Source organism: Gossypium raimondii, chromosome 5 (genome assembly GCF_025698545.1).
Source record: "Gossypium raimondii isolate GPD5lz chromosome 5, ASM2569854v1, whole genome shotgun sequence".
Taxonomy (NCBI): Eukaryota; Viridiplantae; Streptophyta; class Magnoliopsida; order Malvales; family Malvaceae; genus Gossypium; species Gossypium raimondii.
The window spans coordinates 41,193,628-41,265,716 of NC_068569.1; the positions used below are offsets into that span (position 1 = coordinate 41,193,628).

Below are 72,089 nucleotides of genomic sequence, written 5' to 3' on the forward strand. Positions count from 1 at the left end.
GGGGCACCCCTTACTATCAAATCCCAACAATATCAGACCAATACCTTAACACTAATGAATCGCCCGACAGGCTTAAGATCCAATCTAAGGAACAATTTAGTCAATCCTATTGCTCTTGATAATCCAGCAGAAATTTAACAGGCGAGGATAGAATACTCAGATACTATAATGGCCCCAAAAAGAAAGGGGAATAAGGGGGATAATGCAGACCGATATAACAAGGGCCACTCAAAACCAATCACTGTAGACCGGCCAAAGACAGAAACCATCAGCCATCAGAGTTCTTTAAAGCGAGAATCTTACACGAAGGCAAATACAGAAAAGCCTCAGTTCACACCTATACCGATGTCATATAGCGAGCTATATCAAAGTCTATTTAATGCACATGTGGTGTCCCCTTTCTACCAGAAACCAATGTTGCCTCCATTTCCTAAATGGTATATCGCAAATGCTCAGTGTGAATACCATGTAGGAATTACGGGGCACCCAATAGAGAATTGCACCGCCTTCAAGAAACTGGTTGAAAGACTCATTAACATGGGTGTTGTCAGATTTGATGACTCGTCTAGCGCAGAAAATCCACTACCCAATCATATTGATAAGGGGGTAGACGTGAGGGCAGGAATTGAATTAGTTATTTCTAATTCAGAAGGAAACAATGGAAAGACAAGGAACCATTGTGAGTTCCATCACGAGAAGGGACACGAGACCCAAGAGAGTGTGAAATTCAAGATCTTGATTCAGGGCATGATGGACGACAAGGAGATGAAGCTTTGTGAGGAAATTAAAGAGGAGAAAAATATGCACATAATGATGGGAAGTGTTCACATCAATGACAAATATGAGGACACAAATGAAAAGGGACCTTATTAGATATCCGCCCTTATAAATCTGGAGTGTTCTAAGCAATTAGACTGCGAAAGAAATTCCTATAGTTTTTAGAGCTTATTTAGAGTAATGTTCAGAACATTTTTGTTGTTTTTAGCCTAAAATGATAGAAATTCCTTTGTGAAAAAGGCTCATGTCTGAACGTCATTATTCTAATAAAATATATCTTTGTATTCATTTTTGAGCCAATATTCTTTCATTCTTTGCGAATAATTACTCTTTCATTCTTTTGGATTTTCTTCCACATCATTCATTCATTCATAATTATATTGTACAAATAATTATTCGTAAATTCACACATTCTTTTATATATCCTTTTGCACTTACTATGGGTCCCCAGATCTCAATGACATGAGTGACGCTGCTACAGACTTAGAATTTCCTTTTGAGTGAGATATGTGTTTAGAGGGATCTCATGACTTTGAAGATGACATAGATTGTAGCCTATTTCCGGACTTGTTAAGGATGATAGAACAAGTCGAGAAACGAATCTTACCCTACAAAGAATCATTGGGATACATGACTTCTCCTTATGTGGGGCATGAAGGTCATTTGGTCGATCTCGCCAAAAGAGTCTGACGGTCATCAACTCATCTTTGTGATCGTTAATTACTTTACTAAATGAGTGGAAGCTGCTTCATATGTCAATGTCACAAAGTTGACAGTTAGCAAATTCTTGAAGAATCATACGGCACGCCAAAAGGATCATATCTGACAATGTACTAAATTGGAACAACAGCTCAATATAAAAAGTTTGTAGTTTGTTCACGATTAATGTCATATTTCCCAAAAAAAAACTTTGTCGGGGCAATACCTTTCTCTTGGGCCCATCGCAGTTTCACCTATTGAAGACAAGATTCTTTCTCCAAGTTTTTGGATTCAATTCCGATTGAAGAGGAATGTTCGAAGTTATCCATCATGGTCAAATGCGCCAAAAGTAAATGATGCGAGCTCACAAAAAAAAAGGGATCCGCCCTAGAGAACTCCTTGAAAGGAACCTGGTATTGAAGAAGATCCTTCCCATACAAAAAGAACTTTATTACAAGTTAGGAAGGACCTTATGTTGAAGGCATTATCTAGAAAAGCGTCGATCAGAAGGGATAACAAGGACATGCCTAATCCTATGAGTTCAGATTCAAAAAAAAGGGTCACAATCAAAATAAAAAAATGAAAGTGATAAAAAGAAAAAGGAAAAGGAAAAGGAAAATGGAGAGGCTAAAGTGAAAACCCGCAAAGGGCACCTTGAGACCAAAGGGGATTTGAATTGAAAACCCAAAAAGGGTAGCTCAAATATTGATCAGAATGGGGCACGAGGTGATTAGAGCAACTCAAATTCTAACCAGATTGGGGCATGTGGTGATCTTGTTATACCTGAATTATCAGGAAAGGGTAGGCAACATCTTGGGGCATTGGCAGAGTACTGTGGATCTCCTAAACACATGTCAAACTCAGAATGGTCGCCAGAAAGTTTGTATAGAGAAGCTCAAGCTGCGATATCTGGGGCATCCAATTTTTATATTGAATTTGTTATTCTTGGAATACTTCATTCTTTTCCAAGATACACATTCCCAATCAATTTCTTTGCTATCCTTATTTACTATTTTTGATGATCTATTCCTTTCGAGCTATGCTCAGAACCAATTGTATTCTCATCCATTGTTATACCCTTTTTTGCAAGCATGTTGCATTGGAATAATGATTAATGGACTAATAAAACTTTCACAAGGGAAGTTTGGCATATTACTCTAGAAGTTTTTAAATAATACAGGAACCTGAAACAGGACTATTGTTTAGAACGCACCATGTTTAAAGGTTGGAAATCTGAAAAGGAAGAGGCTAAATTAGGATTTTCTCTTTGGATTTTGTTGTTAAAAACACTGACTGAACAAATGACATGATGATGACAAAGCTTAAATAAACAAGCAAGCAATGATCACCAGACAATAGGAAGAGGTTTCCTCAGAGAAGAAAGCCTTCATCTATGCATGAGCCTTTGGTATGATACCCTGGGAATGGTGTAAGGGACCAGAGAGATTTAGATCCTGTATCCTTGAATTGTGATAGGAAAGGATTGAGAAAAAGCCATATATTTCTACCTTTGGGTTACAGTGGGAGAATGATGGTATAAATTTTGCGCTCCAATGGATTGAACTTCGAGGTTTGCAGTAGGGGCAACCTGACTAAATATTTATTCAGAAAAGCCAGCCAAGTAAGAAGGCATTGTAGCACATCAGTGTTGAAGCCTTAATAACTTCGAACAATGACAACCTAAGTGGAATCATTCTAAAAATAATAATAAATTAATTAATTAATTAAAAAATTACGCATTCGTGCAAACACCATTCACACATGTCTAGTTAGGAGCATTTGATTCATGCTACCCTAATCATTAGGCATAATTAGGTTCATTATACAGGTCATGTTCCCCAGAGAGCAGATCAGTGAAGATAACAGATCTTGCCTTCCTGTACTGGCAATGAAGCAGATCAAAGACACCAGCCTTGCCTCCCTGGGTTGCAGCGGAGCAGGCTAAAAATAGCAGATCTTGCCTTCCTGCACCGACAGCGAAGTAGATTAAAGACACCAGCCTTGCCTTCCTAGGTTGCAGTGGAGCAGGCTAAAAATAGCAGATCTTGCCTTCCTGCACCGACAGCGAAGCAGATCGAAGACACCAGCCTTGCCTCCCTGGGTTGTAGTGGAGCAAGTTAAAAATAGCAGATCTTGCCTTCCTGCACCGACAGCGAAGCAGATTGATGACCCCAGCCCTATCTCCCTGGTCAGCAGTGGAATAGGTTAAAGATTGTGAATCCTATCTCCCTGGACAGCAGTGGAATAGGTTAAAGATTGTGAATCCTATCTCCCTGGTCAGCAGTGGAACAGATTAAAGAATCCTATCTCCCTGAACAGCAGTGGAATAGGTTAAAGATTGTGAATCATATCTCCCTGGTCAGCAGTGGAATAGGTTGAAGATTGAGAATTCTATCTCCCTGGGCAGCAGTGGAATAGATTAAAGAATCCTATCTCCCTGAACAGCAGTGGAATAGGTTAAAGATTGTGAATCCTATCTCCCTGGTCAACAGTGGAATAGGTTGAAGATTGAGAATTCTATCTCCCTGGGCAGCAGTGGAATAGATTGAAGATTGTAGGTCCTATCTCCCTGGTCAGCAGTGGAGTAGGTTGAAGATCGTTAACCCTATCTCCCTGAGCAGCAGTAAAGTAGGTGGAAAATAGCAGATCTTGCCTTCCTACACTTACAGTGAAGCATATCAAAGACATCAGTCCTATCGCCTTGATGTTGCAATGGAAAAGATTGAAGCCATGATGGCGAATCTTATCTCCCTGGCGTTCAGGCTTGGATTAGCTGAAGTGGAACGGATTGAAGCTGTGGGTAGCGAATCTTATCTCTTTGGCATTACAGTGAAGCAGATTGAAGCCGCAACGGTGAATCTTACTTCCCTGGCAGTGTAATGGAACAGATTGACACTACGGCGGCGAATCTTGTTTCCCTAACATTGAAGATGGAAAATTTTATCTCCCTAAAGTTGCAGTGGAGCAGATTAAAGCCGATAATCCTATCTCCCTGAAGTTGCAGTGAAGCAGATTAAAACTTTGGATCTTATCTCTCTGAAGTTGCAAAGAGCAGAACGCATCTAGTCTTATCTCCCTGAAGTTGCAGTGAAGTAGACTAAATAAACAAATCCTATCTCCCTAAAGTTGTAGCGGAGTGGATTAGAATGATGGATCTTATCTCTCTGAAATTACAGTAGAGCAGATCGCATCAAATTCATCTTTAAGTTGCAGCAGATCAAGTCGGGTTACCAATCCTATCTCTCCGACGCTATGGAGTAGATCGAGACACCAATTGCTATACCTCTGAAGATGCAGTAGGATGGATGTGGCTGCTTGAAGAAGAAGAGCACCAAGATCCAGCGTGACCGGGCAAAAATTGGTCATTTCTAAAGTCTTTACTCCGTTCCTGTTACACGACAACGAGCAAAGAGGGGCAGCTGTAATACCCAATTTTAGCCCGGACTCACATATGGAAACATAATCTTCGAGGATATGCAATCTTAGATATGATATATGCAATCTTAGATATGATATGTAATCTTAGAAGATATGATTTTGTAATCTTAGAGATTTAATTTGTAGATACCATTTAATCTTCGCCGTTGATGTAATTGATCTGTACCGTTGGATTTAGGGAGGCTCAGCTATAAATAGGGGCATCTCCCTTCATTGTAAAAAAAAAGATCAATAAAAAATGGAGAACGATTGGCAGTTTTTTAAAGGTGGCTTATTGTTTTCTTTTTTTTCTTTTTCGATTATATTTTACTTATTTACGATTTTAAAAAAGGGAGAAGGTGATACCACTGCGAATTTTATTTATTTATTTTATTTAGCCCTAATAAAGTGACGCGTTTCAAAGGATGGAGATATTTTCCCATTCGAGCCCTATGAGTTATTCGCGCTTTTAATTGGGCCCTTCATTTTTTAATTACATTGATTTTCAATTTAATCCTTAATCTTTCATTTTAGGTTTTAGTCTATTTTATTAATTTTGTTATTATTATTTTTATTATTATATTATATATTATTATTATCATTATACCTACATATATATGCATATGCATGTTAATATATATACATATATATTTTAAACGTTTTAATATATATACATATTATATACATACTATATACATACTTTATTATTATTTTATTTTCATAGTTTTTATACATATATATACACATTTATATTTCATAATATTTATACGTTTGCCCATATTCTATGATTTTTATATGTTTATACATTTTTGTAATATATACACATATATTTATACTCCATTCAAAGCTTATTATAAATATTTTCCATGTTTTTATATTATACTTATATATTTCATTTTTTGTAAATGCATGAATATATTTTATATGTATATATTTATATTTTCCTTGTTTTCATAAATGCATTATGTATTTTATATATATATAAGTTTTATAACCCAAAATTTTATGAGTAAATTATCTTTATGTCTTTTATTCTTCATAATTTCAAATGTATATATATTTGGTACCTTTTTCTCTTTATATTTTTTTGTTTATTTCCTTCATTTGCTTATTGATTTATGTTTTCATTTATATTCATTTGATATTTTACATGTCGTTGTTTATGTACATTAATTTCGTTTATTTCTATGCCATTGTTGTATTTATTATTACATTTTATATTTAATGTAGCATCACATCATTTTTTTCGATTTTAAAATTTTCAAAATTGAGATAACACTCGTATTTAAGATTTTCAAGGAAATTGAGCCCTAACGTACTGGGTTCCGATTTTCTTCGTTAAATCCAACGATCGAGGGTTGCTCATTAATAAAAATATATAAAATAAAAAACTTGTTGTTTGGGAGTTAAATATGTTGTATCCTAACATATTGGATGTGACGTATTGATTTCTCGAGACAAAGATTTTTTGAAAAAATAATAATAAAGGAAATATTTCAAGTTTGGGATTTTGAGAAATTGTACCCTAACGTATTGGGTCGCGATTTCTTAAATCTTAAACAAATGAATATTCTTTTAAATTTTTATTACACGAGTTTTAGACTAATTCATTTTTGAGGAATTAGAATGTTGTGCCCTAACGCATTGGGTGTGACATTTTCTTTCTCCGAAATGATAAGAGTCTTAATAAGTAACGTTTTTAAGTTTTTTCTAAGGATTATATTTTTAAAATTTTCGACATTAAGACACTAATTAATTAACTAGGTACCAATTTTGGGCTTTACGAGGGTGCTAATCCTTCTTCGTACGTAACTGACTCCCTGATCCGTTTTTCTAAAACTCGTAGACCAAAGCCCTTTTTTTAGGTGATCCAATCACACCTTAATAAAAGATTGGTGGCGACTCCCAATTTTCATTTTTTAAAGTCAACAACCTAAATTTTTTTTTTTCAAAAAAGTGGTTTCGACACTGATCACTTAGCGTTGAGATATCTTTTTTCGAGGAATGATGCAACACCAAGACTAATACGCTGGATCTTACTGTTGCAAGAATTTGACATCGAGATAAAAGACTGCAAAGGTTCAGAGAATCAAGTTGCAAACTATCTGTCTCGATTGGAAGTTGGCAGTGAAGATGGAAAATACTTCAAATTATCGACACATTCCCAGATGAAAAATTATTTGCTGTAGATGCAACCCCTTAGTATGCAGATTTGGTTAATTATCTAGTATGTGGAAAACTCCCATTGGGTGTCACAGGCCATAAAAAAGAAAGATTTCTTCGTGAAGTAGTGAAGTATCATTGGAATGAGTCGTATTTATTCAAGGTATGTAATGACAACATCATTTGGTGCTGTGTTCCGGAAGAGGAGATGATTTCAATCTTAAAGCACTATCATGATGCTCCTTATGGAGGTCATTTCGGTGGCAGGTGAACTGCTACTAAGGTTCTCCAATCAGGATTCTACTAGCCTTCATTATTCAAATACGTCCACAATTTTGTGAATCAATGCGATAGGTGTCAGCGTACTAGTTCTATATCCCAACGCAATGAAATGTTGCAATAGCCAATTATGGAGGTTGAATTGTTCGATGTTTAGGGTATGGATTTTTTGGGACCATTTTCAAGTTCATTTAGAAATCTTTATATATTAGTAGTTGTTGACTATGTCTCAAAGTGAGTTGAAGCTGTTGCAGTCCCAAAGGATAATGCAAAGACAATACTTAAGTTTTTTCACAAGCATATACTCACCCGCTTTGGCACACCAAAGGCATTGATTAGTGATCAAGGTACACACTTTCATTGCAACCAAGTGGCAGTCGCACTGAAGAGATATGGAGTTAATCATAGAATGGCTACTACTTATCATCTGTAAACTAATAGACAAGCCAAAGTATCGAATTGACAAATTAAAAACATTCTTAGAAGGTTATGAACCCTTCGAGGAAAGATTGGTCTTCTAGACTAGATGATGCTTTATGGGCATTGCAACAGCATACAAAACTCTATTAGGGATGTCGCCATACCAATTGGTTTTTGGGAAAGCATGTCACTTGCCAGTTGAATTGAAGCACAAAGCAATGTGGGCAATTAAGCAAGTGAACATAGACTATGAAATTGCTGGAAAGAAAAGGTTGTTGGATATCACTGAACTAGAGGAGATTAGGCAAAATGCCTATGAAAACGCTACAATTTACAACCAAAAGACCAAACGATGGCATGACAAAATTATTTTAAAACGACAATTTATCGTAGGTCAACAAGTTTTATTATTCAATTCTAGACTGAAATTGTACCCGGGTAAATTACGCTTACGTTGGTCTGGACCTTTTGAAGTTGTCGAAGTATTTCCCCATGGTGCAGTCACAATCAGAGATTTACATGGTGGATACCAGTTCAAAGTGAATGGACAGCGGTTGAAACACTATTTTGGGAATATTAATCAAAAGCAGGCAGAGGCCATTAAATTGGTCGAAAAATTTTAATTTTTATTAAATTTATTATTATTTGATTTTATTTTATTTTATTTTTTGTTTTTGTTCATGTTTGTTTTACTTCTTTTTTTTTCAGAATAATTAGGTACCATTGTCAACGCACTTGGGCTTTATTTCAACGCAGTTCGTACTATTGTACTGTCACTTATGACTCATTAAGAATGAGGGCATATCAGAAATTCCAGATCCCACCGTTTGATCAAAAGTGACCTAGCCGTCTAATCTGTCTGAGCGGGCACAATTCTCATTGGACATATTTATTCTCGACAGCTTTATATCCCTTCACAAAAGTCGCGCATTTCTATCTTCTTCTTTCACTCACTATAAACACCCTTTCCACTGTGCCGATTGTAACTTATACAAAGCAACCATTTTTATTCGCTTTCGCTAAACCTTTACAACTTTAAACTATCTTCACTCAAAAAAATATATGGCAAGAATGAAAGGATCAGTCAAGAAAGCCACCAAGTCTGTTGAAGAACACTCGTCCTTTGTAACTGCAGTTCGTGAATCAAAATCCTCCATGCCAACAGAGAAAAAAGGAGCCGGTGATCTTTTTAATGAAAGTATCCAAGGATAGGTTTCAAGACAACATTTTGAAGCAAAACTTCCACCCAGAACAGGGCGTTCTCCTTTCGCAATAGCAAGAATTGGGCAAGCAAGTCTACAAAACCATCTCTAAACTGAAGTGGGAGAGTTTCTACACTCATCCTGGAAGTTATTCTCCTTCATTTGTATATGAGTTTTACGCTAACCTTTATGACCATGAGTTAGAGTTCATCTTTGTTCGAGAAGGCTTAATCCCATAGGATGCTAAAAAATTTAATAAGTTGTGTAACACTAAAGTAGATGTAGATGAACACTTCAAGTTTATTGAAGATATCACAGACGACAAAAGAGACCTGTTGGTGAAGGATTTATGTGTCAAATGAGCATTGTGGATGAGTTTACATCAAGGGAATTATACGATGCACCGACGCTTCCTAACATTGCAAAGTAAAATTTGGTTTCATTTTGTCAACTGCCGACTACAACCCTCTACTCACAGCACCATAGTCACCCTCGATAGAATATGACTGATACATTCAATTATCAATGGCAGAAATATTGATGTCAGTGCAATACTCCACCAGGAAATTGTTGACTGCGTCGCAAGGTAAACTGGAATTTTGGTTTTCCCATCGTTGGTGATGCTATTATGCTAGCAGAAAGGGATCGTACCCCATAATGATGAAGAAGTCCTGGATAATAAGGGTCCGATCAATGAAGCCTCTATTGAAAGAATGACTTGTGGCAAAGATATGCCGATAATAAAGGAGGCAAAAACAAACAAGACGAGAAAAGGCAAAACCAAGACAGAAAGCAAGGGAACAAACCTGACTGTAGAGACATCATTGTTGCACAAAATGAAAAATATCGAGAAGTTGGCAAATTCCATCAATAATAAGCAGATCAAGCTTGTCGCTACAATAGTGGATATAGACAGATCACAAAATTTGTTCTCTGCTTATATTAAGGCCTGGAACAATTCTATTGTAGTTGCATTAAGTTAGTTAAGCCCAGTCCCATTCCCAGAATTTCCAGTGTTCCCACCGATCATCCAAGATTATGAACTCTCATCTGAGAATGATGACTTAGGGGATAGAGACAGATCAGTGGCATCCCCACCCATTATGTATGTCTCTGTTGATGAGAAAGAAGAGGAATCAATGGATATTGATGAGTGCATGCAAAGGATTGATAGCCTGGTCGAGGGCGACTTCATTGCTGGTTAAGAGGAACCTGCTGTTGAGGAGGAAGTTATTGTTGGAGAGGAGGAAGTCCTTGTTGCAGATGTGAACAAGAAGGATGAGGAAGAAGATATTGAGAAAGAATCTGCTCAGAACATTGCCACTGTACCCAAGTTTGTGGGTGCAACTACTGATGATTTAGAGTAAGATGGAGCTAAACCAGTGAAAGTTACAGAGGAAGCAATCGATGATGCCGAGGCAGAGCCAGAACCTGAGGAGTGATCTAAGGACCGTGCGAATCCTAAAGAAAAGAAGAGAAAGTGCTCCAAAGACAAAATTCACAAGAAGGAGGAGAAAAAGATGAGGAAGAAGAAACATCGTACAGCCACATTTGTGGCTGAGGAAAACTGAGTTAGTTTATTTTAAATTTTTTTAGATGTAATGTTCATGCAATGCACGTAGCTGTAATTTTTATTTTGTTAGTGCACATTGTCATTGCATTTCTATTGTCATTGCATTTTAATTTTAGTGCATTAAGGATAATGCAAATTTTAAATTTTGGGGAATGTATATGGGGTTTGGAAATACACCCTCATTTCAAAAATAAATTGAGTTTAATGAAGCATGCAAGGTTTATTTGTGGTTAATGCAAATGTGTTTGAAAATTTTTGTTACATTCGATGATTAATTCTTGAATCATATGAATTATCAATGAATGAGTTGGATAAATTTGATTGAATGTTGTATATTCAATTCTTTGATGAATGACTTAGGTTGCATTAGTAATGGATGACTAGTAGCATTCCTTAAATCTTGAATGAATCTACCTTTTACAGCTACTTATATATATTTATGAATAAGAGACACTCCAAAATAGGTGTATTGTGAAATGTTAAAGAGGGAACACTCCAATGCAAGCATTAAAAAAATTTATCTAGCCAAAGGCTGTCATTGCATGAGTGTGTGTCAGCACAATTACGTACTCTTTGGAGGTTTATTGCACTCCATCATTACTTCTCAGGAACAAGGGTACAGTAATGCAATAATATACCTTATTCACAAAAAAAAAACATATATTTATGATATTCATAGATACTTAGTATTGTACGATAAATGTTATATTGGTAGATAGAATTTAGGATTTAAAGCATGATACTGATTTTGATGAAGTTGTAATCCTATTCATTCATACGTATGTATTGTAAATGCAATATTCGGTTATCTGAATGTGACTCATTCAGTGGGATTTTAGGTGATTCAAGTTGCTAGATTGATCATTTGTCTTAGTGAATTATTGTGTAGTCTTGCTAGTTTCTATTTTACTTGAGGCAAGTAAAAACTCAAGTTTGGGGGTGTGTGATAGTACTAGAAAGAACATATGTTTTCTCCCTACTTATTGGTTAATTTGTCCCCATTTAGTTATCTTTAGCACATATTTTAATATTTTCAGTTCAGTAAATTGCATTTTATAACTTAGTGGATCTTAGCCTATTTATCCTTAATTTTGTCATGTTTTGATACCGATGTCGCTACATGAGTATTTCCAAATTGCACCCAAAATTTTCGTCGCACCTGACAACTGTCCAGATAAGAACAAAAATGTGTAAGTTGTCCAGTCTGGTATAACCAACTTGTACGTACAAAGGCAACATGATTCTGATGAAATGACACTTGTGCTATTTGGAAGAATATAAATATTCATGTAAAAAGAAAAAAAAGGTAGGCTTTTTGGGGGGTATTATCTTCTTCAATCTATCTTTTGAAGCTTTTTGGCTATGGCGGCTTAAGTCTCCTACAGGTGAACCGACGTGAAAGGGACGCAGATCAACTCTTGAAGAGGAGCCCTGAGTGCGATACAAGAGGGAATGGAGAGATTCAAGTCGAGATTGTCTAGGAATAGTATTCTCCACTTGTTTCTTTTATATTTCTTTTCTAAACAATGGTGATTACTTTCTAATTCATGTTTGTACAGAAGTACACATGATTTCTGGGTTAAATGTTATTTTATTCAATCTTGCTTCTACTATTTAATCTTTGGGTTTGAATGTTTTTAGCATGAAAGTGTTATTACGGTCACTGACACTGGAATGTGTAGCGACAATTCAAGCTAACAAACATGACAACGGAAGTTGCTTGAGAATTAGAGGAATTTAATCCACTTATTCTTAATTGTGTTCCATTGCCATCATTAAATGGTGTGGTTAATGTGCATGTTTAAGTCTTAGATTAAATATAAAAGTTAAGCTTGGTAAGATATTCATTGCAATTTAATGCATCGACAATCACCTATCCTTTTGTACCTAGTGAGCACTTAGTATTCTATCGAATATTCACGTTGGGGATCCCAGTTTATTATTATCTTATTGTTTTCAAGTTATTGCTTTGACAACTACTCTCACAATTTATCTTGTTTCTATTTATTTATTGCACTGACATTGATAGACAAAAGACAACTATCCTCATGGGATCAATATCTGACAGACTTATATATGTCTACTATACTTGCATCGATAGTTTCCGCTTGCACATTATTAATGTGATATTAAACAGCTGATCATGTTATTTATAACACATGGATTGATTCTAGTTCTACAATCTATATCTCAAATTCCTTACAATGGTTAACAAACCTGAGGGAATCAGTAGGAGTTGAGCGACACATCTATTTAAGAAATAAGATGGACTCACATGTGGAAGCAATTGGAACATGCAAATTAGTGTTTAAGAGTGGTTTTGTTTTAATTTTAGAAAAGACTTTTTATATTCCTGGTTTTTCTAGAAATTTAGTTTCTATTTCAACTTGCATCTTTTGGGTATTATTTTAGGTTTTCGAACACTGGTTTTAGTTTATTTTATAAATCTGGGTGTTTTATATGATGGTCTTAATTCTCTTAATTTGTAAAATAATGTCACTCATAATGTTATGTACATTCAAACGGGTACCAAGTCTTGTGTTATAAATGAAAATTCCTCTATTTTATGGCATCGAAGATTAGGACACATCTCTATTGAAAGGATTAAGAGATTACTAAATGATGGGGTGCTCAGTACTTTAGATTTGCTGATTTCAATATTTGTATAGACTGTATTAAGGGCAAGTAGACTAACAAGTCAAAGAAAGGTGCCAAGAGAAGTTCGGCCATATCAAAAGTCATCCATTCTAATCTATGTTGCTTAGATATGGATGTACAAGGTTAAAAATATTTCATCACTTTCATAGAAGATTACTCACAATACATGTATCTCTACATGCTTCATCACAAGAGCGAAGCATTAGAAGCCTTTAAAGTTTTCAAGGCTGAAGTAGAGAAATAATGTGGTAAGCAAATCAAGATTGTGAGAACCGATAGCGGTGGTGAGCATTATGGTAGATACACTGAGGATGGACAACCACTTGGTCCATTTGTGAAATTTCTTCAAGATAACGATATAGTTTCCAATACACTATGCTAGGCTCACTTGATCAGAATGGTGTTGTGGAAAGAAGAAACTGGACTTTAGTAGACATGGTGCAAAGTATGCTTAGTAACTCTAAGCTAGCTAAGTCCTTACAGATTAAAGCTCTTAAGACGACTATGTATATATTAAACCGAGTTCCAACCAAGGTTGTCCCAAAGACACCTTTTGAGTTATTCAAAAGTTGGAAACCGAGTTTACGACATATACGTGTATGGGGATGCCCATCTAAAGTAAGAGTTTATAACCTGTAAGAAAAGAAACTAGACCCAGAGACCATTAATTGGTATTTCATTGGATATGCCGAAAGGTCCAAATGATACAGATTCTATTGTCCATCTCATAACACTAAAATTGTGGAATTGAGAAATGCAAAATTTCTTGAGACTGATTCAATCAGTGGAAGAGATCTATCTCGGGACACGATTCTCATAGGTCAACCTTCCACTTCAGGTGAGAGATTGGTTATCATACAAAACATCCTTCAAGCTCAACCAGGTGTTGAACAACCAATCAATGAAAATTCGCAAGCTATTGAAAACACTCTAGTAGATCAAGTTGTTAAAGAATAGACAAATTCCATGAAAAGTAATGATGTTGGGGATTTTGTGTCGTTGCCTGAAGGGGTAAAAACCATTGGATGTAAAAGAGTCTTCAAAATAAAAAGAGACTCAATGGGCAACATAGAAAGACATAAATTTGGACTCGTTGTGAAAAGATTCACTCAGTGAAAAGGAATCGATTATACTTAGACTTTTAGTCCTATATCTAAGAAAGATTCAGTGCGCATTGTGTTAGTAGTAATAGCTCATTTTGACCTTGAGCTGGAACAAATGGATGTGAAAATCGTCTTTCTCAATGGTGACCCAGAGGAAGAGGCATACATAAAACAACCTGAAGAATTCTCCTCCAGTGATGGTGAATAGTTGATATGCAAGGTAAAGAAGTCCATATATAGATTGAAACAAGCCTCCCGACAGTGGTATTTAAAATTTCATGTAGTTATCTCTTCGTTTGGTTTTGTTGAAAATATCGTGGATAATGCATATACCAGAAGGTTAGCGGGAGTAAAATATGTTTCCTTATTCTATATGTGGGCGATATTTTACTTGCAACAAATGATAGAGGTATGCTACATGAGGTGAAACAATATCTTTTTAAAAATTTTGGTATGAAAGATATGCCTAATGCGTCTTATGTCATTGGCATTAAGATTCATCGTGATAGACATCGTGGTATCTTAGGTTTATCTTAAGAAACCTATATCAACAAAAGTTTTTGAAATATTTCGGATGAAAGATTATTTACCGAGTGTTGCTCCTATCGTAAAGGGTGATAAGTTCAATTTGAACAAGTGCCTGAAAAACGAATTTGAGATGAAGCAAATGAAAAACATTCCACATGCTTCTATTGTTGGAAGCCTGATGTATGCTCAAATCTGTACAAGACTTGATATTGCATTTGTAGTTGGAATGATATCAAAGTAATCTAGGTATTGACCACTGAAGAGCTGCAAAGAAAGTTTTGAGATATCTTAAAGGGACAAAGGACTACATGCTTACGTACAAACGCTCAGACAATTTGGAGGTGATTGGCTACTCCGATGCAGACTTTGTCAGTTGTGTTGATTCACGTAAATCAACATCAGGTTACATATTTATATTTGCTGGCAGAGCTATATCTTGGAGGAGTATCAAGCAGACCTTAGTTGCTACTTCCACTATGGAGGTTGGGTTCGTTTCATGTTTTGAGGCTACCTCACATAGAGTATGGTTAAAGAGTTTCGGTTCTAGGTTTAGACTTGTGGATTCGATTCCTAGGTCGTTGATGATATATTGTGACAATTCAGTTGTTGTCTTTATGGCTGTAAACAAAAAAAGTGGAAGTCGAAGTAAACATATCGACATTAAGTATTTAGCCATAGGGGAACATGTTAAAGAAAAGAAAGTGGTCATTGAGCACACTAACACTGAGCAAATGTTAGGTGATCTTTTAACTAAAGGCATGCCACCATACAAATTTAAGGATCATGTTGTCACTATAGGACTTGTTCCCACATTGTAAATTTTTGTTATAAGAACGATTATAAAGAAACTCTATTAAGTTTGATATTTCTCATATTTTGTGTGCACATTAATTTTATTATTTCGAAAAATGTCACTAAAGTTTAGACCTGAAATAAAAATTGAGTTTATTCATTAAGAAATTGGGCTAAAACGTTGAGACATTATATATTGTGATACATGGAAGATACTACTCAAATTCTAAGAGAAAATATCGTCATGATTCATGCATTATGATACATGGGAGAATGTTGGAATTGCCTTTTGGTTTGTGGGAATGACCCCACGTTTTGCAACCCACTACTTTCATACCTTTGCTTGTGTGATAGTGGGACATGTAACTGGTGATTTTTTTACAAGAAATCACCACTATAAATACCAACTAAACTTAAGGTCCTTACGCACCGAAAAAATAAAAACAAAAAATATTTCAGCTAATGAAATTTTTGAGTGCTTAAAAGATAACTGTTTTCAACTTTTTATACAATTAAAATCGACGGCCTCAACGATGATTTGACGTACTCAACATGCTACATCTTTTGTGTTGTAGTATAATATTTAAATCATTATTTATGCTCACACAAGAATCTAGGTATTGGGTAAGGAGGCAATGACGAAAGGAGCTATGTCAGCAGCGACTTGGACTCGTTGCTTGTCGTCTATAACACCTTGTTGGTAGCTATGGCTGCGTATGTATTTTAAATATAAAAGGACTTTAAAATTGATATTAATAACTAAAATTGAAATGAAAGTGTCCACCTATTTGCTTCACAGTCCAACTACTTAAAATTCAGTCCTAGGAAGGACGTGGCACAGAAGTTGATCGCAAGAACTGAAATTGGGTCTGAAGAATGAGGAAGGAGATGATTGGTTTGCCTATTGTAGGGATGGTAATGGCAGAGGTTGCTCAAGTTGGACTCATGATAATGGGCAAAGCAGCAATGTCCCATGGGATGCCCAACTTCGTCTTTGTTTTCTATTCCAATGCTCTTGCCTCTCTCATTCTCCTCCCTGCTTCTTTTCTCTTCCACAGGTACCGTTCGTTCTCTCTCTCTCTCTCTCTCTCTCTCTCCATAATTCCCATTTCACTATCTCCTTTGATTTTCCGTTTTCCCTGCAGATCACACCGTCCTCCACTCACTTTCTCTATTCTTTGTTGGTTTTTCTTGCTTGGCCTCCTTGGGTATGTAAGATTAATGGAAATTATGATGTGGGTTTTCAGTTACATAACTACGGATTTGAGGGCTTTAATTCATATTTTACATGGTATTTGGTATGCAGTTGCTTTGCCCAGATTTCTGGGTATGCTGGGATATATTATAGCTCGCCTACTCTGGCAACTGCCATGCTTAATCTCATCCCAGGTCTCACCTTCATCCTTGCTGTTGCTTTCAGGTTATTATCTCTTCTCCTATCGTTGTGTGTAATACTCTGATCAATCTGATAACTAAAGGATAAAGTATATGTGGACGATGGGATGCAAGGCCATTTAATCTATTTACTCTTTACTTCCCCTGAAGTACCACTTGTATCCAACACATATTTATACATAGGTTTGACAGAAAAAATGAGCATACCCTTTCGGGCAATCCTGGTATTCCAGTTTGTAAAAGGGTCAATGGTTGGAACTGAGTTTGAAGTAATATGTCTGCAGCCATTTTGTTTGTTTCTATACCTCATAAATTCTCTTGGGATTGTTTTTGTATTTAAGAAATATGGTTGCTTAGAGGAAACAGATTGCAGTCCCTAGGAGGTTGCCTGCTCTTACTCTTACTGAAGTGGGAAATTGGGAACTTATTTAAGTGACAAATTTGTTTGATCTCCTTGCACAAATAGTTATAAATTCATCTCCTTTATAAGCTTCTTACAACTCAGGTTCCTCTTGATGATGGTTTTCGCTGCTTTTCGTTCTCATTTTGAGATCCTGTTGGCAAGGACTAATATGAATTCCTTTTAGCCAGCAACTGATATGATCAATGTAGACCTTGCTTTAAGTATTGTTTGATATTGCATTCTTATTTGTATAAGTTGAATCCGGGTGATAATGTGATAACGCGGTGTAGATATCTGGAAGTTCCAGGTTGATTGTTGTGGAGGGTTTTTTTTTTTTTTCTGAAAAAGATTGGAAGATGTTTGAGAAGAATACTATACTTCTACAATTGATGTCATTGGGCTTCCTGTTTCCATCCAATCATTTTTCTGTTCTTTTGTCTCTAATTATATGTCATTGCTTGAGCTGTGAATGAACTTAATTGACTACTTGCATTTTTCATACTTGTGGTGCACAAAGTATTGAAGTGCAGTTCTGTACTAATGTAACAGTAGATGTGTAAAATATATGTTGTAGATAGATTTAAGTTGATGAATTTGGTGATTTCAGGATGGAAACACTGAATTTGAGAAGTAGCACTAGCCAAGCCAAATCACTGGGAACCATAGTGTCAATTGCTGGGGCATTCATTGTTACTTTCTATAAAGGCCCCTCACTTTTGATGGCACCCTCACATTCAAGCTCACCTCATCTACTTCTGGGGCAGCAGTCTAATTGGGTCATTGGAGGATTTCTCCTTGCAGCTGATTGCGTGTTTGCTTCTGCCTGGCTTATTGTACAGGTCCAATCCTCTTCTTTGTATCTGTGCAGAAAGTTGAATCAGGTTTCATTGTGATTTCTTACTTTTAAGAGAAAGGAAATGATTTGTGCTCCTTAACTTTCAGGCATCAGTTCTTAAGAAATTCCCAGCTGAGCTTTTTGTTGTCTTCTATTATTGCTTCTTTGTCACCCTTCAATCGGGAATAATCTGTTTGATCATGGGAGGAGATCTTAGTGCTTGGAGCTTTAAACCTGATGTGAGATTGGTTGCTATTATATACTCAGTAAGTGGTCAGGGTCCGAAATATTCGTTACTACACAATTTTGCAGTTCAACTGCATGCTTATCCTAATTTGCACCTAGTTAATCAAGAGCTTTAATGTGGGAATTGTAGGCTGTGTTTGGCTCTGCATTCCAACTTGGGGTTTCTACCTGGTGTATGCATCGGACAGGTCCTGTTTTTGTTTCCACGTTCAAGCCTTTGGGAATTGTTGTTTCAGTAGTCATTGGTGTTATCTTCTTAGGGGATACACTCTTTCTTGGAAGGTGACGCATTCATCACTCACTATCATTGTTATTTTAGTAGTTTTGCTGTTTGTATTGTTTATAATTATTGCCACTGCAGCTGCTTTACATCTTGGTCTTGTTTAGAGCACTCTTTTCAGTCATGGGACCAATATCGGATTCTAATATTTCTTTTTCACATTTGTCATGTTCTTTGTCTTGTGAAAAACTCCCTCATCACTTACAAAAGGAAGTTAAGATATATAAGTTGTTAATTTTTGTTTCACACGTGTTACAGTTTAGTTGGTGCAATTGTCATTGTTACTGGGTTTTACTCAGTTATGTGGGGAAAAGCAAAAGAAGGGAAGTTAGACGTGCAAACTCAGGGGATGATGTCAGAATCAAGCAGTCAAAAAGTCGCTTTATTGTCAAATAATACCGGAGAACCGTAGGAGTTTTCTTTACAGTCAATCAAAAACAGGTATCTTATATTGAATGTTTCCATAAGGGGAATTGTAAAGTTACAAGCTGCCATAGTGTCGTCTTCTGGTAATCCTGAGTATTTAGCTCACTTTAAATAATAGGATTTGATTTTTTTGCCGATAGAGCCCATCCAGGCAAGCTTCATTTTAAAATAACATGGCCAACCATTTTCCTAAGAAGGTAGCCTGGCCACTGGATATTGGTTGGCCTATATCTCAAGCTGCCTTTGTTCATGCCATAGGAGCTGAATAGAAATATTCTTTTGAAATATAGTTTCTCCATCAACATGTCAATAATTTGTATGTTTTCCCTTTTACTTTTTCAGTTTTTCTAGCATATGATTATGTTGAGTAGTGCAAAGTCTTGGCAATTGCCCGGTATGTTATTTTTGAAGTTTTAGTTGGTATTGTAATTGTTTTCCCTGCATCTGAAGGGAGGAAGAAGTGTAATAGAAACAATATGACTAGATAACTTATTGTTTTGTTTAATATTTGGACATGGATATTGAGATACGATTAATGGCCACCTTTCTCTCTCTCAAGAGGCAGACTAAGTGTAAGAAATTATTGATATATTTTCCTTTTTGTTTTTTTTTTTTTTGTTGTTGTAATCAGGGTATCCATTGCTGACAGTAGTGACTAATCTTTTCATCGCAAGTTCTCTTCGAGGAGGGAAACAGCTGGCCATGAAATGTGCTTTATTCTCATGAGTGGGGATGACTACATGATTAAGGGATGAGTTGAGTAACCACCACATTACATCTCATTAAATTATTGATATTAAGATTCTCTAATTGAACATAAAAGATCATAAGAGAAGCAATATGTAAATCTAGAAATCCATTAGCATTTTAATTTTTATTTTAATTTACAATATGACATGGGAAACCCTAAAACGAAAAACAATTATTTTCCACCTCTCCGGTTCACTAGTTCAATCTCAAAAATATGCAAACATATAAATATCATGTGAACTGAGCAGGTGAAAAAATGTGTGAATTAAAAGTTTGGCTAAGGTAATAAAACTAATCATTACAATTTTGATTTGGTTTAATTATATATTATATGTTTAAAATTTTAATTTTAAACATTTAACAAAATAAACACTTCACTTTATTTTTATATTAGATAGATAAAAATATTTTGTATATAATATGTAAATGTTAAATAATGCTATACCAAGGTTTATATATTTTTTGAGATTTATCTCTAATATATTTCGCCAAAAGTGATACATTTATGGCTTTGCTAATATATTAGAAATTGAAGAGATAGAAAATAGAAAGATGTAATGTATAATATATATATATATATATATATATATATATATAGGTGTGCTTGGTAAGAAATATATAATTAAAATTAAAATTAAAACATTTAAAAATATATAATTTTAAATTAACTTTCACATCACTTTTTTTCTTTCTCCTCTCCTCATTCTAAAATGATAATCTTTTCTTCTTTTTCCATTTTTCTTCCCTATCAAACATACTAAAGAAATAATTTCACTTTTTTAACCCCCTTGCTTTTCTCCCTTTTCTCCCTAACCAAACACCTTTTTCCTTGTCCCATTACCATATTTGAACAACAATTTTTTAATACCCTCCTAAAACATTGAAAACTTCAAAAAGAAAAATGTTGGTGTTGGACACATCCATATTTTTCATTCGAGTCTGGGTAGCATAATTGAAGAACCCCATTTTACTAAGAGATAACTCCGCAAACATGATATAAGAATGAAGTCATCTTCACGTACAATCCAAGAAGCAAAAAATTACCGCCGTACAACAATGATAACAACAAGAGAAGAGGGAGCATGTTGACCATATGGTTTGTAGATGTGCCTTGAACAGCATTGAGCTCAAAATATTACAAAATTACATTAATTTCTCAACTAAATCTCTTTATGAGAGAAGTTCCTCACCAGACTCCGACATATCTGATTCGTATAAACTGTTATAAACGGGAAGTTTCTTGCACATCAAGTGCTTACGTCTCTGAAATGTCAACAAGATTAAGACACTATCCGTCTGAACAACATTGTATCCTGCTTTTATGTACATGTTGAATGGAGCCTCATCAATCATTCTGCAATGCAAATATACCTCTTTTGTTGAAGCCATTTGAGATAATAGTTCCTCACTTGCCTTGAGAAGATGCCAACCAATGCCCCTCCTGTATGATCCAAAAGCAGAACCCAAGAATTTAGTTGTAAAGAATGCATCTGTTTAATTACATGTAAAAAATAATGCTTCGGGACTTGTCTCCCGACTTTACTAAAAGTCCTATGGTTACACAAAGTGGGAGTGCTTGAATAAGAAACCATGGCAAAGACTTATACACTACAGGTCAAGAGGTTGCAAACTCTTTGGTTTATATGGTTTCGCCCGTTTAGGCATTTTGAGACGCTTCCAATTTGTGAACTCGCTAAAACTCTTGGCAACATCGGGATAACACTGGACGTGTTGAGTGCCCAACCCACAACAAGACTCAAATCAGAAAACTCTGAATGCTCACATTAATATGGATTCTTAGTTAAAAGAAAAAAAATCAAGCATTGAACAATGCTTTTAGACTTAACAAGAAAATCAGCAAGAGTTAAATTTGAAGGATCCAGTTGCATGTAATTTCAGTCTATAACCACGAAATTTCATCACAAATTTCAATGGATAACATCTGAACTACCTTTCTGACATTCTTAAAACATTATTCAATCAGATGTTATTTCCAGATTTAGCAAAGTTTGAATATGTACTACGGGTAAAATGTCCCTATTCAAACTTCTTCATTTTCTCTAAGAAACTATGTCCAAGAAATAATTATAGAATATGTTGATACAATGTACAAGGAGGAGGAGGATAAAGAAGGGAATGTGATTGTGTTGAAGAGGCTGGTTCACCTTAAGAGGCGGAGAGCTGGAAAAGACAAGAGGACAAGGAGAAAGCTGGGGAGAAAGTTGAGGAAGATAAATGCTCAAGGATTGCTTAGGACACAAAAGCTCCCTTTCTCATCGTTTGAGAGGGTATTTATAGGATACGTCCTCTTGTTTGCTAGTGTAATGTGGCAAGCCATTATGGAGGAGGTCGGCATCATGGAATATGTGAAAGACGTGCATAGCGGGATCCATTACTTTATTCATTCAGGCAAACCAAAGTTGTTACACTAAGGTGGGCTCCATAAGTTGTTGAAGAGAGTGTTTACACTGGGAGAATGTTCATACTGAGAAGTGGATTACTGGTCTATAGCGAACAGGTAGCTAATTAGGTAGGGAGGTACTTTCCGTATTTAGCGGGTGGTCTTCATTAAGTCGGGTTGGTGGATCATCTGAAGACAACTCGGGTGATCGGAAGGGTGCAGGACCCTCTATGTTGCCCACGTAGAGTCTTTTGAATCTATCACATGTTAGGCCCGAGTGGTAGGTATAACAGAATATAATCCTCTAACCATATAAATCTTAAAAAGACTAGAATATAACCATTTCAAACACATATCATATATGATACTCACCCGAATTAACCAAACATAGGTCCTAATTTTAAAGCCAAGGAAAAGCTTTTCCAAATATATTTCCATCAATGAAATATCAGAGGAAGAAGAAGCTGACAAAGGAAGAACTCAACCTAGAATGAGAGCATATTGACTACAGGAACCGCTTCTTATTCCTAAAATGGCTTAAACATTACATATTCTAAGTTTTCCACTTAGTAATTAACCTGCTAGTGATCTTGACTCTGCTAAGTTTGTAGCACTACTATTAATGTAATGAAAACTCAACTTGGAATGAGAACAAATATCTTAGTTATTACTTATTACCCATCAGATGACTTTTAACATTACAATTCTTACATTGTCTCTTATTTAGTTGTCAACCTATAGAAAATCTTGATCACACAAAAGCCAATCACAATACAATTTAACAAGCCATTATTAGATTCCACTAATATCCAACAAATAAGGAAATAACTATTACCTTCTAAGCTGCTTTGTAACAGTCATGTTACAGATATATGGTGAATTCTTGGGAGGTATAGGTGTAGGAGGAGAAGCATTAGCACCCCTTTTATCAAAGCAAACTTCAACGGTCCCAGCAAGGTCAATTCCTTTTTCTCCACCTTTGTCTCTATAAAACCCAACAAGAGTCACCGCATGTGGCATCACAGCTCTTCTCTCAATCAAATACTGTTTCACCAAAAACCTCAACAAAGCCCCATATCCCAAAGGCATCAACATTGACTCTGCGAATGACTCAGCTAACAACCCAGCAGTCAAATCCATCTCCTCGTTCCTCATTACCCGAACCCACAACGACCCAGATTCCAATTCTTGGAGATAAACAAAAGACTCCAAAGCTTTGAGCTTTTCAAGCTCCTCATTGGACAAAAAACGGCTTCCCCTAAATGGGTCATCTAGAAAGGAGTAGTACTGAGATGGAGTGACAGAGTTGGGGGAGGAAGAAGGGAAGGAACATCTGCAATTGCATTGGTGGAGTCTTTGGAGAGAAAGAAGAGGGTTCCTAGATGAAAGAAAGGGAGGAGTTTTGGTGGGATTAAGGTGAATATGGAAGTGTTGACGTTGGCTAGGATCTAAGTAAAGAAACGGTGAAAGTGCTGCTGCCGCTGCTGCCATAGAAATAGGATAGCTTTGGTTTAAAAGCAGGTTTGATTGATGTATTTACGATTTTATTGGTTTTCTTAATTAAAAAAAAAAAAACCTTGTAGATTTTGAATTTATTTATTTAATCCTTTGGTTTAAATTAACAGTCACACGCTTCGAAAACAAATTTATGCTTAGTAAAACAAATATGGAAGGGTTAAATTCTGCTATTAGTCCCTGTGCTTTACGAAAGTTGTGCATTTAGTCTTTGTATTTTAATTTGGTCATTTTCAATTCGTATTTTTTAAAATTATAAAATTTCAGCCCTCGCTAAATGATAATTTTATTTTCATTAAGTTATGCTATTTTTAAAAACTTATGCTGAAAACACATCATTTATGTATAATGCTATATCATCTTTATTATTCTCACATATTACTCGTTGGAAATCTAATTAATAGATTAACGACTATCATTTTCATCTTTCCGTCATGACTGGAATTTCAAGGTTTGAAAAATATATGATTTTAGAATGATCAAATTAGAGAATATGGACTAAATTTACAAGCATACGCATAGTAAAGGACTAATAATTGAATTTAATCAAATGTATTTAATCGCTATTATTTGAGTCGGGGTTAAAATTTTAAATTTTGAAAAAATACAAGAACTAAAATTAATCAAATTAAAATATAATGACTAAATCTATAATTTTTATAAAGTACAAGAACTAATAGTAAAATTACCCATATGAAATATATCTTGATTTGAAAGGAATAGTAGCTTGATATTTTTATTCTCTCCTAAGTTTTGATACTTGCTCAACTTTTGCTACTCTCACGTAATTTTTGGTAATTTCTCATAGTTTTTAGTACTTCAAATTTTTTATATGTTCTAGTAATTTGTTATTGCTTTCAGGTTGTGGCATGAGAAATTAATTTTGATGGTAAAAGACATTATTTTTGCATCTTAATAAAATTTATTATATATACTAATAAATACAAAATATTGAAAATTAATAAATAAAGCAAGAGGAATCAATATTTAGTATTCCTCATAATATTTGGTACTTATATTTCCTCATAATTTTAATTAAACTCTTAATTTTTTTATGCTTTTAAAATTAAGTTTTGATCTAGAAAATCAATTTTCGATCTAAGAAATTTTATTTTGCATATTGATAAAAATTATTAATTTTACATACTAATAAATTTATTTATATATAAGGATAAATTAACAAATATTGAATATTAAATAAATAACGCAAATTTTTAATATAAACCAAAATTAAAAAATTCTAAAATAATAAATACACCTCATATAATAAATATCAAGAAAAGCTGAAGTGATTAAATGCACTCGATTAAATACAAAAGAACAACTAATTTTCAATATATGTAAACAGAGCTAGGGGTTCGCAGGGCCCAACCTACCTCTTTTATAAATTATAACATTTTATTTAAGTAATAGTAAAATTATATTTTAGTCCTCAAGTTTAATTTAATTTTTAAAATTATAAATATATAAGCTATTAAAATGGTAAAATTATATTTTACTATCATAAAATATACAACTTTATTTCGCTTCCCTAAAAAAATTTCTGAATTAAGCCGTATGTAAATTTATCCTCACACATAAATAAATTTCGTAGTATGTGACAATAATAATTTTAGATATCAATTATCGGTTCATCCTACTAACAAAATTTCATAATATGCAAAAATAATGTTTTTATTCCAAATATTGATTTATCATGCCAAAAACATAATTTCGAAAGCATACTAAAATTATGAGTGAGTATGAAATATTAGTTCGTTTTAGAAGCATTTGTTTTATTTTTTAATTTATTAGTATATATAAAAATTTCATTTGTACTAAAAATATTAATGATATAAAAATCATGAGAGTAGAAAAATAGTACCAAAAATTACAAAAGATTACAAAAATCCTAAAGAAGTATAAAGAAAATATGAGGGACATTAAAATTTTGAGAGTAGCAAAATTATAAAAGACTGTCAGATTTTTCTTGTCTTATATCAATTTTTGTTAAATTTATTAGTATACATAACAATTTTTTGGATGGATATAACAAATTTTATAAATATACAAAAATAAATTAATTTCTCATGTCAGAACTTATTTTTGAAAGCATAAGAAGCACCAAAAAAAAAAATATGAAAATTTTTCTTTATTTTTCTTTTACCCGATACTCTATTTAGTATTAAAAGAGAGTTTATGGCTTTGATATTTCTAAGAAATAAATATATAATCATAATATATATTTGAATTACTATGCTTACAAAAACATCTATTACCTTTAAAAAACACATCTATCATGGATCCATAAATTATATTTGAATAATAAATAATTTTTTCCTTAAAAAATGGTGATTTTTCTTCTTCTAAAAATAGTTATGTTAAAGTGACTAATGAGGGTCTTTTACAAAAATAATACAAAAAAAAATAAAATAATATCAAAATAATATAAATATTTTTTATTTACCAAAATAATACCAAAAAAAAACAGTTAAAAAAAACAAACCTGAAAGAAGGGCTGCCACAGGCGGCACCTTTGGTGCCTGTGGCAGAGGCGGCACCAATTGTTAATATTTTGGCCATTTGTTCGTATTTTTTTCTCGGATTTTATTACTTTTAAAAAATATACTATTTCTATTTTTTATTTTACATTATTTCGGTAGATTATGTTTGAAATGTATTCATTTAGTTTGTTTTTTAAATAAATTAAAAAAACTCTTATTTCGGCTCTTTGTTCGTATTTTTCCCGGATTTTATTACTTTCAATAAAAATACATTATTTTCGCATTTTATTATTTTACATTATTTTAGTACATTATGTTTGAAATGTATTAATTTATTGTGTTTTTAAATAAAATTTTAAAAAATCCTTATTTCGCCATTTATTCGTATTTTTCCCGAGTTTATTACTTTAAAAAATGTTATTTTCGCATTTTATTATTTTACATTATTTTAGTACATTATGTTTGAAATGTATTCATTTAGTGTGTTTTTAAATAAATTTAAAAAAACCCTTATTTCGCCCTTTGTTCGTATTTTTTCCGGATTTTATTAATTTCAATAAAATATATTATTTTCGTATTTTATTATTTTACATTATTTTAGTACATTATGTTTGAAATGTATTAATTTACTGTGTTTTTAAATAAATTTTAAAAAATCCTTTTTCGCCCTTTGTTTGTATTTTTTCCAGATTTTATTACTTTTAAAAATATATTATTTTCTAATTTTATTATTTTACATTATTTTAGTACATTATGTTTGAAATGTATTCATTAGTGTGTTTTTAAATAAATTTAAAAAAATCTTATTTCAACCATTTGTTCTTATTTTTCTCAATTTTATTACTTTTAATAAAAACACACTAAATTAATACATTTCAAACATAATGTACTAAAATAATGTAAAATAAAAAAAATTAGAAAATAGTATATTTTTTAAAAATAATAAAATCCAAAAAAAATACGAATAAAGTGCCAAAATACGAATAATTGGTGCCGTCTCTGCCTCAGGCACCAAAGGTGCCTCCTGTGGCAGGCCCTTCTTTCAGGTTTGTTTTTTTTTAACTATTTTTTTGTATTATTTTGGTAAATAAAAATTTTTTATATTATTTTGATATTATATTTATAAAAGACCCGACTAAATATGAATAATAATAATAGAATATTGTACATGAAGTGGTGTTTTTCCAATATCAAAAAGTGTTTTTTTCTTTTTAAGAAATTAGCAAAAATTCATTTTTATTTAGTTAAATAGCACAACTTTACTGACTGCGATCTGAATAACTCTAAAATGCGCCATGTGGACTGCATAGTCCACTTTACTTCTGTTCTTTTTTTCCTTTTAAATTATAATCGTTAGATCCAAATTAAAAAAAAAAATTAAGGTCATTAAGTTTTTATATCGTTTGACCCAAACAATAAAAAACAATTACAGTTGGAATCCAACAATTAAAACTAAAAATTATGTTAATCAATAGTAATAAATTTTAGTGTTACCCTCTGTCTCTCTCCCTTTATACACCGATTCTTCACCTTTTCAATCTCACGTTTCACCATATAAGATCATTTTCAAACTTTTTACAATCTCTTTTCTCACATTTACAAAATCATCAATTTACATTATCATATTCTCTAGCCTTCAATTCCTTTTGGTAACTAAAAGGAGACACTAGGTGACATTACAAACATAAAGGGGCTTGTCTATAACGAACACGTCCCATGATATCATCAATTAAGATCATCCAGATTGTAGATCGGAATTATCAAAACACTAACTTGTAGAAGACCAATGAGGTGGACGTAGGTTTCTTTCTAAAAACCCTAAGCACCACTCAAAGCTCTCTCTTTCTTTGTTTGCTTTTGACTGCTAACCACCTGCTGTTGCTGGTTGGTCGCCCCTCTCCCTTTTCCTACTTGTTTTTTATGCCCTTTTGGGGGCCTCATTTAAGATTTCGTAGCTCGTATTATGGGATAATTTCTAGAAAAGCAAAAGAAAGGAAGAATAGAGAAGAAACATAATAGAGAAGAGAAAGAAGAGATGAATTTCACCGATTAGATCGATGATTGAAAACATGCCTTCCTCCTACCCTCTGATTCTGTTATATTGGGGAAGAAGAACTGCCACGTGGAACAAAAGAAAAGAAACGATTACAAGGCTAAGTAAAGCACAGTGTTTTGCACTGACGGATCAAAACGATTCATTTCATTAAATCCCCCCTCTAAACGTTACGTTTCGTACTAAACTCAAAACATGAAAAAATAAACAGAAATTTAAAATCCATTTAAGCTTATTAAATCATCCCTTAACAATACTCCCTTAATCAAAGGATCCTTGACCTCAAGGATCAAAGGTTGGATAGTGTTGCTTGACGAGAGACAGAACCTCCCAAATAGCATCTCCTGGAAACGAGTTCGCCCACTCGACCAAGACCTCAGTAACTGCCTGGTGACCCATCATGACCACTCGACGGTTTAAAATTTGAGATGGCTCCTTTAACAACATACCTTCAGGTCCAGTGGGTAGCAATGTGGTAGTGACAGGTTGATGACCAACATGACGTTTGAGCTGGGAAACGTGGAAAGTTGGGTGATCTTCGAGCCAAGGGGCAATTGGAAGGTATAGGCTACATCACGCACCTTAGCATTAATCGGAAATAGCCCATAAAAGTTAGGAGAGAGCTTTTGATTCCTGACCCTTTCCTCAAGGAATGCTGCCTATAAGGTTGAAGTTTCAAATACACCGAATCACCTACTTGGAAAATTCTCTTATTTCTCCTCTTATCTGCATACTGTTTCATACAATTTTGGGCATGTTTAAGGTGGTACCTGAGCAACTGTCGAGCAACTTCTCTTTGTTGCAGGCTACGGTCCACGTTATCAACCTTGTTTTTGAAACACCTTGTTGCAATTGTAACATCTTTGAAAGTCTTCACTTGAAAAGATTTCAATTGTTTATCATATGTCCCATAAATCACTAAAGGACTATTTTTCTTGACATTTTCCTCTGACCATCTTCCGTTAATTCTTTTCCCAAACAATCGCCCTGTTAGTTTTGATCGATAGTAATGTCTCAACTTCTTTGAATTGCTTCAAGTTCTCAAATAATATATTTATCTCAATGTAAGGGCTAGTTGTAGTAGGATCATACGATGGATACCAACTCTTTCTCCTGGTACAACCATCAAATATTTTCTCTCTAATCACTACCTATATTCCCATAGTTATCAAACTACTTGATTTCATCAGATAGCTCATCCTCCCCAACAGTCTCAAGAGCAACTGCCTCAGCATGGGCCTTAGCTTGGGCCCTCGTAGAATCTACCTCATCGTTCGCATGCTCTTCCCTTTCTACCTCATCCCTTAATGACTCAGCCCCTATAGCCTCATCTTGGGCCCTCACAGACTCTACCTTGCTACCTCTCCCCTCACAGACTTAATCCTAACATCCTAGACATCTATCCCAAGAGAATCAACCCCAACGCAGTTACTTAAATGTGCATAAAAAATTCAGGCACATTTATCCCATGTTCTATATAAGCATTAGAACACCACGATCTACCATATACCTCATCATGTTTAAGGTTTTCCGGTCACCATAGAATGACAATAACCCTTCCCCTTGATGTCTACCAAGTATTAAATAAAATTTATTAGATATGTTGTGATACCCAACATCCTTGCATATGCTTAACAACTCAAAACTACCCAATAAATTAGGGCCCCACCTAAATTTCTTTGACAACCTCACTATCATATACTAAATTTCGACCCTTACTAAAAATGCCTCACCATAATGAGATTATAGGGGTGTTCATTCGGTTAACCGACCGATTAACTAACCCGAAATTGCTATAACCGAATTAACCGACTTTCTAAAATTTTTAACCGTTAACCGAACCGATTTTTTTAAAAAAAAATTAACCGAACCGAATTTTTTTCGGTTAATAAGGTCGGTTAACCGAATTAACCGAAAATTATGTGTTTTTTATTTTTGGTTAAAAATTACCCGAATTACCCGATTACCCGAATTACCCGAAAATTACCCAAAAAGTTTGGTGTTGAGCTTGAGAAAAAATTGGGCCGGGCTTAATTTGACCTATTTTAGGCCCTACCCTGCAAAATTCGGTTTACCCGATTTTTTTCGGTTAACCGACCGATTTCGAACCGATTTAACCGTTAACCGAAAAAATCAAAAAAAATTAACCGACCCCGACCAAATTTTTTCGGTTAACCGACCGATTAACCGAACTCGGTCGGTTAACCGAAAAAAAATCGGGTTAACCGAATTATGCACAGCCCTACATGATTATACACAACTCCATTAGCTTGTAATTAACCATAAACTAATATTTGTTAACATCACAAGTATTATACATTAATAAGCCTTAATTACAAGTGTCAACATCACAATTATTCTATATAAACAACCTAACTTTAAAAAAAATATCCAAAACATACTAATAATCATATATACATGTTGCAATAGGTACACTTGGTAGTAAAGAATAAATTATATTAGTAGCCACATGAGTTTTGAAACTTCAATAAGTAATGCAACTTATAGAATATTTAATTGTAAGTAGGCACATCGCAAAGTGCAAACAATAAGGAAAGGATCTTTGTTTGAAGTTGCTAGTTCTTATGCTTATTTTGGTATGTTTGTATTGCCTGGGTGTGTTTATGTCTTGTATTGTCTTACAGGCTTCAATTTTAGGTTTTGGAGTTATTTGTATTGAGATTGTGGTTTTTTCTTAATAAAATGCTACTTTTCAATATATATGAAATAAAATAAGCATCCCATCATTAGTAAATAAAATTTTACAATATTCCAACATCATTTGATTTTGCTAAAAGTATTGTTGATTTTTGTATATGCCATAAGGTCCATGGGAGTACGTTTCAACTTTTGGACTTATATGATGATGATAGTCTTTTATAGTAGTAATTCACTTTACCAAATGAAATAAATGTTTTCTTACTTAACTTTAAGATACAAGCTTGGTGATATTTTTTTATGTCATTAGTACAAAAATTTATAAAGATAGGTTTAAAAGATATCGTGTCTCATAAAGCTTATATAAAACGATTTTGAAAAGATTTGAGATGAAAAGTTGTTCACCAATAGTGACAATAATTGTGATAAGGGACAAATTCAATCTATTTGGTTTTCTAGGAATAATTTGGAAATTCGACATATGTAAGGTATTCTATATCTATTTACAATTATTAACCTTAAATGTGATCATATTTATACAATGTTAAGAGAGTTGTGTCGTGATCAAAGACTATGAAGGCTAAAGAAAAGAAGAGTCCTACATTTTTTTGCAATCTTAGTCGTTATCTCCGAATAAATATAAAGTAAATAGAATGACATTTTTCAATGAAGGATGAGTTGTGCATTTGATTTAATGATAAGGGATAATGATGACTTGGAAAACATCTATGTTAAACAAAGAGCTCATCAACTTGTAAAGACAGATTAAAGAAGATATTGATAGTGAAAAATCTGTTCTTTGGGGAATTGTTTTGAGAAGAGAATTAATCATTTTGAATGATATGTTATAAGACACTTACTAGGTGATTGAAAGAATTAAGCCTGAGAATCAAACTAATATGTACAGAGGTGGGGTTGCAACTTAAGTAAAGGAATTAGGCTTAAATCATCAAGCTCTTTGTATTATGAGAATTTTAATGTATCGCTTGTCTAATTAAGGATCTGCAGGTGTAAAGATAAGCCCGAACTACATAAACAATTCTTGTGTGATTAGTTTTCTTATAGTTGTTCTACTTGTTGCGACCATAACTCTTACCACAACTTTGCCAAATATATGTTGAGGCATGTTTAAAGATTATTTTGCATTTGTTGAATTCTTTTTGTACAGCCCAATTATTGCCCGGGCCCAATTAACAGAGCCCAAACGGCCCAATAAGCCCAATAGGCCCAGAACCCAGTCAAGGGTTTCAGAAAACAGAAACCCTAGCCAAGCCTAGCACCGCACCCATCCCTCTATCATCATCATTCGTTTTGTCCCATCGCCACCCACCGTTACTAGCTTCATCAACACCTGCAAAACAGAGCAAACACGCAAAGAGCAGTAGCAAATAATAGAAAAATAGAAATAGATGGGTTATAAAAGCAAAAAAAAACACTATCTTTGTATTTTTTTTAACAACAACAACTGAAATAAAAATGAGATCTAAAAGAAAAGGTTGATTCTAGTTCTTTTTCCTTTTCTGTTCTTGTGTTGTGATTTATTTTATTTTACTTTTTTTTTGTTTTCTATCTTTCTTTAACAAAAAACGGAAAGGAAAAGGGAAGAAAGTACTTACCGGTTTCGAAAGCCCGTCGCTGGAGATCTTCTCTGGTGTTGGAATCAGACCAAAAGGGGTACGAAATACCCTTCCTTCTTTGGCCTATTGAGTCCGGAGGACTCGTTTTTTAAAGGGGTTGAAAACGGGGTTTAAAAGCTTGACTTTTAGGTGTCCCGGCCACCGTCCCCGGCGGGGCCGGCGGTGATTTCTCGCCGGATTCTGGGTAACTCCCGGAGAGGGCAAGGAGGGGGAGAGAGCTGAGCTCTCATTTTCTTTTCTTTTAAAATTGAATGAAATTTTTTTTCTTTATTTTCTGCTATTTATACAGGCCACCATACGGCGCCGTTTTGGGCTTGAGTATTATGACCAAAACGACGTCGTTTCTCCTAATAACCAAAAACCCGACCCGATGACCTTCAGGATCCGCGTGTTTCTGCAGTGAAGGGATATTTGCGTTGCGGATCCTTCCGCATTTCGCCCATTTTGTGATTTAGTCCCTTTTTGTTAGGTTTATTTTATTTTTATTTTTAATTTTGCCTTGGAATTTCTTTCAGATTTCAATCTGACCCATCTTGAAGCTGTGCGTTTTGGAGGGACGGGATTATTCCCCTTTTGGTCCTTCCTCGTTATTCGCGCATTCAATGTGGTCATTTTCCCTTAATTTATTTATAGATTTGGCCCCGGATTTTGGTTTTAAAATTTAATTTAGCCCCTTTTTTGTTATTTTGTTTGTTTTATTATTAAAATCAATATATGTGTCTTGTTGTTATATTATTATTATTACATAATTGCTTATATATTTGTACCCGTATGTATATTTTATAACTTACTTAATATATACATATATACTTATATTTTATAATTTATCTACATATATATATGTATTTTTTAATTTGTAGATACATACGTGCATCTATACTTACATAAATATTTAATAACTTTAAAATATATATATTGTTCATATTTTATAATTTTATGTATATACATACGTATATATTTTCCTTATATGTACATATATATTTTTCATATTTTATAATTTTCATATATTTTCTTTTATTTTCTATGTTCATTTATGTATTTATTTATATGTCCATTTTATGCTTTAGTTTATTTATTTATTTATTTGCTATGGTATATACATGATTGATTTATTTTATTATTCGTTTTGTTCATTTTTATTCACATTATCATGTTTATTATTCCATTATGCATCTAAATATCATAATTCAAAAAAGGAAGATATTCTTAATTGAGGCAATATTTAGCATTTGTAGATTCGAGAGGATCGTACCCTAACTTACTGGGTTTCGATTTTCACGATAAATCTAAATACACGAATCTTTTTAAACTCATTTTTTAAAAATAATCTCGGGATTAAAAAAATCGCGTCCTAACTTACTGGTCGTGATCTCATTTTAAATCCGAGATGGCTAAAATATCTTTTAATAAGCTTTTTTTATTCGTGTCGAGAATTTGAGACATTGTATTCTAACTTACTGGATATGATTCTTTTTCTCGATTAACGTGAAATATACTTCTTTTTCCAAAAATTTTCATTTTAATACAAGGATCGTATTTTTAATTCTTTCAAGTTCTCAATTTTCAACATCAAGACATTAGATAATGAACTAGGTACCAATTTCTGGGCGTTACGAGGGTGCTAACCCTTCCTCGTACGTAACCGACTCCCGAACCTGTTTTCTAGATTTCGTAGACCAAAACTGTTGTTTTAATAAAATCAAATTATTTATTAAAAACAACCTCTTTCCAAGGTGACCCAATCACACCTCAAAAAGGATCGGTGGCGACTCCCTTTTTCGTTTTCAAAACCCAAGTCGACCCCGTTTTTCATCCAAAAAAAATGGTGTCAACAGCTTGGCGACTCCGCTGGGGAAAGTAAATAAGAGAGTCAAGCCACGAGTTGACTATTTCTTGTCTTTTTGTTGAAAGTTGAAAATTTGATTTAAATATACGATCCTCTCATTGCATTTCATTTGTTTTGAGTTATAGTTTTTATCATGTTTTGTATTTTAAATTTTTATATATCTCTGCATATTGCATTGCATGACCGTTGGTCACACCTTTTAAGTGGGAGTGAGAAGATACTCCTTCGTGAGGTTTTCACCTCCGTGCAGGATAGTGGATCGCTTTCGGGATACATCCGTACCTATGTCTTCGTGAGATTTTCATCTCCGTGCAGCCATAGGGAAATGTATTCCCCTGAACCGAACTCGGTCTATATGAGCCTATAATGGGTGAAGATCGAGGAATCTGCTGGTTCAGGTACCTTTGCTTTAGAGCCAAACCCCATGTAGTGAACCTTAGGAACTCGCCTTAAGTAGAACTACACCAAACCCTAGTAGATACCTGATGTGCTTTTATTCTTTTTGAATTGTCTTGGATTATATGTTTATATCTGATACTGATATTTGTTGTTTTACTTTGGATGCATGACATTTCAACTGCATGGCATTTCATTATTTCAAGGCATTGGTTCATATTCGGTTTTTAGAAAGAAAGCTTATCATGGAAATGAGGTTTCTTGATAAGGTGGAAGATAATGCGGCGGTCCGAATTTGGTCGAAAATGACACAGCGAGAGAAAGGGGATAGTTTGGCTGAAGGATATATATCAGAGTTATGGGACTTTACCCGCATCAGCATAACCCAGAACGATTTACAAGAGTTGAAAGAAATTTGGGACCAGTGGAACGAGGAGGCCAGACAGTTGTTTTATTCTCATTATGGGGACTTGCCGTACCTGCTAGATATGAAGGTAGATAAGCACCTGTTTCGGGCTCTCGTGCAATTTTAGAACTCCGCCTATAGTTGTTTTTCGTTCGGAAAAGTTGACTTAGTGCCTACGATAGAAGAATACATGGCTTTACTCCGGTGTTCGAAGAGTCAAGTCGACAGAATCTACTCAAGAGCCGCAAATGCACCCTTTTTGAGAAGGTTGATGAACATAACAGGTATGAGTGAGCAGTGGGTTACAGCCCGAATCAAACAAAAAGAGGATAACAAGTGCATTTCTTGGAGGAATTTGAAAGATGTGGCCTTGGTGCACCTGGATATAAAAAAGAGGGTAGATGTCTTCGCCCTGAGCATATACGGCTTAGTTATCTTCCCTAGAGCTTTTGGGCATATTGATGAGGCAGTTATTGATTTGTTCGACTGCCTTGATAAAGGAGTTACCCCGGTTCCAGTAATTTTAGCGGAGACATTCAGATCATTGAGTACCTGTTGGCGAGCGGGCGAAGGCAGATTCATTGGATGTGCACAGCTGTTACTTGCGTGGTTCCACAGTCATTTTTGGAAAGTGGATAATGTGTCATATCGAGTCTTCTCTGAAAACTATTCGCCACTAAAGGAGATAGTAGCTACACCGAGAAGAGATGACATTTCGATGGAAAAATGGATGGCAATTCTTCAGAACCTGCAAGAAGAAGACATTGAATGGAGAGCTCCGTGGTTACTTCCGGACGATATTTTGTACCGGTGTGGTAATTTTGATTGGGTCCCTTTGCTTGGAATCTGGGTAGCTATTGGCTATGCCCCGTTATTAGTGCTTAGACAGTACAGGTCAAGACAGTTTATACTCGCAACCCAGGGGCTGGCCGAATGTGAATTCTCGTATGGGGGTGATGGCTACAAAAAGAGGATTCGTGAGATATCCAATGCGTGGAATCAGACTCTTCAAATGAAGCGATTGGCTGTAGGACCAATGACGACCCCCGAATATGATGAATGGAGGGTCAGAAGAATCAATGACAATGTCCCCAAATCAAGCCCCGAAGGCAGTCAGTCGATAGAGGAGCATTTACGGGTCGTCCCTTCTGAACTAGAAATTTTGAAGCAATATTTTGAAAGGAGAAATGCAGAGTTGGAAAAACAGATAGAGCAAATGGAGGAAGAAAAAACAAACTTAAGGTTAGATGCAGATGTCCAGAAACTCGAGATGGAGCGATTAAGGAAAGGAAAAGCTAGGGCTGAAGAAGATCTAGACAGTCTGAAAATAGATTACAAGAAGTTGCGATCATCAATGAGGACTGCCGGGTTGGGAAAGACTTCTGAACAATGGCGTAAGGAGATTCAGGAAGAAAAGAACAAAGCTGATAGATGGGAAATGAGGTTTCAAGAAGTTCAAACACAGAATGAGACTTTAAAGAGGAGTCTGTCAAAGAATCAGAAGGAAAAAGGGGAACTAAAGAATAAAGTGTCTGAGTTAGAAGAATCTCTCCATCGGCATCGAAATCGAAATTCTGTGATGGAATTGAAGCCAAGCCTAAATAGAATTGAAGAGATGAAAGGAAGAATTGAAGAGTTAGAAGCAGCATTGCGAAGTTGTGAGATTCGGATTGAGCACTTGAAATCTAATGAAGATCGTCAAGCCGAGCAGTTGCACTACTTTCAGAACCAAGTAAGAGATAGAGATCACATTATGGAAGAAGCCGTGCTTCAAATCCGGGAGGTGGCTGATCACCTGCAGACGTTAGCAGTACAAGCTGATGTGTTAAGCGTGAAGTACGAATTAGAGTCAAGTCGAGGACAGGAGCTAGCCTCGTTACTTAAGAGGATTAGAATTTTGAGTTTTAGGGCTAAGTCGTATCTGTAATCCACCTTATGTAAAAAAAATTATTTTCTAGTAAAGTTTTTAGAATGAAATTGAATTAGAATTAACGCCTTTTTGCATTCATTTCATGCATTGCATTACATTATATGCATTAATGACCATTAAAAGACCCTAATTAAATAAAATTATTTCAGTTAACCTGGAAAACCGTCACTCCTGCGGAACTCGAGCGAAATCAAGGAACATGGATCAAAGATTAGAAAAACTTGAGCAGCTCCAAAGAGATATGCAAGATCAGATGGAAGAGCGGTTGGAAAAGATTCAGCGAGAGATGATAGAAAAATGCGGGAGTCCCAAGACGACATAATGACACGGTTAGCGCAACTATTGAAAGGAGGAAATGACAAGGGAAAGGACCCTATTGTTAATGTTGATGAGGGAAATAATGATGAACCCCTTTACCCTCCAGGCTTTACCCCTCTGCACGCGCATACTCAAGCTGAGCTGTACCCACAAAGACCCTCTGTTACAATTAGACCCCAACAGTTTCAGACGAGTCCTCCAATCGGAGTAGGTAACAATCCCGAAGAGAATCCTGCCAATCTCATGGTCCCTAATCTCGATGACGTGGCAGAAGTGGAGAAAACGAAAGTAGATCTGTCAAAGTAATTAGAGGACCGATGTAAATGGCTGGAGGAGAAGTTCAAAGCCATGGAAAATGCTGATTACCATCGAGGAATGGACGCCAAAGATCTAAGCTTGGTACCAGATTTGGTCCTCCCTCCAAAATTTAAGATGCCGGAGTTTGAAAAATTTGACGGGACAAGTTGTCCCAAAGCTCATATCACTATGTTTTACCGAAGGATGACCGGGTACATCAACAATGAGCAACTGTTGGTTCACTATTTTCAGGACAGTTTGATCGGGTCAGCGGCTAGATGGTACAATCAATTGAGTCGAACCGAAATCCACTCCTGGAAAGATTTGGCGCAGGCCTTTATAAAACAGTACAGACATGTGATGGATATAGCACCCGATCGAATTGTATTGCAAAACATGGATAAAAAACTAATGAGAGCTTTCGCCAGTATGCTCGGAGATGGAGGGAGGTAGCAGCACAAGTTCAACCACCACTTTTAGAGAAGGAGATAACCATGCTTTTTATCAATACCTTGAAAGCTCCATTTCTCAATCACATGTTGGGCGATGCCACTAAAGCTTTTCAGACATAGTGATGTCTGGAGAAATGATAGAGAACGCCATAAGATGTGGCAAGATAGAAGCAGGAGAAAGTACTAAAAGGTCGGCTCCAAGGAAGAAGGAGCACGAGATAAACAATACAAGTATGTTTAACAAGGACCATTCTAAAACAATCACGGTAGGACAAGCCAGAGCAGTAACCGCTAATCGGCAAGGTTCTTCGAAACAGGAATCTAATCCAAGGCCAAATGTAGAGAGACTTCAATTCACACCCATCCCAGTGACGTATAGGGAATTGTACCAGAACTTATTCGATGCACATGTGGTATCTCCATATTACCTGAAACTAATGCAACCCCCATACCCTAAGTGGTATGACGCAAACGCCCAATGCGAGTATCACGCGGGGACTAAGGGGCATTCGATTGAAAACTGCACTGCATTCAAGAAGTTAGTTGAAAAAATTATCAATTTGGGGATCGTAAAGATTGGTGACTCATCAGGACCAAATGTAGCAGAGAATCCGTTGCCCAATCATGACAATAAAGGGGTGAATGCGATAATTGAGAACAGAAGAAAGAGAGTCAAAGCCAACGTAGCCGAGATAAGGACTCCCCTTGAATGAGTTTGGAAACAAATGGTGAAAAGAGGTCTCATCAAGTAAAATTCAATAGAAAGGCCTGAAGGAGCAAGGAAGTTTTGTGAGTTCCACGCAAAAGAAGGCCATGACACCCAAAAGTGTACCGAGTTCAGAACCATGGTGCAAAGCTTAATGGATAGCAAAGAGTTAGAGTTTTATGAAGAGATTAATGGACTAGAAGAAGGAGAGGTCTATGCTACAGAAGAAGGATCTACGGGGAAAGCCCAAAAGGTTAATTACCCGGTGGTAATTATTTCAAAACCAATGAGCAGAGAATCTGGAATACAAATAGCACCAAATGTCATAATCCAAAAACCTGTATCCTTTCCCTACAAGGATAGCAAAAAGATTCCTTGGAATTACAACTGCAATGTAACAATCCCAGGAGAAGAGAGCTTGGTAAATGCTTCAAGAGAGGATGAAGGATTCTATACACGAAGTGGAAAACGCTATGATCCGGCAAACGCAAGAGTGGAATCTAGAGAAGGAAAAGCCTTAGCGGTTGAATTGGGAAAAGCAAAGACAGACAAAATTGAGCCGCGTATCAATCAGCCGGTAACTGAAAATGAGGCTAATGAATTTCTAAAATTCTTAAAACATAGCGAGTACAGCGTGGTAGAGCAATTACATAAGCAACCGGCTCGTATCTCGATGCTTGAATTGCTTCTAAGTTCAGAGATACATCGTAATGCGCTAATTAAGGTGCTAAATGAAACTTACGTTGCTGATGATATCTCAGTGAATAAGTTGGACCGTTTGGTTAATAATATCAGTGCCGACAATTTCATTTTCTTTAATGATGATGAAATACCGCCCGGGGGAAGAGGAGCCACCAAAGCCTTACATATTTCTACTTACTGCGGGAAACATATGTTATCAAGAGTGCTAATTGATAATGGATCAGCCTTGAATGTTTTACCCCTATCCACTTTAAATAGGTTACCGGTGGACAGCTCTCACATGAAATCATGCCAGAACATAGTGAGAGCATTTGATGGTACCGAAAGAAAGGTGATGGGAAGAATAGAAGTACCTCTCTTGATTGGCCCAAATACGTACGAAGTGGATTTCTTAGTTATGGATATCAAACCTTCGTATAATTGCTTGTTGGGGAGACCATGGATTCATTCAGCAGGGGCGGTGCCTTCATCATTGCACCAGAAGTTGAAATTAGTGACAGAAGGCCGGTTAATTACGATTGACGCTGAGGAAGACATCATTGCATCGGTAACCAGTGACGCACTATATTTGGGAGTAGATGATGATGCGGTCGAATGTTCTTTTCGATCCTTAGAGTTCGTAAATGCAACTTTTGTCACTGAGGGAAAGAAAATCCCAATGCCTAGCATATCTAGAGCCACAAGGATGGGACTACAAATGACAGTTGGGAAAGGAGCTGTGCCTGGAAGAGGACTGGGAAGATGCCTTCAAGGAAGGATAGAGGCACCAATGGTGAAAGACAAACAAGACCGTTTTGGTTTAGGATTTAAACCAAATGCCAAGCAGAGAAGGAAAGAGTTAGAGAGAAGACAAGATAGAAGGAAGGCGCGTTTGAACGGAAAAGAAGTTGATTGGGAACCTATGGCTTTTGTAACAACCCGATTTTGACTCTAATCGGACATAGTGGTTTCGTGACCACAAGTCCGAGTCAAAAGAATATTTTAATATTATTTTGTGTGTTTATTATGTGTGAATTTAATTGTGTGAAATTTTCGTGTTTTAATTTTGTCATTTGAGTGTCCGATTAAATAAAAGGATTAAATCGCTTAAAATAAAAATTTAGGGGTTAAATCTAAAAGTACCTAATTGTTGTTGTCTTTTTAAAATGGGGGATTAATGATGCAATTAGACTAAAACATAGATAGTGGGTGGCAAAGGACTAATATAACCTTATTATATATGTTTTGTTTATTAATTATTAAAGGTTAAATAAGTAAATTAATAAATAATGTATAGTATAATAAAACAAAACATAAAACAAGCCATTATCATCTCTTTTGTTGGCGAATGTTGCAAAGAAAGAAAACATCCATGGCATTTAGGGTTTCGCACTTTACTAGCTTGATTAAGGTATGAAATTGTTTCGTTTTGATAATTTTTACGTTTTGAGATCGTTGCTTTGAATACTTCAAAACCCATGTATTAATTTTGTGAATTGTTGATGATTTTGAAATGTGCCATTGATGAATGTTTGAGTTTTGTCATGTTAGTTGATGAAATATGAAATATATGTGTTAGATTAACATGTTTTGTCTTTAAATTTTTAGTGAATTTGAGTAATTAGAGTTAAATTGTGAAAATAAATTTTTGAAGGACTAAAATATGAAATAAATGCAATGTGTGGACTTGTATGAGAACCATGAATATTCGGCTCTTGTGTGGTATGGGCAAATTTTGTGTATTTTGTGTTTTGTGCAAAAAGGACTAAATTGCAAAAAGTGCAAAATGTTAGGGGCAAAATGGTAATTTCCATTTATGTATTTTTGAACTTAATTGAATGTTTTGATGAATAAAAAGGTTAAATTTGATTATGTTTAGATCAAGAAACGAAGAAAACGAATTTGGATCGGGGGAAAACGAAAGTAATCGAATAGTCGATCGTGTCCGCTGATATCCGAGGTAAGTCTATTAGCAATTAAAATTTATTATGTTAATATTTATTCATGTATACTAATTGTATTTGGAGTTGAGCTATAATTAAAAGTATATTGATTGAGTAAATTTTGAAGTATGGATGATATTTATATATATAGAATGTTCGAATATAAAAGTATAATCTTGTATAGATTTATGGGTTGAAATAAAGGTAAGAAATGTATAAGAGTATAGTTGATATTCGAATAAGCATGTATATATATATATATATATGTATATATGTAATGCTAGAATATATATATATATATATAAAAGTTATTGAAATTACTTAAAGTATGAATATTGCATAGGTATAAATTCTTGATTTTAATTAAAGAATTGTATAATATATATATATGGTGCGAATATATATATATATATGTAGGCATATATATGTATAAACTCTTGGATTTATTTGAAGTTATGTAACCCATAATTGTAAGAGAAGTTTTAAATGGATATGTACATGTGAATTATAATTTATATATATATGCTATATTTGAATAAGCATGCTTACATATATGTATATGTTCTTATAATGAATTTTAAGTATGAGTGTTATATATATATAAATGTAAATCTATTATATATTTGATGAGCTAAAATTTAAAAGTATATGTATTGAAATTAGGTATGGAATTATATATTGATATACATGGTTGATTGTATATATATATATAGGTTTAAGCTTTGCATTGAATTAAAAGTATACATTTTAAATGCTTGCATGATTCAAACATGGACTACCCATTTTCTTGAGATAGAGTTGAGATTGTGAATTATATATAAATGTTATGAATGTATGTTGCTATTAAGAAATATACGAGAAATCATCCTTGTATCTGTGAAATTGAGATTTTCAGGCTAAGTGCCTAGCAGGCTACGTGCCGGTGATTTGAATCGGGTTATAAACCTAGCAGGCTATGTGCGGTGATTTGAATCGGGTTATAAACCTAGCGGTGCTACGTGCGGTGATTTGAATCGGGTTATAAACCTAGCGAGGCTACGTCTTGGGTGATTTGAATCGAGTTATAAACCTAGCGAGGCTACGTCTTGGTGATCTGAATCAAGCTATAAGTCTAGCAGTCTATGTGCCATTGAATCTGTTTTAATTAAGTGATTGTATACATTGAATATATATATATATATGTATATGATTTGGTTATTTATATTGGATTAATATATGAACATCTGTTGCTATGTTTTTGAAGAGCATTTAAAAGCTCGAATCTTTGTGTCTGGTAAGTGTATATATATATATATATCTATGCGTTTGGCATATGTGAACTAAAGTATATATACATATATGTGTGCATTCGGCAAGTGTGGCCAATAAGTATATTTGGAATATATATATATGCAATTAATGATGATGTATATAACTTAATTTTTATGTATATAATGATAATACAAGTGATCGTTAATATGTATTTTGGATATGCTATAAACTTACTGAGTTTTAGAAGCTTACTTTGATTGTTTTTGTTTATTTGTTTATAGATTTTGGAGACGCGTTACGAGTTCGGGGATCGTCAGCTTAGTCTATCACACTATCGATCGTTCTTGGTATTTTGTATATTTTCAACTCGAACCTATGGCATGTATAGTCTAGTTAATATGTTTAAATTATTTTTTTTATATGTAAATATGAGCCATGCGAAAATGACTTGTCTCTTTTCGTTTTGAATTTGGTATTAAAGAATATGTTTTAATGGTCTATTTATTATGCTTAATTTCGGTTTAGTTAAAAATGGCTTGATCATTATGTTTAAACTTAGTTTTATATATATTCTAGGTGGAATGTTCAATGTGATTGATTTAAATGATTCGACTATGGCATAGGTCTATTTGTATAAATGATAATTAGTATGATTGATAGCTTGATTATATTTCTTGATTGGCTGTGTTTGTTCGGTAATGCCTTGTAATCCTAATACGGCAACGTATACGGGTTAGGGAAAATGTTAGGAAACTTGAGCATCAATGCCATATTTGGCATCTATTCCGTTGAACCTGGGAGTGTTTTAAACAATTGGACTGCAGAAGAAATGCCTGAAGTTTTTAGAGCTTTTCCAGAGTAATATTCAAAACATATTAATTGTTCTAAGCCTAGAGAAAATGAAAACTTTTGTGAACTGAAATGGGCTTATATGTGGACATTGTGATTTCAATGAAATATATCTTCGCATTTTGAGTATATATTCTTTTAAAATTCTTTTCATTCTTTCATACGAATAGTCATCTTGAATACTTTTATTCCGAATCATTCTTTTATTCATGGTCATACTAAATAAGAATCCTTAAATTCATACATTCCATGTACATTCTTTGATACCTATAACAGGTCCCAAGATATCAATGATATGAGTGACTCTACTATGGACTTAGAAAATCCTTTTGAACGAGATATGTGTTTAGAGGAATCTCAAGACTTTGAAGATAACACAGATTGCAACCTATCTCCGGACTTGTTGAGGATGGTAGAGTAGGAAGAGAAACAGATTCTACCTCACGAGGAGACAATAGAGACAGTGATCCTGGAAGAGGGAAAGGTGGTAAAGATTGGCACGTGCATAGCTGAAGAAGTGAAACAAGACCTCGTTAAATTGCTTCAGAGTTCAAAGATGTCTTCGAATGGTCATACCAGATATGTCGGGGTTAAGTACTGACATCATAGTTCACCGACTTCCTACAAAGGAAGATTGCAAACCAGTTCAGCAAAAACTCCGAAGAATGAGGCCTGATGTTGTGTTAAAAATAAAAGAGGAGGTGCAAAAACAATTCGATGCTGGATTCCTGCAAGTGGTCAAATACTCCGAGTGGGTAGCTAATATCGTTCCTGTCCCTAAGAAAGATGGAAAGGTACGAATGTGTGTAGATTATAGAGATTTAAATAAGGCTAGCCCAAAAGATAACTTTCCCTTGCCGCACATCGACGCCTTGGTGGACAACACAGCAGGGCATTCGCTGTTTTCTTTCATGGATGGTTTCTCTGGATACAACCAAATTAAGATGCATCCTGAGGATATGAAGAAAACTACATTCATAACCCTATGGGGAACCTTTTGTTATAAGGTGATGCCATTTGGGTTGAAAAATGCAGAGAACAACGTGTCGGAGGGCCATGGTAACACTGCTCCATGATATGATGCATAATGAGTTAGAAGTCTATGTTGATGACATGATTGCAAAATCTAAAATGAAAAGGAACATGTGCGTGTCCTTAAGAAATTATTTATGAGGTTGAGAAAATTTCACTAAAGCTAAATCCAAAGAAAATGCACATTTGGGGTCAGATCAGGAAAATTGCTTGGGTTCGTGGTCAGTGAGAGAGGAATTGAGATTGATCGACAAAGTAAGAGCAATACAAGAATTACCCCCGCCGCGTACTCAAAAGGAGGTTCGAGGTTTTCTAGGAAGGCTGAACTATATTGCTCGGTTCATCTCACAGCTAACTGAGAAATGCGACCCCATATTTCGCCTCCTCAAGAAACATAATCCAGGTGTATGGGATGAGGAATGTCAAAAAACTTTTGAAAAAGTCAAACATTACTTATCCAACGCCCCAGTGCTGATAGCACCCTGCCCAGACAAACCGCTCATATTGTATTTGGCAGTATTTGAAAATTCCATGGGATGCGTGCTTGGTCAACATGATGAATCAAGACGAAAGGAAAGAGCAATCTACTATCTCAGTAAGAAGTTCACCGAATACGAAACAAGATATTCGCCAATCGAGAAATTATGTTGTGCCCTAATCTGGACAACTCGGAGATCGAGACGAGACATGTTGTACCATACGACTGGTTAATCTCCAAATTGGACCCTCTGAAATACTTGATGGAGTCAACCGCTCAATGGAAGAATGGCCCGATGGCAAATTCTTCTATCTGAATTTGACATAGTCTATGTGAACCGTATATGGTCAAAGGGAGTGCAATAGCGGAATTCCTAGCAAGTAGGGCTCTGGATGATTATGAGCCATTGAACTTCGATTTCCCAAATAAGGATTTGATGTATGTCGTAACTATAGAGAAAGATTTCCAAGAAGGTGGTCCTTGGAAGTTGAGTTTTGATGGAGCTTCAAATGCTATAGGCAACGGAATTGGGGCAGTACTCGTGTCTCCTAGTGGAGATTATTATCCTTTCACTAGCAAATTGGACTTTGACAACACAAATAATATGGCTGAGTATGAAGCTTGCATTATGGGCATCCGGGCAGCCATAGAGCGGAAAATTAAGGTGCTAGAGGTATACGGGGACTCTGCATTAGTAATTTATCAGCTCAAAGAGGAATGGGAAACAAGAGACCCGAAGTTGGTCCGCTATCGAAAATTGGTTATGGAATTGATTGAGGAATTTGATAGTGTCACCTTTAGTTACCTCCATGAGATGAAAACCGGATGGCAGATGCTTTGGCCACTTTAGCCTCCATGTTTAAAGTGAACAAATTAGAAGATATGAAGCCTATCCAGATCAGCATCTATGAGGCTCCAGCCCATTGTTGCAACATTGACAATGAAGAGGGAAAGGATGATCACCCTTGGTACCATGACATATTGCGATATGTGAAGAGTCGTGAGTACCCTAACCATGCGACAGAAAATGATAAGAAGACATTAAGGAGATTAGCCATTGACTATGTCCTAGATGGGGAAATTTTGTATAAAAAGGGAAAAGATCAAGTATTGTTGAGGTGTGTGGATGCTGTCGAGGCAAAGGAAATTTTGGAAGAAGTGCATGAAGGTATCTGCGGAACGCATGCCAACGGCTTCACGATGGCCAGACAAATTATGAGATTTGGGTACTATTGGTCCACCATGGAAGGGGATTGCATTTCTTATGCCAAAAGGTGCCATAAATGTCAAATTTATAGTGACAAAATGCACGCACCACCTTCACCCCTTCATGTTATGGTTTCTCCATGGCCTTTCTCCATGTGGGGAATGGACGTTATCGGGCCAATATCTCTAAAAGCTTCTAATAGGCATCGTTTTATCTTTGTGGTTATTGATTACTTCACTAAATGGGTGGAGGTTGCTTTATATGCAAATGTCACGAAGTCGGCAGTTAGCAAGTTTCTGAAAAAAGAGATCATATGTCGATATGGGATGCCTGAAAGGATCATATCCGATAATGCGATGAACTTAAACAATAACTTAATAGCGGAATTTTGTAGTCAGTTCAAGATCAGACACCACAATTCGTCACCATACTGTCCAAAAATGAATGGTGCCGTGAAAGCAGCTAACAAAAACATTAAGAAAATTGTAGGAAAAATGACTGAAACCTACAAAGACTGGCACGAGAAATTACCTTTTGCTTTCCTGGCATATCGTACTTCTGTTAGGACCTCTACTGGGGCAACACCGTTTTCTTTAGTCTATGGGATGGAAGCAGTTTTACCCATAAAAGTTGAAATTCCTTCTCTCCGAGTATTAGCTGAACTAAAGTTGGATGAGGCTGAATGGATTCAATCTAGATATGACCAGCTAAACTTGGTAGAAGAAAAGAGGTTAAAAGCTATTCGTCATGGTCAGATGTATCAGAAACGAATGATGCGAGCCTATAATAAAAAAGTTCGTCCCAGAGAATTTTACGAGGGGGACCTGGTTTTGAAAAAGATTCTTCCTCTACAAAAGGATTTTAGAGGAAAATGGATGCCAAATTGGGAAGGTCCTTATGTGGTAAAAAAGGCCTTTTCAGGAGGAGCTTTAATCCTAAGCGAGATGGATGGTAAAAGCCTGCCAAACCCTGTAAATTCAGACTCAGTCAAGAAATATTTCACTTAAAAAAAGGGGCATTCAAAAAAGGGGCACTCAAAAAAAAACAAACAAACAAAAAAGAGAGGGAGAGGCCAAGGTGAAAACCCGTAAAGGGCGCCTTGAGACCAAAGGGGATTTGAGTTGAAAACCTGAAAAAGGCGGCTCAAATTTTGAAGAAACGTGAGGTGAACAGAACAGCTCAAATTTTGATCAGGATCTGAGGCATGTGGTGGTCTTACTATACCTGAATAACAAGAAGGAGTAGGTGACATCTTGGGGTATCGACAAAATACTGTAGATTCCCTAAACACATATTAAATGGTCTTTAGAAAACTTATCCAGGGAAGCTCGTGCTGCGATATCTGGGGTACCTGTTGTCATCTTATATTTTGAATCTTGGCAAAATTTGTTGTCTTGATTAATGTATTCATTTCAAGCTTCGCTCCCCAATAAAATTTCATTTTGTCTATTGTCTTATTTCATTTTTATCTTAGCAAAATTTGCTATCTTGATTAACTCATTCATTTCGAGATTTGTTCTCAATAACATTTGTTTGTTCGTTGTGATAATCTTTTTCGAAAAAACATTTAGAATAACTATTAATGAACTGAATGTTCAAGCAAATGGAGTTTTGCATATTACTTTAGAAATTTCTAAATAATGAAGGAACCTGAAATAGGACTGTTGTTTAGAGCACACCAAACTCAAAGTGTCTAAAATGGAAAAGTCCAAGTCAGGACTATCCTTTCAAATTTTGTTGTCCAAACATTGAACAAAATGACAAGATGTCGTGTTGGTGGCAAAGCTTCAATGAACAAACAAGCGATGTTCACCAAATAATAAGAAAAGGTCTTTTGGGAGAAGAAAACTCTTCATTGAGCACAAACATTTGGTATAACACCTTGGGAACGGGGTAAAGGACCAAAGAGCTTCACATTCTGTATCATTGAATTGTGATAGCAGAGGATCGAGAATAGGCCAGATCTTTCTACCTTTGGGTTACAGCGGGAGAAAGATGGTTCAAATTTTGCGTCCAGTGGATCGAACTTGGAGGTTTACAGTGGGGGCAATCTGATTAAGTGTTTCTTTGGATTTGCCAGTCGAGCAAGAAGGCGTTGTAGCACGTCAGCGATAAACCTTAATAAGCTTTTACGTGTTGATAACAACTCAAACATTAAGGAATCATCTTCATGACATCATGCAAATGCCATTCATACACATCTAGTTAGGAGCAGTTGATTCATTCTGATCATGCCATCCTAATCACTAGGCACAATTAGGTTCATAAAATAGAACATAAATGTCATGTTCACCAGAGAATAGATCAATGAAGATAGCAGATCTTGCCTTCCTGTACTGACAGCGAAGCAAATCGAAGAAACCATAGTTTGCAATTAAGAAGATTGAAGCTACAACAGCGGATCTTACTTTCCTAGCGTTGCAGTGGAACAGATTGAAGCTACAATAGCGGATCTTACTTCCCTGACATTGCAATTAAGAAGATTGAAGCTACAACAGCGGATCTTACTTTCCTAGCATTACAGTGGAACAGATTGAAGCTACAACAGCAGATCTTACTTCCCTAGCGTTGCAGTGGAACAGATTGAAGCTACAACAGCGGATCTTACTTCCCTAGCGTTGCAGTGGAACAGATTGAAGCTACAACAGTGGATCTTACTTTCCTAGCGTTGCAGTGGAACAGATTGAAGCTACAACAGCGGATCTTACTTCCCTGACATTGTAATTAAGAAGATTGAAGCTACAACAGCGGATCTTACTTTCCTAGCATTGTAGTGGAACAGATTGAAGCTACAACAACGGATCTTACTTCCCTGACATTGCAATTAAGAAGATCGAAGCCACAGCGGCGAATCTTACTTCTGGCGATGCAGCGGAGCAGATTAAAGCTACAACAGTAAATCTCACTTCCCCGACATTGCAATTTAAAGGATCGAAGCCACAACGACGAATCTTACTTCTGGCGATGCAGCGGAGCAGATTGAAGCTACAACAACGAATCTCACTTCCCCGACATTGCAATTTAAAAGATCGAAGCTACAACGGTGAATCTTACTTCTGGCGATGCAGTGGAACAGATTGAAGCTACAACAGTGAATCTCACTTCCCCGACATTGCAATTTAAAAGATCGAAGCCACAACGGTGAATCTTACTTCCAGGCGATGCAACGGAATAGATTGAAGCTGCAACGGCGAATCTTATTTCCTCGGCAAGACTGGGCAAAAATTGGTCTTTCTTAGTCTTTGCTCTGTTATCGTTACATGACAACGAGCAAAGAGGGGCAGCTGTACAGCCCAATTATTGCCCGGGCCCAATTAACAGAGCCCAAACGGCCCAATAAGCCCAACAGGCCCAGAACCCAGTCAAGGGTTTCAGAAAACAGAAACCCTAGCCAAGCCTAGCGCCGCGCCCATCCCTCTGCCATCATCATTCGTTTTGTCCCATCGCCACCCACCGTTACTAGCTTCATCAACACCTGCAAAACAGAGCAAACACGCAAAGAGCAGCAGCAAATAATAGAAAAATAGAAATAGATGGGTTATAAAAGCAAAAAAAAAACACTATCTTTGTATTTTTTTAACAACAACAACTGAAATAAAAACGAGATCTAAAAGAAAAGGTTGATTCTAGTTCTTTTTCCTTTTCTGTTCTTGTGTTGTGATTTATTTTATTTTACTTTTTTTTGTTTTCTATCTTTCTTTAACAAAAAACGGAAAGGAAAGGGGAAGAAAGTACTTACCGGTTTCGAAAGCCCGTCGCCGGAGATCTTCTCTGGTGTTGGAATCAGACCAAAAGGGGTACGAAATACCCTTCCTTCTTCGGCCTATTGAGTCCGGAGGACTCGTTTTTTAAAGGGGTTGAAAACGGGGTTTAAAAGCTTGACTTTTAGGTGTCCCGGCCACCATCCACGGCGGGGCCGGCGGTGATTTCTCGCCAGATTCTGGGTAACTCCCGGAGAGGGCAGGGAGGGGGAGAGAGCTGAGCTCTCATTTTTTTTCTTTTAAAATTGAATGAAATTTTTTTTCTTTATTTTTTGCTATTTATATAGGCCACCATACGGCGCCGTTTTGGGCTTGAGTATTATGACCAAAACGACGCCGTTTCGCCTAATAACCGAAAACCCGACCCGATGGCCTTCAGGATCCGCGTGTTTCTGCGGTGAAGGGATATTTGCGTTGCAGATCCTTCCGCATTTCGCCCATTTTGTGATTTAGTCCCTTTTTGTTAGGTTTATTTTATTTTTATTTTTAATTTTGCCTTGGAATTTCTTTCAGATTTCAATCTGACCCATCTTGAAGCTGTGCGTTTTAGAGGGACGGGATTATTCCCCTTTTGGTCCTTCCTCGTTATTCGCGCATTCAATGTGGTCATTTTCCCTTAATTTATTTATAGATTTGGCCCCGGATTTTGGTTTTAAAATTTAATTTAGCCCCTTTTTTGTTATTTTGTTTGTTTTATTATTAAAATCAATATATGTGTCTTGTTGTTATATTATTATTATTACATAATTGCTTATATATTTGTACCCGTATGTATATTTTATAACTTACTTAATATATACATATATACTTATATTTTATAATTTATCTACATATATATATGTATTTTTTTAATTTGTAGATACATACGGGCATCTATACTTACATAAATATTTAATAACTTTAAAATATATATATATATTGTTCATATTTTATAATTTTATGTATATACATACGTATATATTTTCCTTATATGTACATATATATTTTTCATATTTTATAATTTTCATATATTTTCTTTTATTTTCTATGTTCATTTATGTATTTATTTATATGTCCATTTTATGCTTTAGTTTATTTATTTATTTATTTGCTATGGTATATACATGATTGATTTATTTTATTATTTGTTTTGTTCATTTTTTATTCACATTATCATGTTTATTATTCCATTATGCATCTAAATATCATAATTCAAAAAAGGAAGATATTCCTAATTGAGGCAATATTTAGCATTTGTAGATTCGAGAGGATCGTACCCTAACTTACTGGGTTTCGATTTTCACGATAAATCTAAATACACGAATCTTTTTAAACTCATTTTTTAAAAATGATCTCGGGATTAAAAAAATCGCGTCCTAACTTACTGGTCGTGATCTCATTTTAAATCCGAGATGGCTAAAATATCTTTTAATAAGCTTTTTTTTATTCGTGTCGAGAATTTGAGACATTGTATTCTAACTTACTGGATATGATTCTTTTTCTCGATTAACATGAAATATACTTCTTTTTCCAAAAAATTTCATTTTAATACAAGGATCGTATTTTTAATTCTTTCAAGTTCTCAATTTTCAACATCAAGACATTAGATAATGAACTAGGTACCAATTTCTGGGCGTTACGAGGGTGCTAACCCTTCCTCGTACGTAACCGACTCCCGAACCCGTTTTCTAGATTCCGTAGACCAAAACCGTTGTTTTAATAAAATCAAATTATTTATTAAAAACAACCTCTTTCCAAGGTGACCCAATCACACCTCAAAAAGGATCGGTGGCGACTCCCTTTTTTATTTTCAAAACCCAAGTCGACCCCATTTTTCATCCAAAAAAAATGGTGTCAACACTTTTAAAACCATCTCCCAATAAATATATTACTCTTGAAAATCCTTTGTCCCCATACCGTTATCATTAGTTTGTACTCATGTAAAGAATTCACTCCGCGTTCTTATAGAACAATATATATATATATATATATATATAAAATATAAAATATAAATAAGAAATAAAATAATTCAATTAATTTCATCATGATTTTTATTTAATTATAGAATGAAAAAGTAAAATGATTGAATATTGTCTTGTATTAAATTTTAACGAGTTGAACTTAAATTTATAATAACAAACCAAACAATTAACCCTTCGATTAAAATTTTTAATCCAACTTGAATAAAAAACTTTAAGCTTGCAAAATAAATCAAAATTTTAATTTCTAAAATGGATTGAGATTTGGTGTAAATAAAATAATTTTAATTCTTTTTAATTATATAATATTTACCTTTATTATGTAGTTTTATATATAAAGTAAATATAATATTAAAATATAATTATTAGCTAATAATTTACTGGTCATAAAATAATAACATATATAAAGGCATAATAATAGGTTTAGCTCTCTACATTTATATATATATATATATATATATTATTAATTTGGCCTTTATTTTTTTAGCTAAATTTTATATCCAACCAGGGCAAATCTAGATATATTTTTAGAAGGGCGAAATTAAATAATAAATTTTTAGAGATTAAAACATAATTTTATAATGTATTAATTTATTATTTTCATATTTTTTAAGGGATTAAACATAATTTTCTTCTTCTAAGGTCAAAGTACAATTTTATTGTAAATTAAATTTTAATTTGATCATCTTATAGGCATTTAAATAGTGATTTTCTATCTGGGGGGGGAGGAGGGATAGGCCAAGGCCCTTGCCTGCCTCCTTCAAATTCGCCTTTGACTCCAACTTTTGTAAAAGAGTCAATTTGTTTTTTTTTTTGGGGGGTTAAAGATGTAAAAAGCCCTCAAACTTTAAAAAAAAAAAATTAAGTCCCTATTTTTTTATACTCAATTGAGCACTTGAACTTTCAAAATACATCAGAAAGGCCTTCAAACTTCTTAAAAAAAAGCAATTAAGCCCCGGCTTTTTCTATCACTCAATTGGGTACTTGAACTTTTAAAATGCATCAAAAAGACCCTCCAAGTTTTTCAAAAAAGCAATTAAGCCCATGCTCTTATTAAAATTAGAAAAATTTATTAAAAATTGGAATTTTTATAAAAATCGTAAAAAATAAAAATATTAAAATTTTATAAAAATCATAAAAAATTTAACGACCCTATTTTTTTAAAATTAAAGTCATCACGTGTCACAACACAAAGATGGCTTGTGGTGAAAAATGATAAAATAAAATAAAAATCAATAAAAGTTATAGAAAAATTATAAAATGTTTCTTTTGGTACGATAATTTTATAATTTTTTTGTGAAAATTATATTTCTTTACATTTTGTATAATTTTCTTACGACTTTATAAAATTTTATAATTTTTTATATTTCTATATTTTTTTATTTATTTTTATAAAATTTTACAAATTTTTATATTTTTATGATTTTTATATTTTTCTAATTTTAATAAATTTCTAATATTTAAATTTTTATTAAAATTTAATAATATTTGTAGCTTTTATTGATTTTAATTTTTTCTAATTTAAGCATTGGCTTAATTTTTTTTTTAAGTTTGAGGGTTTTTTTAATACATTTTGAAAGTTCAAGTACCTAATTGGGTGCAAAAAAAGGTAGGGGCTTAATTGCTTTTTTTGAAAAGGTTTGAGGATCTTTTTGATGCATTTTGAAAGTTCAAGTACCCAAATGAGTGCAAAAAGAAAAACAAGGTCTTAATTGCTTTTTTTGAAAAAGTTTGAGGGCTTTTTGCACCCTTAAACATTTTTTTAACGAAAACGATGGCTAAAAAATCAATTTTTTAACGATGTTGATGTGACAATCTGCGTGGTAGTTTACATACGTTTCATGTTAACTGTAACACCCCCTAACCCTTATCCGTCACCGGAATAGGATTACAGAGTATTATCGAACTTTTCAAATCAAATATGAACATTATATAATCATCTAGCATACACATCATAATTTAATCATATTGTCCCTTTTATGAGCCATCGAGGCCCAAAATATGTGTTAGAAACAAATCGGGACTAAATCGGGTACTCCAAGAATTTTTCGCAAAATTTCAAAAATTTTCCTAGGTGCAGGGGACACACGCCTATGTATTAGCTGTGTGTCTCACACGGTCCAGTCACACGCCTGTGTGGACTCAAAATTAACCTTAAACATAAAGTTTACCCTTCCCTTCAACCTTAAACACCAAGCAACTCAAAAACCAATCGTTCAATTACTTTCAAACACAATTTAATACATTTAAAACATGTCAAAACAATCATCCTAATTTCCTAACCAATGAACCCTCATAGGTACTTCACATATATTATCAAAACAATCAAGTAAAACATCATTTAAGCCAATTCTAAATTCATACCAATTTCAACCCAAATTTGCCTATATCACTCTCACTTATGCATCAACTTAAACATTCCATATTAAACCTCAACTTAACACGTATAATCATGTATATAAGTAACCAATATCGTCTTATAACATCATTTACACTCACTTTCCAAAATGACAAGCATAAGACATCCTAGGTACATGCCGACAAAAAACAAAATATACATCACCACGTTTTGAGTTCGGGATCGTTGATGGATGCTAAATCGGCAATCTGACTTTAACCTAACCTGCGCACGGAAAACAAACTGTACGTTGAGTACAAACTCAGCGGTATTTCTATAATTCGAATGCTTAAAAGTAAAATAATATAACATACAATAACTATAGTCATACAATTATTCAATTCATAAATAAGGTATTTATAACACATTCAATTTTTATCATTTGCTATCCCAGATAGCTTTTTACAATATGAACACAAATCATTTGAACAACAATATTGTTCATTCATATTCAATTCATAAATACACAAATCATGTGTCTCTAACCATATTTCAAATCACCACTCAATATCAATCATAACATTATTTTATTCAACAACCCCTATTAACATGACTCGGACTCGGATGAATACACGGATCCAACCAAAACACACTAGTTTGGCACCCAGTACCTCATAGGATAATTCAAAGCAATAAGTTGACACCCAGTGTCTCATCGGCCATGTTGAAGTAAATTGGTACCCAGTACCTCATCGAATTTATCCGAAGTAATAAATTGACATTCAGTGTCTCATCAACTCAAAGTCGAAGTATCCCTGAACTCTTCCGATCCTAAGGATGCCATCTATATCTGACTCAGCCCGATACAGTTAATAGGGTTTCAATTCACTTTTCTAATGCCACAATTTTCCAATACTCAATTATCACATAAATCACAATTTTACATACATTCAATTCAATATAAAAAATGCTAACACTTACCTTATTTACTAACCATAAATATTTAAATCAAAATACAACAATTAATAATTAAATTTGGATTATAGAAATACAAACCAAAATTTTCGAGCTACTCATCGTCGACTTTATCTTTTCCTTTCTTAGTCGAAGTTTCCGGTACAACGTTAGCTACGGAAATTAAAACAATTAAAATTCATCAATACAATACAATTTCACATTGAATATTTCAATTTTTATTCAACTTTTTCTAAATTCCAATTTAGTCCCTAAATCGAAACTAACTTTATTTCTTCAAAACTAATTCCATATTTTCATTCAATTTCCACTTTAGACTAAATTCAACTCTCTAATTTCACTCAAATCCTTAAATTTCAAATTTAGTCCCTAATACTCAAAACTTATAATTTATTTTACAATTCAATCCTTTTTCATTCCTAACTTAAAATTCTATCAATTTAATCTCAAATACTTAAATTATTCAACATGAACAACATCTAAGAATTCAATATTTTCTAAAATTTTAATATAGGTTAAGTAGTATTTAATACTAGAATTCTAAAAACATAAAAATTATAAGAAAATGGACTAAATTGACTTACCAATTAAGCTTTGAACCCTTGAAAACCCTAATTTTTTTCTCCTTTTCTTTCTCTTTTTCTTCTCTGTTTCGTTCTACTTTGTTCTTCTTTTTCTATTCTTTTCTTTCATTTATTTTATGTTTTAATTATTATAACAATATAATATAATAATATAATAATATTTACTTAAATAATAAGTAATAATTATTATAAATGTATGTATTTAAATGTTACACATGTCATTACCAATACCACACACTTGTTAATTTGAGGTTTAATTGCTTATTTAGTCCCTTCACTTTTCTCTAATCTATAATTTAACTTTCTCCCTATATGCAATCTAGTCCTTACACCTAATTACTCTTAAATTAAGCAAAGTCACCTAATAAAAATCTAATTAACCACACAACTAACTTCGTAAACATTTTTACGAATCCGTTTTCCAAAAAAAGAGACCCAAAAATGCACTTTCAGATACCCGTGACTATCAGGTGGTTACATTAACATGACATTATTTGTCGTATATGTTATGTAACAAATAATTTAAAAATTATAAAATTTTCAAAATTTTAAAAAAATATATAAATAATTCATAATTCTTTAAAAAAAACATAAAGTACATATGGATTGCATGGAGGCTACCATGTTTAAAAATTCAATATTTTAGTTAATATTTTCATTAAAAATAATATTTCGTCCTTTTTAAAAGATTAATGGTCACATTTAACTATTATAAAAAATAAAGAATAAATTTAATTAAAAATTCCAAATTGATAATATACCTAATTGGAGGAACAAAATTAAAAAGAAAAAAGAAAGATATTAATTATTTTAATGTAAAAGATTAGGTTAAAAATAATTTAGAATTGGTGGTGTATCTCAAACAATGATCACAAATTTAATTTTATAATTATATTTAGAATATGAAATAAATAGTTATTTAATTATAATTTTGTATACCTGAGAATGTTTCATCACCTACCATTTGAGGCAAATAATGATACTTTTACCAAATAACTTACTCGGATTTAACTCTCCGGGAAAAGCGAAAATAATATTTATTGAAAATAAAAATATCTCAACAACTCATATTCTAAGAAGGATTTTATTACAGAAATATTTACAAACATTAAAACTATAAATTGTAAAGAATATTTTGATTTTAAAAATATAGTACAATAACATTTTAAAATAATAAGAAAAAAACGATTAATTTTCGGAAGCATTGAGGATATAGGTATCCAAGTTAAAATTGAAATGTTTGTGAATCGGAAATGTAGCGACCTAAAAATTTTGGGGTACGGGCACTAATCGAATTGATTGTTAAAAATTTAAAAATGGAGTTTCGATTTTATTTGCAAAAGGAGTCGCCACCGATCTTTTTTAGGTGTGATCGGACACATAATAAATTCTCTTTTTAGAAGAAAATTTTATTTTTAAATTTTCCTAAAAAAGAGGTAATTTTAGGTCTGCGTGAAAATCCAAAGAAAATTAGGGTTCGGGAGTCGGTTACGCGCGAGGAAGGTATTAGCACCCTCGCGACGCCCAAAATTGGTATCTCGTTAAACGCGCGTTGTCTTAATTTTTAAAAATACAAGTTCAATTTAATATTTAATTGTGATCCGATTGAAACTTGAGAAAACTTTTTTTTTGTTTTTAAACACGAGAACTTTGAAACACAATAATAATTTTTGAAAACACAAAGATTTTTGAAACACGAAAATTTTTTGAAAACACGGAATTTTTTTGAAAACAAGGAAATTTTCGATACATGAGAATTTTTTGACACGAAAAATTTTGAAAATACGAAAATTTCGAAAACATGAATTTTTTTAAAATACGATTTTTTTTAAAAAACACGAGATTTTTTTTGAAAACACGAAAACATGAAAATTTTGAAAACACGAAAATTTTTAAAACACGAGAATTTTTTGAAAACACGAAAACACGAAAAAAAAATTTTAAACACGGGAATTTTTGAAAACACGAAATTTTTTATTCACGAGAATTTTTGAAACACGGAATTTTTTTTAAAGAAAGAAACACGAATATATTTTTTGAAACACGGGAAATTTTATTATTATTTTGAAACACGAGAAATTTTGAAGACATGAAAATTTTTGAAACACGATTTTTTTCTTTAAAAAATACCGTATTTAACACGAATCGATGATATTCACCCCGATATGGCGATGAAACCATCGAATTAGTGTTAAATCAATTCAATTTAATCTTTAATCGGGATCCTAATAAAACACGAGAATTTTTATTAAAATACGAGGAATTTTGAATATTTTCGATTTTTAAAAGGGCGTCCCGTATTTAACATAAGCCATCGATATTCACCCAACATAGCAATGAATTCGATGACTTAAAATTAAATCGGTTCGTTGCCTTATGCATTAAATATTTTTTATTTTAAAATACGAGTAAAATAAATGTAACAATATTTCTAAAAACTATCTAAAAAAATGCTAATTTAATTGAAATAATACAATATTTAAATAAATGGACTAAATTTAAAAAATTGAGAAATTACCAAAAGCCCCCCTTTTCCTTTTTTTTTTTTCTTTTTTTTCGCCTAATAGGAGTTAATGCCAAATTTGGGCTCAGGTGTTTGGTCTTTCTTACTGAACAGACTGGCCGGCTCTCTTTGCAGATTTTTTTCTTCTCTTTTTTGATAAACTTGTTGGGTTTGGGCTACTAAAATTATTGGGCTGCTACTTTTGTTCTTTTTTATTGTTTTTTTTCCTTTTTCTTTCTCCTTTCTTCTTCTTCTTACCTTTACTTTTTCTTTCCGTTGAGCCCAGCTGCCGCTTCTCCTCTGTTGTCCACTGCCACCGTCGACTCCTCCGTTCGGTGGTGCTAGTCTCGGCGTTCTCTCCTCTTCTTTTCTCCTCCCTTTTTCTCTTCTTTCTCTTATCTTCTCCCTTTGGCTTTCTCTCTTTTCTTCTCTTCTCCCCTTTCTTTTTCTTTCTCTTTCAAAAGCCCAGAAATTAGAAGCGACGCCGCCCCTTTAATCCGCCGTTCGTTACTCGATCCTCCTCAGCCTTAAGTGGCCGTGGTAAAGGGTCGGGATCTCTTGCTATATTTGTTTTTTTTTTGCCCTTTTTTACTCTTTTCTTTGCTTTTGGTTGCTTGTGGATTGTTGAGTTTGGTTTGTTTCTTTGTGATGATGAATGAGGAATGTGGATGGGGACATGGGGAGAATCGGCTAAATCTTAGAAATTTCAAAGCTTTTTTCTCTGTTTTTTTTCATTTTTTCTTTTTAAAAGCTCCAAATTTTGTCCTCTTTCTCATTGTTTGCAGGTGGCAGAGGAGCCATGATGGCCTAGGGGGGCTGCTGGAGTAGCTCGGTTGGGAGGGTGCGCCTCATTTCTGCATGCGATTAGACAAGTCCAGAAGGACTAAATTGCATAGGATGCAAAGCTTCTGGGGCAAAAGTGTAATTTTAGGAAAATATAGGGCTAAAGCGTAATTTCTAGAAAGTTTAGGGTTAAAGTGCAATTTTGAGAAAGTCTAAGGGTCAAAATGTAATTTTAGAAAGTTTTGGGGTCAAAATGTAAATTTTAGAAAAGTTTGGGGTCAAAATATAAATTTTGAAAAGTACAGGGGTTAAAATGCAAAAAATAAAATAATTTTTTTTTTCAAACATGAAATTAATCCTGGACAAAATTCAGTGATTACAGCTGCCCCTCTTTGCTCATCGCTGTGAAATAGGGATAGAGCAAAGACTAAAAAGCACTGAATTTTGTTCGACCATCTAAAATTTTCCTCTTTATTTGAAAAGCAGAAATCGAGAACAGCTCGGCGTGCGACCCGAGACTCAACTCACCTCTAGAATTATGAGTTGATCTTCGAAAAACAAAAATCGAAAATACCTCGACATGTGCCCCGAGGTTCAACTCACCTCTCGCAATATGAGTTGATTTTTGAAAAAACATGAATTGAAAAATACCTCAGCGTGACCCGAGGCTCAACTCACCTCTCGCAATATGAGTTGATTTTTGAAAAACAGAAATTTAAAAGAAATACCTCGGCATGGTCCAAGGCTCAACTCACCTCTCGCAATATGAGTTGATTTTTGAAAAACATGAATTGAAAAATACCTCGGCGTGACCCGAGGCTCAACTCATCTCTTGAAATATGAGTTGATTTTTGAAAAACAGAAATTTAAAAGAAATACCTCGGCATGGTCCAAGGCTCAACTCACCTCTCGCAATATGAGTTGATTTTTTTTGAAAAACATAAATTTAAAAGAAATACCTCGGCATGGTCCAAGGCTCAACTCACCTCTCGCAATATGAGTTGATCTTTGAAAAACATAAATTTAAAAAAATACCTCGGTATGTGACCCGAGCCTCAACTCACCTCTCGCAATATGAGTTGATTTTTGAAAAAAAAATAGAAATTTAAAAAAATACCTCAGCGTGCGACCCGAGACTCAACTCACTTCTCATTATATGAGTTTATTTAAAAAAAATAGAAATTTTTTAAAAAAATACCTCAGCGTGCGACCCGAGGCTCAACTCACTTCTCGCAATATGAGTTGATTTTTGAAAAAAAAACAGAAATTTAAAAAAAATACCTCAGCGTGCGACCCGAGGCTCAACTCACTTCTTGCAATATGAGTTGATTTTTGAAAAAAAATAGAAATTTAAAAAAAATACCTCAGCGTACAACCCGAGGCTCAACTCACCTCTCGCAATATGAGTTGATTTTTGAAAAACAAACAGAAATTTAAAAAATACCTCAGCGTGCGACCCGAGGCTCAACTCACTTATTGCAATATGAGTTGATTTTTGAAAAAAAAATAGAAATTTAAAAAAAATACCTCAGTGTGCGACCCAAGGCTCAACTCACCTCTGTATTATGAGTTGATTTTTAAAAAAAGACCGAAATTAAAAATACCTCAGCGTGACCCAAGGCTCAACTCACCTCTGTATTATGAGTTGATTTAAAAAAAAGACCGAAATTAAAAATACCTCAGCGTGACCCGAGGCTCAACTCACCTCTAGTATTATGAGTTGATATTTGAAAAAAAAACAGAAAGTGAAAAATATTTCTTGAAAGAAATAGGGTTTCAAAAAACATCTGGTAAAACTAAAAGCCTTCTTCTTCATTAATTCTGTGCAGCTTTCTCCTAGTATTCCTTGCTCTACTGGTATACCTGTATATGTCATGCATGATGTTATTATGATATGCACATGTTTGTCCTAAATGCTTTTGTGTCTACATGATCATGCAATGCACCGTGGGCTGTTTGTCACGTGCACCACTTTTGATTTTTGTGAGGGTCCGAATTCATTTCCTCAATTCTTGACTTTTCTCTCTAGTTTTGTACTCATCCTCAAGTTTGGTGAGTAACCCACATTTCTTCGTATATCACCCTCTTGCCCCTTGTTGAACTTTTTCTTGCTTTAGGGTCCTTGTATTTATCAAGTTCTCATTCAGGTAATGCTCAACATTCCTTTTGTTTAGAGTATGTCATATTACTATTTATCATTTAAATGAATCAAACACGAGATGCATGAAAAATGGCAAAGTAGGCATGAAAGAAAGACCTCACATTCATTTTTTCACAAGCAACAAACAAAGAAAATTGACAAGGAAAATTTCAAATAAATAAAAAAAACATCATAAAGAAAGGAAAGCGAATTCAATGGCCACAAATGTTCTAGATATCCAATGCATGAACTTTCCACGTTTCTTCATCCTGGATCTTTTCGAGCACGGCTTCTTGTGTAGAAGATTTTGAGCTTCTGAGAATGCTTCAAATATTGTGACTTTGTCATTCAACATTCCGTTCAAATCGTCTTGCTCCTTAAGTTCGAGCCCATTTCATTAGGATGCCCTTTCGGGTTTTCATCCTAATCCTTTTTGTTTATCAAGACGCCCTTTTCGGTTTTTCGTCTTGATTTTTCTTTCTTTTCTTTTTGTTTTTTTTTTGTTTGTTTTTTGTTTTTGTTTTTTTTTTGTGTGTTGTTTTTTTTAGGCATAATATTTCTTCACAGCATCTGAGTTCACTGGATTAGGTAATTCTTTCCCATCCATCTCAGTGAGAATCAGAGCTCCTCCTGAGAATGCATTTTTTACAACGTATGGCCCTTCCCAATTTGGCGACCATTTTCCTCGAAAGTCCTTTTGTATCGGGAGGATCTTTCTTAGTACCAGCTCCCCTTCGCGAAATTCTCTTGGCCGCACCTTTTTTATCATGGGCCGCAATCATTCTTTTCTGGTACATCTGTCCATGGCAAATTGCCTTCAAGCGTTTCCCTTCAATAAGGTTTAGCTGATCATATCGAGCTTGAACCCACTCTGATTCTTCTAATTTTGTCTCCATCAAGACACGCAGGGATGGGATCTCTACTTCGATAGGCAGAACAGCCTCCATCCCGTAGACCAGAGAAAAAGGAGTTGCCCCTGTAGACGTTCGTACAGAGGTGCGGTATGCGTACAAAGCGAATGGTAGCTTCTCGTGCCAGTCTTTATATGTCTCAGTCATCTTTCCGAGAATCCTCTTAATGTTTTTATTAGCTGCTTCTACTGCTCCGTTCATCTTCGGGCAATAGGGTGAAGAATTATGATGCTTTATCTGGAATTGCTCACATACTTCTTTTATCATCTTGTTGTTCAAATTTGAAGCATTATCTGAAATGATTCTTTCAGACAGACCATATCGACATATAATCTCCTTTTTTAAGAACCTACAGACTGCAGCCTTTGTCACATTAGCAAACGAAGTGGCTTCTACCCATTTTGTGAAGTAGTCTATAACCACAAAGATGAATCAATGCTCATTGGAAGCTTTCGGGGAAATTGGCCCTATAACATCCATGCCCACATAGAAAAAGGCCACGGAGAAGTCATGACATGAAGGGGCGACGGAGCTGCATGAATTTTATCGCCATAAATTTGACATTTGTGGCACTTTCGTGCGTAACCAATGCAATCCCTTTCCATCGTCAGCCAATAATAACCAAGTCTCATAATCTGCCTGGCCATGGTGAAACCACTGGCATGTGTTCCACAAATTCCTTCATGAACCTCTTCAAGTATCTTTCTAGCTTCAACAGCGTCCACGCACCTTAGGAGCACTTGATCTTTTCCCCTTTTGTATAGAATATCCCCGTCAAGAACAAATCCAATCGCCATTCTCCTGATTGTTCTTTTGTCATTCTCGTTTGCTTGCTTGGGGTACCTTTGATTCTTGATATACTCCAAGATATCATGGAACCATGGTCGTCCATCTGACTCCTCCTCAATACTAAAACAGTGTGCGGGGGTCTCATATATACTCATTTGGATGGGCATTATCTCGCCTCTCTGCTTGCCTTGAACATCGGCCAAGGTGGCTAGGGCATCAGCCAGTTGGTTCTCCTCTCGTGGAAAGTAGTTAAAAGTCACTTTATAGAACTCCTTGATCAGCTCTGCAACGAGATCGTGATATTTGACTAATTTTGGATCTCTCACTTCCCAATCTCCACGAATTTGATAAATGACTAATGCTGAGTCCCCGTGTACCTCTAAAATTTTGATTTTCCTCTTGATAGCTACACGAAGTCCCATGATGTAAGCCTCATATTCCGCTATATTATTTGTACAGAAGAAATTCAATCTGGCAGAAGCGGGTAATGGTCCCCTTCAAATGACACTAAGACTGCTCCTATCCCATGCCCCAATGCATTTGATGCACCATCAAAGCTCATCTTCCATGACTTTCCTTTTGATGACTCGCCCTCTTTTTCTAAAATGCACATCAAATCTTCATCTGGGAACTCAAATCTCAAAGGCGCGTATTTCTCCGTTGTTCGACTTGCCAAGAAGTCAGCTATTGCGCTTCCTTTTATAGACTTTTGGCTCACATATACAATGTCATACTCAGTTAATAGGATCTACCATCGGGCCATTCTCCCTGAGAGTGCAGTGACTCCATCATGTACTTTATTGGGTCCAGTTTTGAAATTAACCATGTCGTGTGATACAGCATGTATTGCTTGAGCCTTCGAACCGTCCAAATCAATGCACAACAAAACTTCTTAATTGAAGGGTACTTTGCCTCATATTCTGTGAATTTCTTGCTGAGGTAATAAATTACCTTCTTTCTTCTCCCTGACTCATCATGTTGCCCCAGTACGCAACCCATTGAGTTCTCAAACACGGTCAGGTACAATATTAAGGGTTTTTCAGGGGTCGGCGGTACTAGCATAGGAGGATTAGACAAATACCGTTTTATCTTATCGAATGCCACTTGGCACTCCTCGTTCCATTCTCCCGGGTTATGCTTTTAAAGGAGTCAAAAAATTGGATCACACTGATTCGTAAGTTGGGCAATGAATCGAGCAATGTAATTCAACCTTCCTAAAAATTCTCTGACTTCTTTTTGTGTGCGGCGGGGAGGCAATTCTTGTATAGCTTTTATCTTATCTGGATCAACCTCGATACCTCTTTCACTAACAATGAAACCTAGCAGTTTTCCTGAGGTAGCCCCAAATGTACATTTGGTAAGTTAAGCTTCAACTGGAACTTTCTTAATCTTTCAAACAGCTTCCTAAGACTCCCAACATGCTCTCTTTCTTCCCGAGATTTGACAATCATATCATCGACATAAACTTCTATTTCTTTGTGCATCATATCATGAAACAACGTCACCATGGCTCTCTGATATGTTGCCCCAGCATTCTTTAGTCCGAATGGCATCACCTTATAGCAGAAGGTTCCCCACATTGTTATGAATGTAGTTTTCTCCATGTCCTCGGCAGCCATCTTTATCTGATTATATCCTGAGAAACCATCCATAAAAGAAAATAAAGAATGCTTTGCCGTATTATCCACCAAAGTATCGATGTGTGGTAGAGGAAAATTATCCTTGGGGCTTGCTTGATTTAGATCACGATAATCCACGCACATTCGCACCTTGCCATCTTTCTTTGGTACCGGGACTATGTTAGCTACCCACTCTGGATACTTGGAGACTTGTAGGAAGCCAGCGTCAAATTGTTTCTTGACTTCTTCCTTTATCTTCAACAGCATTTCGGGCCTCATCCTTCTTAGCTTCTGTTGAACAGGTTTACATTCTGGTTTCAGTGGGAGCTTGTGGACCACAATATCTGTGTTCAACCCTGGCATATCCTGATAAGACCAGGCAAACACATCTTTGTACTCATAGAGCAACGCGATCAAATCCCGCCTAGTGTTTTCTGAAACGAAAGTCCCAATCTTCACTTCTTGTTTCTTTTCTTCACTCCCCAAATTCATTGTCTCAACAGATTCTTAGTGGAGTAAAATCTATTTCCCTTCTTGTTCAACCATTCTTAGTAAGTCAGGAGGCCGGTTACAATTTTCAGCATCTTCCTTGGCTTCAAATTCTCCTAAACAAACAGCCTTCTCGAAATCGATTTCAGGACTTGTAACGGGATTGTTCATGCCATGGATATCTGAGCACTTGAAATGCGGATAGAAAAGACTGCTATAGGGGAGTATCAAAGTATTGGAATCAACACACACAATGTTATGGAATGAGATACATGGAGAGAAAGGATATGAAGCGATGGGGGTAATTATGAAACTGATAAAAATGAAAAGATCATAACAAAATGCATCTTCATTAATGTCCATTGAAATGATAAATAGCAAACATAAGCTCTTACAAAAGGAATCCCATTACTTAGGGACATACAAAATAATGGAGAATTAACATTGGACATTACTCTGGAGAGGACTTAGAAACTACAATGAGGTCCATAGTAGTCCAATTGTTCAAAATATGTCTTGGGGGATAAAAGCGTATCATTGAAACATCCTCAAATGTATCACTCTCGTTGAGTTCAGCATCCATAGCTCTAGAATGACGTGATTCCAGACTTGTAGTGTTGCAATTGTGGATTGTACGGTTTTGGCTTTAGTGAATGATTAGGGTGATATGTACATGCAATGAATGAATGAATGGATGAATGACCAATGGATGCTAGTCATGCGTAAATATGCAAAAAAAGGTGTTGATTTCAAGATAGCCCCATATTTTGGCGTTTCAATTATCAAAAGAGTCGATTACAAAATATTTTGTCGATGAAGATGCTCATAGTGTTTGAGTCTCATTGTTTCCAGATCCTAGTCAAGTCTTCGGGGTTATTCTGACGAGCATTCAAAGTCGCCTTCTCGGAAAGATCAGAGATATATCTTTCCTTTAAATTTTCCCTTTTACTTTCTCGGCCCTCAAAGACCAGTCTCTGACTACGACATTTTTCTTGATTACCTGTGTAATTTGACTCCTCCATCAGAAACCCGTTTTTGGCAACTAATCTCTAATCAACACCTTCCTAATGAGATGTCTAGGATGCATGATGAAAAATAAAATGAAGAACAAATAACATTGGTTAGAGATCACAAGAGATATAAACAGAAGGAAAATGAAAAATAAATACTATGGAAAATTTAACAAATTAAGCTATTCAATCATGCAATTTGGTGGAACAGACCCCCATTTTTTTTTTGGTCCCAACATGCTTTACAAAAACCTATGCCACATACCATCAGACAATCTACCCGACCCAATTTATTAAATAGACCCAATTCATTTGCAAATAAGTGTAAATGTAAAATAAATAAAAGGTGAGAGGCGTTTCTCCCGTGTACTTATTTTGGTAACTATCAAACGGACAGAGGTTCGGTATGGTTCTAATTGGGTGGCTCGTACGGTTCACTATATGTGGTTTTGGTTCTAGAAAGGTACTCGAATTGCCCATACTGTCACCTACTAAGGTTAGTACGGAGCCTCGGTTATCACCCGTCTTGGGCTTGCGAGTTCAATTCGAGGGATTACATTTACTTATGCCTATGCGGAGGGACAAGTTAACTCACGAAAGCATAAGTCATATGTAACCCGGAAGTAATTACTAGCCTGTGCGGAGGGACGAGTTAACTCACGAAGGCGTAGCGTTTACTTCCACTTAAACGGACGGAGCCCGGGTAGAGAGCTCATATTATGCAAAAAATGCAAGTGCACGGTGTGTGGGGAGAAACTCACAAACCTTTTAAATTTTATTTTCACTAAAACAATTAAAAAAACATAAAACTTAAAGCTAAAAAAAAAACAGAAAGACAAAACAAGTTAGAAAAATATTAATTAAAAAAACCAAATGCAAATGCATGACTTTTCAAAAAATAAAATTCAAGGATCACGATTAAAAATTAATTTGAACAAAGGATTTTAAAAATTTGACAACACGCGTTTAACATCAGACTCGACTCTCAAAAACATTTTGTTCCCAGTGGAGTCGCCAGCTGTAGCGACCTAAAAATTTGGGCACGGGTGCTAGTCGAAGTAATCATTGAAAATTTGAGAATGGGGTTTCAATTTTATTTGCAAAAGGAGTCGCCACCGATCTTTTTTAGGTGTGATCGGACACCTAATAAATTCTCTTTTTAAAAGAAAATTTTATTTTTAAATTTTCCTAAAAAAGAGGTATTTTTAGGTCTGAGTGAAAATTCAGAGAAAATTAGGGTTCGGGAGTCGGTTACGCGCGAGGAAGGTATTAGCACCCTCGCGACGCCCAAAATTGGTATCTCGTTAAACGCGCATTGTCTTAATTTTTAAAAATACAAGTTCAATTTAATATTTAATTGTGATCCGATTGAAACTTGAGAAAACTTTTTTTTTTGTTTTTAAACACGAGAACTTTGAAACACAATAATAATTTTTGAAAACACGAAGATTTTTGAAACACGAAATTTTTTTGAAAACACGGAATATTTTTGAAAACAAGGAAATTTTTGATACATGAGAATTTTTTGACACGAAAAATTTTGAAAATACGAAATTTTCGAAAACATGATTTTTTTTTAAAATACGATTTTTTTTAAAAAACACGAGAATTTTTTTTTGAAAACCCGAAAACATGAAAATTTTGAAAACACGAAAATTTTTGAAACACGAGAAATTTTTTGAAAACACGAAAACACGAAATTTTTTTTTAAACACGGGAATTTTTGAAAACACAAAATTTTTTATTCACGAGAATTTTTGAAACACGAAATTTTTTTTAAAAGAAAGAAACACGAATATATTTTTTGAAACACGGGAAATTTTATTATTATTATTTTGAAACAGGAGAAATTTTGAAGACATGAAAATTTTTGAAACACGATTTTTTTCTTTAAAAAAATACCGTATTTAACACGAATCGATGATATTCACCCCGATATGGCGATGAAACCATCGAATTAGTGTTAAATCAATTCAATTTAATCTTTAATCGAGATCCTAATAAAACGCAAGAATTTTTATTAAAATACGAGGAATTTTGAATATTTTCGATTTTTAGAAGGGCGTCCCGTATTTAACATAAGCCATCGATATTCACCCAACATAGCAATGAATTCGATGACTTAAAATTAAATCGGTTCGTTGCCTTATGCATGAAAATAATTTTTTATTTCATTTTTTTTACATGCAAATAAAACCATACTAATATTTCTAAAAAAACTATTTTAAAAAAATGCTAATTAAATTTAAATGAAATAATATTTAAATAAATAAAACTAAATTTAAAAAATTTAAGGAAATTACCAAAAAGCCCAAAGTTGTGGGCCATTTTCTTTTTTCCTCTTTTTTTTCCTTTCCCCTTTTTTTTTGCTGGATGTTGGGCCTAGGCGCTGGGCCGAAGGGGGCCTGCTTGGCCTGCTGCTGCCGAGCCTGGGGCTTCCTGCTGCTGGACCTGCGCTGGGCCTGCGCAAAAGTGGGCCTGCTTCCTTTTTCTCTTCTTCTGCTGGGCTGTTACTGCTATTGGGCCTGCTACCTATTGTTTTTTTTTTTCTGGTTCTTTTTTTTTGCTTTGCTTTGTGTGTTTTTTTTGTTTTTGCTGCTTGGGCGGTCACTGCTATTGGGCCCACTTCAGTCTGCTGTTGAACTGCTGGTGGAGGCTGCTGCAGTTTGGGTCGGGTCGGGTGGTCGGGTCGGGTTGACCCGACTGTTGATTTTTCTTTTTTTCTCTTTCTTTTTTCTCTCTTTTTCTTTCTTTTTTCCTTCTTCTTCTTCGGGTCACACCCTAGCCCCACGCCGTTGCCATCACTCGCGCCGGTCTCCTCCGCCCTCGGTGGCTATGGATGGTTCCCCTCTTCCCCTTTTCTTTCTCCCTTTTTCATTTTCTTCCTTCCTTTCTTTCTTCCCTATCTCTTTACTGTTTGGGTTGCTTTTTGTTTTCTCTTGGCTTGTTTGTATAGGAGCAACGGCGGTGGTGGAGTCACAACGGCGGTGCGACAACAGTGGTTACGGGAAGATGGTGGAGGCTTTGCTTGCTGCTATTTTTTTTGAATTTTCTCTGCTGTTTTTTTTTGTTTTTTTTTTGCTGCCTAAAATCCCCCCATTTCTCTTCAATTTCCTCCTTTTTAATCCCCCAATTTTGTCATTTTCTTCTTGTTTGCAGGTGGCAGAGGAGGGCATCATGGCCTAGGGAGGCTGCTGGAGTAGCTCGGCTGGGAGGGGTACGCTCGGCTGCTGCAGCGGCGATTAGACAAGTCCAGAAGAACTAAATTGCATAGGATGCAAAGCTTCTGGGGCAAAAGTGTAATTTTAGAAAAATATAGGGCTAAAGTGTAATTTCTAGAAAGTTTAGGGGTTAAAGTGAAATTTTGAGAAAGTTTAAGGGTTAAAATGTAATTTTAGAAAAGTTTGGGGTCAAAATGTAAATTTTGAAAAGTACAGGGGTCAAAATGCAATTTTTTAATTTTTTTTTTAACACGAAATTATTCCCGGACAAAATTCAGTGATTACAGGAAATCAGTGGAATTAAATTAATAAAACTACTTGGGTGTCTCATTTCGATCATTTTTAATTTTGTTTACAATAATTTATCCATTTTCTCACAAATTAAAGCTAATGTTGCATGAAACATAATGTTTATATAATCTGTCCTTGCTGGCTGATATTTTCATGTAATTATGTAAAAAATTTAAATCCATTTTCCCCTATATTTATCGTAATGTAAAAGCCCTAACCCCAAATTTGTGAGCTTGGTGTGACCAATCTATCAGGGGAAATACCAAAATGTAGATGACACAGATGCAATTACTGATTACTTCGTTGGTAGGGAGTTCATAAGAAGTGAATTAGTGGTAAGGAAAGGGAGATCCCATGAATTTAGCACCATTCTTTCACTGGTTATCACCATGGATCTTTCAAATAATAATCTCATTGAAAACATTTCCAAAGAACTAACCAATCTTGCAAGCTTGCAATCATTGAATCTATCAAGGAATTCCTTGAGAGAAAACATATTAAATCATATTGGCAACATTAAGATGCTAGAATCTCTTGATGTTTCAAGGAACAATTTGTCGGGCTCAATCCCAAAAAGTTTACGAAAAAATAATTTTAAGGTTAGAGTTAAAGCTTTTACATTGTTGTAAAAATAAGGGAAGAAAACGGATTTAAAATATATATTTATATAATTACATGGAAAATACCAGCCAACAAGGACTAATTATATGGACATTACATGTCATGCCTCATTAGCCTCCGTTAGTGATAAAATGAATGGGTGATTAAGTCAATAAATTATTGTAACAACAAAGACAATTGGTAAAAAGTAGGGTGACCAACTAGGTAGTTTATCCTTTAAATTATGGCATTCTCAATTAGTAAAAAGAATTAGGGTAAACTACACCATTAGTTACTATACTATGGTAAGTTTTTGTTTTGGTTACTTAACTAAAAAAAGTTACAATTTAGTCATTGAACTATTCAAAAGTTTTCATTTAAGTCACTTGGCTGTTAAAATCAATGGTATATGGCTTTCTTTCTTAGCTTTGCCTGTACCAATCGAAAGATCTCTTTCCCCTTCTCTTCTACACTTAAATTTCTTTAACGAAACAACTTTGGATGTCACAAATTTGTGAACTAAAATTCAAACAGTTTTTTTCTCCGATCTCCAACATTGACTGTCATATCAACTTGGATCTAAGGTATGTTATGCTACTCGTCGATTGGTATTGATTAGACTTGTCCAAGGGTCAGTAGCCCGCCCGACCCAATAGGCCCAGCTCGAGTTGGGATGAGCTTGGAAAGGATTTTTACACCTTAAGTCAGCTCGACCCCACTTGAATACAATTTAAATAAAAAAATATTTTAAAACTTAAATTTATTATAAAAATATATCAAATATCAAATAAAAATATATTTTTAAAATTTTTAATAGTAAAATGGCCTTTTTAAATAGGCTGGGCTGGCCTGGAAACAAACCTGGACTTGAAAAAAATTTGGAATTGGGCCTTGGCCTAGCCCAAGAACACCTCTAGTACTGATCTACAGTACCGATTGTTGAATCGTCGCTTGAAGCTCATTGGCGGAACTTAAAGAAAAACTTAATAGCACAATGACTTAAATAAAAACTTTTAAATAGTTCAATGACTAAATTGTAACTTCTTTTAGTTAAGTGATCAAAACAAAAATTTACTTATAATATAATGACTACCAATATAACTTACCAAATGAATTAAATGCCAGCATAATAAAAGCTAAACTTGTTTCACCAACACCTACTCTTTTTTTCGTCGTTGAAAACTTTGAAATAATTTGAGCAACTTTCCAACGACTAGTTAGAAACTTGTAGCACCATTTTCCAACTCAAGCTACCTAAAGTTTTCATCGGATACCTTGACGTACCGATTCTTATCCTAATAAAATAAAAGCCCTCTACCAAAAAGAAAAGCTGCATTCCTGCTTTATTTTTTATTTGAATTTTCACCATTGAAGATCATCCTATTGGTTGAGCGAGTGTCATGTTTGAATAAATTATTGAGCTTTTAAAATGACATTTAACTATGCCTATGTACTAGATTCAATAATTAATTCAACTAAATTAATTAATTAAATTTACATAAATATAGGGTTCAATTTTGGGCGCTCAAAATCTAAAACCGTAACGTTATCATAAATTATCTTAAAATGATCAGAATTTAAAGTTAATTTCAGAGAAATGGGCTAAGATAACTAAAAACCCGTAAACATCTT

The 72,089-nt window shown here is 34.7% G+C and overlaps 4 protein-coding genes and 1 long non-coding RNA gene across 5 annotated transcripts; 3 read left to right on the top strand and 2 right to left on the bottom strand.

Annotated features, from left to right (window-relative positions):
* The first annotated feature begins 16,363 nt into the window (after nucleotides 1-16,363).
* LOC105766102 (WAT1-related protein At3g28050) lies at nucleotides 16,364-20,130 on the top strand. Its single transcript, XM_012585425.2, has 8 exons — nucleotides 16,364-16,669; nucleotides 16,757-16,819; nucleotides 16,918-17,031; nucleotides 18,017-18,248; nucleotides 18,352-18,510; nucleotides 18,621-18,772; nucleotides 19,029-19,211; nucleotides 19,828-20,130. The coding sequence occupies exons 1-7, from the start codon at nucleotides 16,488-16,490 to the stop codon at nucleotides 19,180-19,182; spliced, it is 1,056 nt and encodes a 351-aa protein (XP_012440879.1). The 5' UTR covers nucleotides 16,364-16,487; the 3' UTR covers nucleotides 19,183-19,211; nucleotides 19,828-20,130.
* A 765-nt stretch (nucleotides 20,131-20,895) lies between these two features.
* Nucleotides 20,896-23,881, bottom strand: LOC105766104 (uncharacterized). Its single transcript, XM_012585428.2, has 2 exons — nucleotides 23,183-23,881; nucleotides 20,896-21,387 (listed from the first exon to the last, which is right to left on the bottom strand). Exons 1-2 carry the CDS (start codon nucleotides 23,836-23,838, stop codon nucleotides 21,117-21,119), a joined length of 927 nt encoding a protein of 308 aa, XP_012440882.1. The 5' UTR covers nucleotides 23,839-23,881; the 3' UTR covers nucleotides 20,896-21,116.
* Nucleotides 23,882-39,183: 15,302 nt separating this feature from the next.
* LOC105767035 (uncharacterized) lies at nucleotides 39,184-40,674 on the top strand. Its single transcript, XM_012586566.1, has one exon. The coding sequence runs from the start codon at nucleotides 39,184-39,186 to the stop codon at nucleotides 40,672-40,674; it is 1,491 nt and encodes a 496-aa protein (XP_012442020.1).
* Nucleotides 40,675-62,870: 22,196 nt separating this feature from the next.
* On the bottom strand, nucleotides 62,871-63,649 carry LOC128041070 (uncharacterized). Its single transcript, XM_052630384.1, has 2 exons — nucleotides 63,025-63,649; nucleotides 62,871-62,905 (listed from the first exon to the last, which is right to left on the bottom strand). The coding sequence occupies exons 1-2, from the start codon at nucleotides 63,647-63,649 to the stop codon at nucleotides 62,871-62,873; spliced, it is 660 nt and encodes a 219-aa protein (XP_052486344.1).
* A 5,444-nt stretch (nucleotides 63,650-69,093) lies between these two features.
* Nucleotides 69,094-69,905, top strand: LOC105767614 (uncharacterized). Its single transcript, XR_008195986.1, has 3 exons — nucleotides 69,094-69,187; nucleotides 69,302-69,360; nucleotides 69,505-69,905. It is a non-coding gene; the product is annotated as an uncharacterized LOC105767614 (long non-coding RNA).
* Nucleotides 69,906-72,089: the final 2,184 nt, after the last annotated feature.

Bases quoted from the DNA above. Each gene is read 5' to 3' on its own strand.
- LOC105766102 (XM_012585425.2), top strand. From the start codon at position 16,488: ATGAGGAAGGAGATGATTGGTTTGCCTATTGTAGGGATGGTAATGGCA. The intron at 16,820-16,917 runs GTATGTAAGATT...TTTGGTATGCAG, and splicing joins TTCTTGCTTGGCCTCCTTGG to TTGCTTTGCCCAGATTTCTG. The intron at 18,511-18,620 runs GTAAGTGGTCAG...TGGGAATTGTAG, and splicing joins TGGTTGCTATTATATACTCA to GCTGTGTTTGGCTCTGCATT.
- LOC105766104 (XM_012585428.2), bottom strand. From the start codon at position 23,838: ATGGCAGCAGCGGCAGCAGCACTTTCACCGTTTCTTTACTTAGATCCT. The intron at 21,388-23,182 runs GTAATAGTTATT...TGGATCATACAG, and splicing joins GTTACAAAGCAGCTTAGAAG to GAGGGGCATTGGTTGGCATC.
- LOC105767035 (XM_012586566.1), top strand. From the start codon at position 39,184: ATGGTGCAAAGCTTAATGGATAGCAAAGAGTTAGAGTTTTATGAAGAG.
- LOC128041070 (XM_052630384.1), bottom strand. From the start codon at position 63,649: ATGGGACTTCGTGTAGCTATCAAGAGGAAAATCAAAATTTTAGAGGTA. The intron at 62,906-63,024 runs GTTACGCACGAA...TGGATGTTATAG, and splicing joins GATGGAAAGGGATTGCATTG to GGCCAATTTCCCCGAAAGCT.